Raw genomic sequence first — 72089 nt, forward strand, 5'->3', positions numbered from 1 at the left:
GGCCCGTGGCTTGATATTTCTATGGATTTTGTTCTAGGGTTACCTATGAGTTCTAAGTGAAAAGATTCTATTTTTGTTGTAGTTGATCGTTTTAGTAAGATGGCTAGATTTATTGCTTGCACCAAAACTGATGATGCAACCCATATTGCTAATCTTTTCTTTGCTGAGATTGTTAAATTGCATGGCATCCCTAAGACTATTGTTTCTGATAGAGATTCTAAATTTCTTAGCCACTTTTGGCGTGTTCTGTGGGCTAAAATTGGGATTAAGTTGCTATTTTCTACTACTTGTCATCCTCAAACTGATGGACAAACAGAAGTAGTTAATAGAACCTTATCCCAATTACTTAGAAGTGTGATCTCTAAAAACCTAAAATCATGGGAAGAATGTTTGCCTCATGTTGAATTCGCTTATAATCGTGCAATACATTCAACCACTAACATGTCTCCTTTTGAAGTTGTGTATGGTTTCAATCCGTTATCTCCCATAGACTTACTTGCTTTGCCTTACAATCCGCAGGATAGCTTAGATGGAGAAGAACGTGCCAAGAAGATCAAGGAGATGCATGTTAAAGTCAAAGAACAAATTGAGAAAAGGAACGAACAAATAGCTGCTCGAGTGAACAAGACAAGGAAAAAGATCACATTCGAGCCTGGAGATTGGGTGTGGATTCACTTGCGCAAAGACCGTTTTCCCCGCGAAAGAAAGTCAAAGCTGAACCAACGTGGAGATGGCCCATTTCAAGTTATATCATGGATTGGAGATAACGCATATAAGGTTGATCTTAGAGGAGAATACAATGTCTCTTCTACTTTCAATGTTTCAGACTTGTCTCCATATGATTGCACAGATTCGAGGACGAATCATTTTCAAGAAGGGGAGGATAATGCAACCCAAACTACTGAAGATCCATTAAGAGTACCAGTTGGGCCAATCACAAGGTCTAAGTCCAAACAATTAAGACAACTCTTTATTGGTTATGTTCAAAAATGGTGGAAATCCAATTCAAGCCCAATTGCAAATGATGGCGAAGAACTCAAGGCTTTTTATAATTGTTTAAGTGCTGATTTTGGTGATTAAATTAGGCCCAAATCAGCCCTATTATTTTTGGTCATCATTAATTTAAATTGTTTGGCATAAAAGAGAAAACACTAGTTGTATTTAGAAAGGATTCCTTAAATCCTTTTCTAAATAAAACTCTATTTACTTGTTTTCTAGATTAGGTTTAGGACTCTTTTTCCCATTGTATTTAGATTACAATGCTGCCCTATACCTATAAATAGGGCACATCCATATCAGTTTTGGGCAGGCTTTAATTCAATAAAATTCTTAAGTTTTTCTTTACACTTGTGTAAGAAACCTTATGGCTAATTGTGGACTCAATTAGTGGCTAGTCGTGGACTCGACTAGCAAATTGATTCGTGGACTCGAATCAATCTTACTTTCTTCAACCTTAGATTTAGGTTCGTGGACTCGTTCTTGAATCGAAGGAAACTAGATCCGACTCTAGTTGATTGAAGATTGCATCATCGAGGTACTTGAAGCTACAATGGGATTCTTCCAAGTCTTTGAGGATTCGAGACAAAGGGTTTCTCGTGAGGTTTAAGGTATATCGATCCATCTCTATCTTTACATTGAGAGCAATCTTGGGGCAATACTCCATCTTATTTGAATCTTGGATTAGATTCATATCAGCTAGTTTCTATCATCGTTTTGTGAAAGACTTTAGTACTATTGCTGCTCCACTAACCGAGGTGATAAAAAAGAATGTTGGGTTTATTTGGGGAGAGAGGCAAGATGAAGCTTTTAAAATTTTAAAAGAAAAATTGAGTTCTTCTCCTATTCTTGCTCTTCCAAATTTTGAAGCAGCCTTTGAGATTGATTGTGATGCTTCCGGAGTTGGTATTGGGGCTGTCCTCATGCAAGGTGGCAAACCAATTGCCTATTTTAGTGAAAAACTAAATGGGGCAAGCCTAAATTATCCAACTTATGATAAGGAGTTCCTTGCTCTAGTTAGAGCATTGGAACATTGGGAGCACTATTTGAGACCTAAAGAGTTTGTCATTCATACTGACCATGAGTCTTTGAAATATTTGCGAGGTCAAGGCAAACTCAATAGGCGCCATGCTAAGTGGGTTGAATATATTGAATCTTTTCCTTATGTGATCCAATATAAGCATGGTAGGGATAATGTGGTTGCTGATGCACTTTCCCGTAGATACTCTTTACTTACCTCTTTGCATACACGATTTTTGGGTTTTGAGCATATTAAAGACTTGTATGCAAATGATCCTTACTTTGCCAATATCTTTCATGCATGCAAAAATAGTTCTCATGACAAATTCTATGTGCATGAAGGGTTTTTGTTTAAGGCTGATAGACTATGCATTCCTATGTGCTCTTTAAGGGAATTGCTAGTCAAGGAAGCCCCTGGAAGGAGGCCTTATGGGGCATTATGGGATCCATAAGACTTATGATGTCTTATGTGAACATTTTTATTGGCCTAAAATGAAACGAGACGTTCATAGGGTTTGTTCTAGATGTATAGTGTGTAGGCAAGCTAAGTCTAAAAGCATGCCTCATGGACTTTATCAACCCTTACCTGTGGCTGAACATCCTTGGATTGATATCTCAATCGTTTTGACGTACTTGGTCTGTTGTGGACAACCAAAGGCTTGGAGACCCACTTCAAATAAGAGAAGGTCCAATTACTCGTTCAAGAGCCAAAAACTTGCAAGAGGCCATGAATGGACTGATCCATACACTTTGGCAAGAAGATGGCACCAAGATACTTGATGGACTTAACATGGAAGATACCAAGTGGGTCAATATCTTAACCTTGCATTTGGAGGCCTTAGAAGCTGCCATTTAAATACCAACAAAGAATCAAGGCCCAACTAGAATTTGAAGACCAAATTGTTGAAGAAATGTGCCAAGCTAGTTGTGCTGAATTGAAACAATAAGTTGGGCATAAAATAAGTGGGGAAATCCTTTAAGAGTGGTCCAATTTCGTGGCTTAAGCTTAGGAGAAGACAAAAGGAGCTAAACTCAAGTCACATGGAAGAATTAAGTGTCATTTACTTCAAAATTCAATAGTAGTAATTTCTGAATTTAAGTATTTTTATGTTACAAGCTAAGGAGTAAATGCACCTTCTTTGAACATGTATAGCCCTTTTTAAAGGGCTAAAGAACTCATTTTTGGGTAGATTATTGAAGTTGAATTCATTTGGATATGTGCTTTGCACTTCCATTTCCTTTCTAGCATTCTAGGAAGAATTTCTGACTTATCAAGGATATTACCCTCCTTGTGGCGTCCCAATTGGCCTTATCACCCTTCAACCCGGTGTGGCGGCTTCCCTATTCATCCATACACGTCCTCACCCATTTCCCATACCCCACATCAACCACAATCCACAAAACAACCCTTACACTTCAAAATCAGTACACAGAAATTGGAAAACGGATCGTGACTTGAGCTGTGGAGTTCTAGGACTTTAAATCCAATATCAAGCTGGTGGAATCCACATAATGGTCCCTCGTTGGACCTACAAGGAAATATATTTTCGAAGAAATATGCATTCCTTGATTCTATTATCGTGTTCTCATGTACGTCCGGATTATGGGACTCGTGTACTAAGAACCGATAAGCACTACTGTTATGTGCATAGCCAATAAAGATACAGTCCACCGTCTTAGGACCTATCTTTATTTTCTTAGTTGTTGGCACCAAAACTTTGGCAAGACACCCCCACACTTTCAGGTACTGGTAGGAAGGTTTCCTACCGTTCCACAGCTCATAAGGAGTCTTATCGAGCTTCTTGCGGGGTACCTTATTCAAAAGGTAATTACTTGTCAAAATCGCCTCACCCCACGCATCTTGAGGTAGGCCGAACTTATAAGCATCGCATTCATCATATCTTTCAATGTACGATTCTTTCGTTCGGCAATATCGTTCGATTGAGGTGAGTATGGTGCAGTACGCTCGTGTATTATACCTACACTATCACAAAAGTCACCAATAGGTGCTTCGTACTCACCACCTCGATCGCTTCTAACCTTCTTAATTCTCCGATTAAGTTGGTTTTCCACTTCATTCTTATAAAGAACGAATTTATCAACGGCTTCATCTTTGCTCTTAAGCAAATATACATAGCAGTATCGTGTGCTATCGTCGATAAATGTGATAAAATACTTATTACCACCTCTCGTTTGTATCGATCTAAAATTGCACAAATCACTATGGATTAATTCTAGTGGTTCAGTTTCCCTTTCAACCAATTTGAAAGGTACTTTCGTTAGTTTTGCCTCAACACAAATTTCACACTTGTTATTTGTGTCAATTTTAAAGTTAGGAATATGGTCCATGCTAATTAATCTACGCATAGAATTAAAATTCACATGACCTAGTCTACCATGCCATAAATTGGAAGACTCAAGCAAGTAAACATAATTAACTTTGCTTTTATTGATAACCGGAATTACACTGAGCTTGACAAGCCCGTCAGTTACATATCCTTTACCAACAAACATCCCTAACTTGGACAGAACTACTTTGTCTGACTCAAACACCATGCGAAAGCCATGCTTGTTCAACAGAGAACCAGACACCAGATTCTTCCTCAGCTCAGGAACATACAGTACGTTGTTCAACGTCAGTTCCTTCCCGGAAGTCATCTTCAGAACCACCTTGCCCATGCCTTCCACAGCAGACTGAGCAGAGTTTTCCATCCACGCCTTTTCACCCTCAACGGTCTCAAAGGTGTTGAGCATCTCTCGATTGCAACACAAGTGCCTGGTTGCACTGGTATCAATGAACCACTCACGAGGGTTTGAGCCCACGAGGTTCACCTCGGTCACCATAGCCGAAAGGCTAATCTCGACCTCTTTCTGACTGCTATCTCCAACAACATTAGCTTCAGAACTCTTGTTCTTCTTCCTTGGAGCCTTGCATTCAGATGCTCTGTAGACATGCTTGCCACAATTATAGCATTCACCAGGAAACTTGTTCTTGGTAACGCCACCTTTGGGACCTAGCTTTCGCTTGTCCTTTTTGTTCCTCTTGGAGCTCTTACCGTGCTCCACAACGTTGGCCTTAGCGCCAACAACCATAGGAACTTTCCTATCATTCGTCCTGTTCCCTTCCTCAATCTTGAGTCGCTGGATCAGGTCCTCCAGATTCATCTCCTTTCACTTATGCTTAAGGTAGTTCTTGAAGTCCTTCCAACCTGGAGGCAACAAATGGATCACAGATCCCACTTGGAAGGCTTCACTTAGCACCATGCCCTCGTCACGGATCTCATCAAAGATTAATTGCATATCTTCTACCTGACTTAGCACGGTCTTTGAATCAACCATTTTGAAGTCGAGGAATCGGCCAACCACAAATTTCTTTGAGCCGGCATCCTCACTTCGGTATTTATGATCCAAAGCTTCCCACAACGCTTTTGATGTGCTTATCTTTCGATATACATCGTTTAGCGTGTCACACAATCCATTCAGGATGTAGTTTCGGCAAAGGAAGTCTGAATCCTTCCAATAGCCAACTGCCATCACGGATTGTGCATCTTGTTCCTTCAACTCGAGAACCTTCTCGGAAAAGAACCTCGCCAAGCCGAGAGTTGCTAGGTAGAACAACATTTTCTGTTGCCACCTCTTGAAGTTCGAACCAACACCGGTGAACTTCTCCGGCTTTTCAGCCGAACCACTCGGTACCGAAGGTACCCGAGACATGGGAATATATCCCTCAGTGCTCCCACCATCCTGTGAACCAACGTTCACTGGTGTAGCTTGGGAATTAGCAGCATTGTTGCCATTTCCTCCATTGTTGTTCTAAACAACATTTTCTTCCCCATTGTTAACGATTGGCAACTCCGGGTTCTCCATTTCTTCAAGAAAATTCGAGAAAACAACCAACGGGAAAACAAGAAATAAGGTTTTAAGACTGTAGGAACCGTTGGTAGGAAAACAAATAATAATCAAATAAAATTGACTATTATTTTCTAGAAAGAAGGGAAGAAAAGATGAAGAAATTTGGCCAGTGTTTGGTGTTGGGTTTTTGCAAGAGTCAAGTGAGCACTCTTTCCTTAAAACCTTATTTGCCACCTCCCAAAGATGCTAGGAGCGTTGTGGCATAGGCTTACCAGGATAAAACTTGCTAGTGATTCAATGTTTGAGCAGTCAAACAAGGAATCCGGCGAGCAACACACGGCTATGAACACAGGAGGCTAAAGAAGGAGTAGAAGTAGAGAGGTTTTGAGGCTAAAAAGAAGAACTTTCGTGTTCTATTTCTGTGTGTAAAACTCTACTGTCTCTACCCTCTCTTATATAGGGTTGAAGGAGCCAATAGCCTTTATTATGGCAATTAAAAATGACATTAAAGCTGCCTTCCAACAGCTATAACAGCAGGCCACTACCTGGGAATTGAATTCAGAATTCAAAATTAGATTTAATAGGATATTAATTCTGTAACAGATGAATTCAGTTTAATGACATAACTTTAAGGAGCCAATAGCCTTTATTATGGCAATTAAAAATGACATAACTTTCGGGTTCCAGACCGTTGGCGTACAGGGTTCGGTCTCAACTTTCGACCTTACCCAGTTTCGGCCCTTGCACCTGGTCTCTGTTGCACGAGAGTTGAGGCTACCGAAGTTACTTAGCCTGCAAGGCCAGCCAATTTCTGGACGACATTCGTGCCCCCAGGTGCCGGCGCACAAAAGCTCGAGCTTGGATCAAGCCTTTTTTCAATCTCGTCTAGTTGGAATTTGATTTGCACCCCCCCCCCCCCGCGCGCGAGAGAGGCTCTATGCTATACAATTCTACAAGCTTCAAAAGAGCTTTTGTATATAAGGGGGGAAAATCTTCATTCCAAAGCAATGTGGGACAAGAGCTCACTTTTTCCCTTCATTTTCCAACTCAAATGGGTCTACTTTGAGAATCAATATCTCATTCACCCATTATCCGTTTTGAGCGTACAATATATCAATATCTTCGTCTCACTACGAAGAACCCGAATCCACTTTGACCCGACCCAAATCGGAAGTGGACCCCACTGATAATTGTACCACAATATAGCCACTTAACATGCCATTTTAAGCAATTTTTTCCAACACCAAAAAAACATTATAATATTAATAAAACAAATTTTGGAGGAAGGGGGGGGGGGGGGGGGCGAGGCCCCCTGCAACCACAAGGTGGCTCTACCATAGCCAATATGTTATTGAAGGTTGTAACCCGGTTGTGGCATTCGATTTTTAAATTATCTGTAGTTAAAAAATATACTTTATTCTCTAACATATACTACAAAGTGAGTAAAACAACAAATCCAGAGCTTTGAAAATAGACTCACAATCTTGTCTTTCTCTTCATCAGTGTTTACTGGAACTTGGAATTTGGAAATGCTTAAGGTTCTGGTTTCATTCGCTTTGGTCTCCGGCAAATTCTTGGTTGGCATTGAAGCAATAGACCGGTCGTGGCAGATCATAATCATCCTTGCCGTTGTTTTGATCGGAGTCGTTTCATTCTCCGCCTTCGACCTTCAATCCAGTGTCAGCTTCCGACTCTGCCTCGATGTTTCGGTCACCAACTATACCGTGAAGCTAGTTGAACCATATTCTTCAGCTATCCCAAGAGCTAAAAACAGAGGCTTTGCTTAGCCTTGGAATTGCAGAAAGGAAAATGGAAAAAGAAGAAGAAATGTATGGTTCTGGTTTTGGAGAGAGAAAACAAATTAAAAAAAAATGAAGGGGAAGATGATAGCAGCCATGTGGGGTTGTCTTCGAAAGAAGACAAAAAGAGAAAAGAAAAGTAGGCTATATGGCAAACTTGTAATTTGGTTACAAATTGAGGACAATTGAAAAAAAAATTTAATCAAAATGTTATATCAAAAAATTTAAGCCACATGATTTTAGATCAATGGTTGATAGAGATGTCATTTTTTAGGGGTAACTGGCAAACTTACAAATATTACTATAGGGGTATATATATATATATATATATATATATATATATATATATATATATATATATAGAGAGAGAGAGAGAGAGAGAGAGAGAGAGAGTCCGTACTCGAACAACTGATTAAAAACGAATATCGATGCACATATGTAAGATACCGTAAAATATGTGACTTTAATAAACATACTCAATGATTCCATCCACATATTTAAAGAAATAGTTTTAAACTTTACAAGTCACTTACTATTTATAAGAATAATATATAATATACTGCTGAAAAGTGATAGCTATACTTAATGCAATCACAAATTATTCATTGACTAAAGAATTTAAGATTTGCCTAATCACAAAATTGTTGAGAGGAAAGGAAAAGAATGAAGATAAAAAACAATGCAACAACCAAAACATTACAAAATAGCATTCTATATTAATTTCAAATCCACAACACAAATAGAAGATTTGCATTCATTAATACAACATATATATTCAAGTTTTTCTCACTTTTGATCCCACGACTATAGTGGCACTATCAGATTTGCTCCACGAGTTTCAAACCTTGCCATCTAGGTCCGCAATTATTGTTTTTGTAGCAAAAATTATTGTTTGTGATAATGAACCAATAATCGATTTAATATCGTAAAATAATATTTATATATACACACACGAAGTATATAAAATATTATTCGATATATATATATCCGAAATATATATATATATATATATATATATATATATATATATATATATATATATATATATACACACACACAAATATATATATATAAATCAGACCACCATGGTTATATGCATGAATATCTACAGAAAAGATATATACATATCAACCAAATGGAATTTATAATTCACAGATTATAATTCCAACCAAACTATAACATAAAAGGAGGATTTTTGCTTAGAAGCATAATCCAAAACCGAAAGAAAGAAAAGATGGCTCGTGTATGGGTATAGGGTTTTTAGCGTGAGTCAAGAGACCACTCTTTCCTTAAAACCTTATTTGCCACCTCCCACAAGTGCTAGGAGCGTCGTGGCCTAGGTTTCCCAGGATAAAACGCGCTACGGTTCGACGTTTGAGCACCCAAACGAACGAACCCGGCGAACAGGAGCAACAGCCTTGAACACAATTAGGCAAAGAAAGGAGTAGAAGCAGAGTTTTTGAAGCTGGAAAAATATGATTTCGTGTTGTGTGTTCTGCCACTTTTTTTCTTGTGTAAAATCTGCTCCCTCTACCCCTTCTTATATAGGGATCAAAGAATGAATAGCATTCATCATGGCATTTAAATTGGTTTTAAAACCAATTTTGTAACTCTTGAAACAACATGGCCATTATCCAAGATTTAAATTCAGATATTAAAAATTGGAATTAATAGACAATTTAATTCCGTAACGGTTGAATTTAATCTCACAACGGTCTAAAAGCAGAAGGCAAAAAACCTGTAGCTGGTTCGACTCCCAAGGCCGAACCCATGCCATGTTCAGTTTCTTGGAAAATGATACCGAAAGTTGGCATAACTTAGCCCGCAAGGCCAGCCAGTTTTCGGACGACATTCGTGGCCACGCACACGAGCTCGGGCTTGATTCAAGCATATTCGATCTCGTTTCTAGTTGGAATTTGATTTGCACCCCCCCCCACCCCCCACCCCCCGCGAGAGAGCCTCTATGCTATACAATTCTACAAGCTCTAAAAAAGCTCTTGTATAAAAGGGGGGTCAAATCCTCTTTCCAAACCAATGTGGGACAAAAGATCACTTTTTCCCTTCATTTTTCCAACTCAACGGGTCTACTTTGAGAATCAATATCTCATTCACCCATTATCCGTTTTGAGCGTACAATATATTAATCTCTTCGTCTCACTACGAAGAACCCGAATCCACTTTGACCCGACCCAAATCGGAAGTGGACCCTACCGATATTTGTACCACAAAATAGCCACTTAAAATGCCATTTTAATGCTATTTTTCCAACAATCCCCCACATGAATGAAAAATTGATTTTCTGGGTATTTTGAAATCGGAAACAACTGTGTTCAAACGGTCGATCCCTGCATAGGATAGGTAGGGAGTCACTATACCCTTTGAACCTTCCCTTGTGAAGACATGTTTACTCTACTGGCTGTACGGTAGAACGCGATGTCTTTGAACCGACTGCCGTTTGTGTAGACGATGACATATCTCACACAGGAACCTTCCAACCATGCTCTGTTCTCATGAGTGTGCCCATTTTGGTCATGGGTCACCGTTCCTGGTTCTGCGAGAGTTTCTAAAGAATTGTGCCCAACAATTCTCCTTTGAAGCGACCCTCACTTCTCTCTTACATAGGTGATTCTTTCTCGAGTATCCCGCATACTCAAGAATCATTAAAGCATCAACATGCTAGCCTCGTGCGGGAGTCACTGTTTCTAACGAGGAGTGGTAAGGAGTCCGAGACCCTAACAGTGACACGCTCCGTTCCATAATTTAGTTGTCCCATTGAACCTAGGTGCCAGCTAGGTTGGGTATCCACTATAGAACTTTTTAGTCCAAGGGCTTTAGACCCATTCCTCGTTTCAACTTCTCAACAACCATTTGCATACCCTCGGGTTAGCGAGTTAGCGGCCGCTACGTTATCTTTTGACATCACGTAGTCAATAGAGATAACCCCTGTTGTGAGAAATTGTTTAATAGTATTATGTCAACGACTTATAAGTCTAGACTTACCATTCCACATCTAACTCTGTACTTAACCAATTTTGGCTTGACTCTCGCAACGCACACAAATTGGAGGTACGAGTTTACCTTTAGGAACATTCCCGAAAAAATGGCATAGCCATTCGGCCTACTCGTTCGTGACACGAGTGTAAGGCTCTCACTTGGCATAGCCGTCGGATCTTAGCTATCACAAATCATTTCGAGAATTTCCATCCAACCGACTGCACTTGCCTACGTAAAGACGTAGCCTTTGATGGATTTATCATCCTTTGATATCCCATTAACGTGCTATACTTTCCAAGTACAGCTAGATATCCCACGTAGTGCAATCCAAAGTCACGAGCATACCTTAAGTATCTCATAACCCTCACTATTGCCTTCTAGTGCGTAACACTAGGGTTACTCGTATGTCTACCGAGTTCATTAACCGCAAAGGCAATATCTGGCCTAGTACAACCCATTAGATATAATTAAACTACCAATAATCTGAATGTATTCTCCACAAGAAGTACAATCTCTGTGATTATTGGCTAGTTGTACGTTAGTATCTAACATGTCCAAGCCACTTGATTATCATCCTTTACAAGGATTCAATCAAACTTAATGAGATTGGCTTAACACAAGACCATACGGTCTTGTCACGATTTTAATCTTGGAGATTAAATCTGCCAAACTCACACCTCTCATGTCAAATCTTAATTTTAACATGTTTCTGGTAGAATTGATCATTCGATTGTTGCTACCCACGTTGAGTTTATCGTGTATAAACAAATAGTGATATTTCCGTCTATTGTACGCAATACGTAGACCCACTAGTCACTTTTATTTATACAAAACTCGTCGGTTATCATTGCATGATCAAAACCTCACATGCCAAACACTAAGGCAATTGTTTCGAACAATACAGTGATCTCACCAATTACACACTTTCTTTTCACATCGTGGAACCACAAACCCTCAGGTCGTTCTATGTATACTAAGAAAGCGACACATCCATTTTGATGAACTTCCAAGTCTCGTTAGACGGCTATGGCAAGTGTCATACTAATGGATTTCATTCTCATCACCAGATAATATATATCGAAGTAATCGTGGCACTCGCGTTGCATGTAATATACAATTACAAGCCCAACCATTTTACTTCGATATAGCCAACCGGTTTTATCTTCCGACTAGTGATCCATTTAGGATCCCGAGGTTTTACAACCTGGAGGAAAAACAACCAGTTCCAAGTATGAATCTTTAAGATAGAATCTACTTCACTCTCGGTAGCCTCGCTCGGGTTGGTCAATCTGTAGAAGTCACCACTTCTACATATGTTCGAGGCTCATTTTGTAACAACCATGTCAGAAAATTCAATTTATTTTCTAGTAAACGAGTTAGATTGTGCGCATCACACTCTAACATGTACGTCAGAAAATCTGGACCAAAGGATTTTTCAATCCTAGCTCTCTTGCTAAGTCTAGCTTTGAGCTCGGGTTCTCTTTCATACCCTTCAACCATAGCTACGCCGAAAGTTCCTTTCAACGTGCTAGGTCCTTTATTGATCCTTCACAAAAATACATCTTCCAAGAACGATGAATTTCTTGAATCAATCTTTCGTGTTCTTATGTACATCCAAACTCTTGGACTCGTGTACTAAGAACCAATACACACATTTGGCAAGACACCCCCACATTTTAGGCATTAGTAGGACAACTTCCTACGTACCCACAATTCGTAAAAATTTCATGCGGGTAACCTTATTTAAAAGGTAATTACTTGTCCAAAGTATTGTCTCACCCCACATACTTTGAGGTAGACCCGAACTTATCAACGTCTTGATATTTATGTTCGGCAACGATGCTCGATTGAGGTGAATACCGTGTCGTACACTTGAGTACGATACCAACGCTTTCGCAGAAATCACCAACAGGTGTTTGATATTCACTACATCGATCGTTCATAACCGCATTAATCCACGATTAATTTGGTTTTTCTCTTTTTATTCTTTAAAGAATAAACATGTGTTACACGCTAACACATCTCGTAGGTGCTAACAGATTAGCCCTCACGAATCCATTCGGTTTTTGACCGAAAGGCCACATACCCGAATCAATGCTTCCGAAATTGAAGCACGAATCAGTGCTTAGTAGTGAAGCACGAAACATGCTACCAAACTAACGCACCGATTCCAAAGCAATCTCTATTGCTTTAAATTATAAACTCACAGCAACATTCGGTTGCTTAATTTATAATTCCAGTGCTACTTAGCACTAGGATTATTAGTTAATTACACAATTAACCAAACCTCCTTTCGTGCTAATCACATAGCACTTTTACAACGCTAAATTTAATTAGCCACATACAGAAGGTTTAAGCTAAGTAAATTAGCATTAAAACCAATCATAATCTAGCACCTTTATTGCTATTACCAAAGCACAGATGCTTAAGTTTTCAACACCTAAAGGTGCAGCCACCAAGTGGCCGAAAGTGCCTAATTAAGCACTCTACCTAGTGCTTAATAGCACTGTTACAGTGTTATAATTTGCACTTCAAAGTGCCAAATTACACTTTCCATTAGTGCTACAAAAGCACTATTCACCAAAACACAATTTGTCTCAAATTAAATATACTAGTATAATTTGGAATTTTTGATCAAGTTAATTATCACACAATTAACGAGAACAAATCAACCAAATTTTCTGACTAGTTGAATCAAGCTTATATAATCGTTCTCAGAATATTAATTAAAATATTCAACAATTGAGCTGTGACGCTCACGATTATATAGCTATCCCAATTTTTGACAAATTGATCCTTGAAATCCTTATCGTTTTACATGAACCAGGACCGCAGTCCTTATACGGGATTTCAAACATGTAACACGCTTGTTACATTTCATTCCGGCCGTTAAGCCATTTTAGCATTTTCCACATAATGCTCCGTGATGCACTACGCACCCATGTTGAATCATTTTATACATTTGACATTATTCTAACAAATAATTCGTATGTACCAAAATTCAACCCAATGGAACAATTATATTTTTATTCAAATAAAAATATTCCAAGGATACTACGACATTTATTCAAAATAAATAAATAGGAAAATACATTGGAAACTAATTTCCATTATTCCTATCTCGTAGTGATCCTTCAAACCCGTGTGCCTTGTTCCATTCTCAACCGTCCACTCCACAAAGGGTGGTCCATAGCGCACATCGGGAGTACCTTGGTTGTGACCTCACTCGTCCAGCCATCCACACGTTTTAAACATAGCGAAATTGTCCTCAACCTTTTCACTAGGATGACGGTTCGCTTCGTAGTGGCATTTCTCCTTCTTCTCGTAATCTTCTTGAAAGCTAAGCTTCCGCTTGCCTTTGCTTTGATTACGGTTGAAGTCATTGGTCACACTGCAATAGTCCTAAGATCATGTAGTGATCACAGCATCATAGGATCCTTCATGGCTTTTAGTCGATCCACTAGGAAACACAATAGGTACCAATTGTGTGCCACGAGCCACAGGTCTACCGGTTCGTGAACCAACGTTCTCCGGAGCACCATCGTGTGTCTTTGCAACTCCCATGGAAACAGCATTTCCAACGTTGCTGCCATCCAAGATTTAAATTCAGATATTAAAAATTGGAATTAATAGAGAATTTAATTCCGTAACGGTTGAATTTAATCTCACAACGGTCTAAAAGCAGAAGGCAAAAAACCTGTTGCTGGTTCGGCTCCCAAGGCCGAACCCATGTTGTTTCGGCCACACAAGGCTGAAACCAAAATACCGAAAGTTGGCATAACTTAGCCCGCAAGGCCAGCCAGTTTTCGGACGACAGTCGTGCCCGCGCACACGAGCTCGGGCTTGATTCAAGCATATCCGATCTCATTTCTAGTTGGAATTTGATTTGCACCACCCCCCCCCCCCCCCCGCGCGAGAGAGCCTCTATGCTATACAATTCTACAAGCTCTAAAAAAGCTCTTGTATAAAAGGGGGGTCAAATCCTCTTTCCAAACCAATGTGGGACAAAAGCTCACTTTTTCCCTTCATTTTTCCAACTCAATGGGTCTACTTTGAGAATCAATATCTCATTCACCCATTATCCGTTTTGAGCGTACAATATATCAATCTCTTTGTCTCACTACGAAGAACCCGAATCCACTTTGACCCGACCCAAATCGGAAGTGGACCCTACCGATATTTGTACCACAAAATAGCCACTTAAAATACCATTTTAATGCTATTTTTCCAACAAAATTATCATTTTGCCATATTTTCCGTCACTTTATCACTGGAGATCAAATTAACCCCTTTACAACAGGGATACAATTGTCATTTTATTTAGAATGGTAAGCCTTGCAATCAAGAAGACGGTGTAGTTCAGGTCAGGAAGCATGCATCTACATTTCGTAATAAAAATGTATCCAAGTAAGTTATTTACTGCAAGTAAATAATTATGTAAAATGTATATTTATATTATGTCATGCATCATGCATGTGACCATGCAAAATATAATATACAAATATATATATTGAACCTTCATGCATCCTGTTTGCATATAAAACATATATATATATATATATATATATATATATATATATATATATATTACATATATTACATATTTTACATTTTAATCCATCTAAATGGGCAAATTGGTCCACACAATGTTATGTGGACCATAACAAAAAGTACATTTTTAATATACTAAATGTACATTATTTTTGTACTGAATGTATATTATACAATATAATGTACACTCAGAACAAAATAATGTATATCCCCTGAATACAATGTATATTATTTTTGTACTGAATGTACATTATTTTTATACTGAATATACATTATTTTACAATAGACAAAATATGATCTTCACAACTTGTGTGGACCATGGTTCATACAATAATGACTGATCTGAATGCTAAGCATATAATCCATTTGGGTTGTCATTTCCTTAACCCGAATGATGGCTTACTGTTTGAAAGGTTAATTACCTTCATGCCATCCGAATGTACAATGTACATTATCCATGAATTCCAGCACGTGGCATTATCTATGAAATGGTAATTTACCAACCGATCTTATTTGTTAATATGATTTGTCCAACCAAATTGTTAATTGTAAATTCACAATTCATCCAAATGTACAATGTATAAAATCCAACCGAGTTGTTATAACCCATCCGACTTGTTAATTTAGCCATCCAAATGGTTAAATGAATTAATTTCTCAGAAATTAACCTCTCGAATGTAAACTTTTCACAGGTCAACTTCTCGGTTCCGAAATTGAGTACTTTTCGATTCTAACCGATTTAATATTCATATTTCTCAATTAACTTTCTACTAAACTAAAATAATATTTATAACTTCACAACTCCAAATATTATTTAAGCTTTCATAATAGTTCATCTGAAACATTAATTAATACCCATTACTATATAAATTTCCAATAATCCTCCTCCATTTATAAAGTAAAGATTAATATTGTACCAAGATATATAAATCCAAAACTCATGCATAAATGAAAGTGTCTTATAGATTGAACTTTCACATAGTGTTATATGCATTACATTAATTCGGATTGCAATGATGGACGAATCTTGAATCACACAGTCTCTTTGAAGAAATGTAGATATAACACACACAAGTTTTACAGTGATTACAACTCACTGTAACTTGACACTAATTAATGAGCACTTACCAAGTAAAGCCCAAACTTGTTTGAAGCGGCCACACTTAATGCTCACAGAAGCTAATCTTTTATATCATGCACTGCATCTCGCATTTTTTCAAAAGATCAGTAAAGAGTAAAAACTCATCCCTACATCAATGCAGAACCAAACATCACCTTTTATTGGGATACAATTTTTAATTTAAAATTTTGATGTTGGCAATCACAAAATGAAGTACTCATCTACATTGAACTCAATGTCTAACGTAATAACATAGACGTGAGTTGAGCTTTCCTTCACTTGCAATTAAATAATTAGGCTTTCCATATCCCTTCCGATGTCTTTAGAACCATGTCCCTTGCCAAGGCTTTTGTAATCGGATCCGCAAATTAAACCAGGACCGTACAAAGTTAAGTGCTACAACACTATTACTTAGGAGCTCCCGGGCATTGTTATGTCTAATGCCTATGTATCTTGACTTTCCATTATAACCATTGTTATATGCTTTGGCCAGTGTAGAAGTGCTGTCACAATGTACCAAAACTGGTGACATCGATTTTGCCCAAACCAGAATCTCAATAATTAAATTGCTTAGCCAATCAACTTCTTTGCATGTCGAAGCCAATGCAATAAATTCAGATGTCAATGCAACTTTGCTTTTTAGAAGCCCAGAAAAAAAAAACACATCCTCCCAGCCGAAAAATCCATCCACTAGTTGAGAAATAATCTTCCTGATTAGATATCCAACTGGCAATACAACACAATGGAATTTTAATATTCTATCAATGAACTTGTGAAAATAAAATATTTCATTGATCATACCGGAACCCACTTTATAGGTTCCTAGTCAATAAATATTTATTTTCATGTAAATTCTATAACCAAGAATTTTCAATCACCATGTAGAAATAATTAATAGTGAGTGATTCCTTAAAATAAAAAATTAAGCCTCCTTCATTTTGAATACCATTCACTTTGGAGAATAATCATATACTGATAAACCTCCTCCATTCAGAAATATACATTCACTTTACAGAATAAACTTATACTGATAAATCTTCTACATTCAGAAATATACATTCGCTTTGGAGAAGAAACCGCATTGATTTTAAGCTTTTACTTTTTATGTTTCTTCTAAACTAGAGAACCATACCAACTTAAATCATAGCCATGATTTAAATTTGAAATTTCTTTTCACCGGCCAATTTCCATACTAGGTAAACTAGTAAACTTTTTGGCTTTCAATATTTTAACACATTCTCAATATGAGTAATTTAGTGGTAAAGATATTCATAAATTTTATGAATTTAATTATGCATACCACATGAATAAAACTTTTGCATGCCTTCATCAGAAATATACTAGAATATTTTCAAGGGTTTTCTGCTTTTATAAGAAAAATTAACAGAATATTTTAAACTTTCACAAGGATAAAATTAACTCTATACTAAAACAACCAATAATTTATGTAGACATTATAACATAATTCCACAATTCTGTAACCAAGTAGAAGGTAACAGAAAAATTGATATCACCAAATTAATCCAAATTTGGCAAATTTACAGCACCTCAAGATCTAACATATTATATATGTATCTTGTACAATATGCATGCAACCGAGATAAAGTCTCAATATAAAATATTTATACACATGCATAAACATATCCTTGTATTTATCAGACTATGCAAAAAGTCAAAAGAATCTAATGCAAATCTTCTAGACATGATGATACAGAACTTAGCCAGTAAGCAAAATAAAACTTACTTCATGCCGAGGCTGAGACAAATAAAAAGCTAAGTTCTGTACCGATCACATCTTGTAACTTGTATTTGCTTCAATAATCTTCTCTTCCGGCCTTTGATGTATGTGCTAAAACCGCACACCCACTATAGAGAAGTACATATCTTCTCGTGCCAATTAAATCCTGGCTAACAAAATGATTTATTTAAATAAAATCATTATACACATCTCACTAATCATCTTGACATAATTTGATGTGTCCATGATTTTGAGTGAAGATGAAAAAAAAACTACACAGCATGCATTTAAATCCATATGTTCAATACATGCCACTATTCCATGCAAAAATCCGCATGAAAATCTTCTTGTACATTAACATGACAGACCCAAAAGTGATTTCTGTCATCCTCTCATCAGCAAATTCGGAATCTCATTCCGAAAATATTTCGTGAAGAGAAATTATTCTTTCATGCCTGACATCTTTGCCTTCAAAACTTTCAAGGCAAGACCAATGATCACATGTTTATAATATTTAAAGCTTATAGATTGTTAGAAAAATTGCTTGTATTCTATAATATATTTGAGATACAACAAAATTACAGAAGAAAATGAGGGAACAATTAAAAACTGGATCATTTGATATCTTCAGGCGTGTAATCACTTTCCTATAAATTTTAAATCTCCCTCTGAAAAAGCAACAAGGTTCAAGATTTAATCTTATGGAATAAAAGAAGATTAATGAAATTCTTAAGTTGCTTTACTTAAGAATTTCGTGTAGAATTGTAAAACTGTGATATAACTTGGTATACTACAATTTTGATTGCATGTTTTTCTTGTATCTTTTCAGATGTTTCTCCAAAATATTTATTTGAAATATTTTGACAGTTAGGAGAAGTTAAATGGAAGTTACTGTAATTTAAAATTTTATCTTCCACAAGATATATCTTAAATAATATATTAACCATGGAAAAATATAATTACATAAACCATGTACATTTCGTAAAAAAAATGTATCCACATAAGTTATCTACTGCAAGTAAATAATTATTATGTAAAATATATATTTATATATTTATATTATCTCATGTATGTGACCATGCAAAATATAATATACAAATATATATATTTAGCCTCCATGCATTCTGTTTGCATAAAACATATCACGTATTGTACATTTTAATCCATCCGAATTCTAATCATATGATCCATTCGTGTTGTCATTTCCTTAACCCTAATGATGGCTTACTGTTTGAAAGGTTATTTTCCTTCATGCCATCCATATGTACAGTGTACATTATCCATGAAGTCCAACATGTATACGTACATTATCCATGCAATGGTAATTTACCAACCGAACCCGAGTTGTTAAGATGCTTTGTCCGATCGAATTGTTAATTGTAAATTCACAATTCGTCCAAATGTACAATGTATAAAATCCAACGGAGTTATTAAATTATACATAAGCCATCCGACTAGTTAATTTAGCCATCCGAATGGTTAAATGAATTAACCTCTCGGAAATTAACCTCCCCAATGTAAACTTTTCACAGGTTAACTTCTCGGTCCCGGAACTGAATATTTTTCAGTTCCAATCGTACGTAATATTCATATTTCCCAATTAACTTTTTATCAAATTAAAATAATATTTATAACTCTACAACTCCAAATATTATTTAAGCTTTCATGGTAGTTCATTTGAAATATTAATCTCCATTATTATATAAATTTCCAACAAATATTATTATCGAGTAAATATCACTTTTGGTCCCTTGACTATCATAGCTGAAGCATTTTTGATCCTCGACTATTGCTTTTTTCAAATTAGGTACATGACTTTCTAACTAGTATCAGTTTTGGTCATTCGATTCAATTTTCTGGCTACTTACCACCAGAATTTCTACTGAAAAAAATAGTATGGTGCAATTAGAAGGGTATTTTGGTCCTTTTAATTTTATTTTATTTTCTTCTTTACCCTTTTTTGCTCTCCCGTTCGTTCATCTTCTCCCTTTCTTCTTCTCATGTTTTTCTTCTCCCTTTCTTCTATTTCTCAAGTGAATTTAGTGTTGGTCCCAAAAGAGGTGAGGTAAAAGTCTAGAGGGGGGGGGGGGGTGGGGGCGGGTGAATAGACTTTTAAACTTTTTCGCACAGCACAACAATTACTAAGGCACAGAGAAACCAAAACTCTTAATTAGATTGTTAGAGTCTGGTACGCAGCAGAAATAAATAAACCAAGTGTGTGTGGAGATTGTGTCAAGTATATCTCGTGAGAAGCAATCATGAAGCAGTAAGTAAAGAAAGCAGTAAAGAACACAAGGCAATTATAGTGGTTCGGAGGTGGTGTAATCTTCCTACTCCACTTGCTCTTATCTCCAAGAGCAATTCACTATATCCACCACTACTTGGTTCCTAGATACAATGAATTCTGTGATCTAGTGCTTTGATCACCAAGCCCGCACTAATCACGCCCAGTGCCACCAACACTGCTGCTTCGGGTTTCACGTCGCCGCGCTACTTTCCCAGGATTTCACTACTCCGCGTTACTTTCCCCCGTCTTCTACGCTCCGGTAGAAACGCTCTTTCGTGATCTAGTACTTTGATCACAAAGCCCGAATTAATCACGGCCAGTGTCTCCAACACTGCTGCTTCGGATCTCACAGCTCCGTGTGACAATCCAGGATTTCACAACTCCGTGTTACTTTCCTCCCTTCCTACACTCCCGTAGGAATATCACTTGTTCAAAAACAAGTTTTCTTCTTGCTTCCAACTTCTGAGACTTTGTAGATGATGTTCAATGTGATGCAAGTCTCTTGTTGATGAAGATTCAACACTCTTCAATGATTTCTCTTGATAGCTCTATATCTGAGTGTTTCTCTCTCTTTGAATGTATCAAGTATAGCACTTTATTTTTATGCTCTGTTTAGCTATGTTTTCAAAACTCTGTAGATATTTCTTTATAAGCTCTCTGAGTAATTTTTCTCACTTGAAGATTTTCAAATGTAGCTCTTTTGCTCTTATGCTCTCTGCTCTTCATATTCTTGCTCTATGTGCTCTATCTTCAAGTCTTCATATCTTCATCCTTATATAGCTGGTAATGAGAATCTACCCGTTGGAAAGAGACGATCTCATTTTTGAATTCTTGTATCTTTTGTCAGAGATCTTATCGTATCTTGTGGCAAAGTGTCAGAAAGATAATCTAGCCGTTTGTAGAGCTTCAACCTTATGTAAATGGGTTCCCAAACTTCATCTGATATTGCTCTGGCATTCTCATGTTTCTGGAAGTATCTGGGTCTCAATATCATGTAGAACGGCTTCTCTGATCTGCTCTGTAGTTGTTCTTGTTTCTTTGGGATTTAAATACTTCAAAAATATTCTTCAATTTAATCCCATACTAGTTAGACTAGTATTTTTCCTTCTGAAAAATTCTTCACTGTAAGTTTTCTTCATCTTCTATGTCTGGTGTTCTTATGCTTCAAACTGGCTTTGAACTTCCTCGTAATTTGAATTTCTCCTTTGTAATTGACACCTAATTTGAATTTCTCATTTTTAAATGGCTTCTCTTGGCACCCAATTTGAATTTCTCATTTTTAATTGGCTTCTCTGACTTTGACTTCGAAATTGGCTCCCGGACTTCTTCTGGTTTCAAATTTCATCTCAATTCAAATTGCTTCCCAACGTTTCCTTTTGAATTGATTCCCATGAATTAATTTTGGCTTCTCAAATTTTTACCTTGTAAAATTGTAGATGGTGAGATTCAAATTTGAGCTATTTAGTATAATATATCAAGCATCTTGCAACTCATCCATACAATCATTTAGTTACATCTCCAATCTTCTTTGATGTACTCCTTTCTTTCCATAGATGTTTGATCTTCAATTCAAATTCATGCAATCTTCCAATCTTAATTTTCTGGGAAATCTTTCTGAGTAGCATCGACGTGAAATTCATATCATTCATCTTCTTCTTCAATTTGTCATTTTCACCAGACAAATTCTTGATTTTAGGCTTGATGTCTTCCTCTTCTAATTTTCATGCATCTTCCTCTGTTTTTCTCTTTTGCTAATTTAATAATTTCCCGATCATGGTCTAAGACTCTACTAAACCTATACAAATAAAATTGGGGGTTCTACAAATACATATTTGGCATATCAAAACCATTACACTTTATTCCTAACAATTTCCCCCCTTTTGATAATGCCAAAACCTATACTCAGTCATTGGCTTTAAGTCTATGAAAAATAATCATTTTGCTCAATTTTATTTTACAAAGCCAAGATGAGTTTAACAAAAGGTTTTCTAGACACAATCAAAAGCAACTAAGTGAATTAATTCTTAGACAAGCTCCTAAACGCATCTTGAATTATTTTTCTTGATCAATTTTAATTTTGATGTGCGTTTGACATTCCTTGTCTTTTTAATTCACGATGGTCTAATTACAAAAAACAAATAAAACACTAAACTCAAAATAGACCGTGGGAAATTATTATTGAGATATTTCAAACACTTAGAGAAAAACGCAACAGAGGTTCGAAAATATCAAACACCAGTTTAAGAAGATATCCAGATTACCTTATGGGTTTCTTCACACCCATGTCTTTCTTCAGTATCTCCTTGATGTGTTCTCTTAGCTTGAAGATATCATTCTTGAACTTTGCATTCTGAAATCTCTTTGTTACTTGCCCAGCCATGTAGTATCCAAAAGTTTCTTTAATATTGGTGCCCGGAAGAACTCTTGCTTCCCACCGTACAACACATTCTTTGAAGCTTCTTTCATCTCCAAGGTTCACGCCCATGTTTCCAGTAAAATCTCTTGAGTTCATACCACATCTCGGTTCTTTTTCTTTTAGCTTCTTCTTCTTTATTCTTGTCCGAGATCCATTGAGCTTGATCGGCTGCAGGCCATTTCTTGATCATGCTTGGTAGATTTCCTTAGTCCATATTGTTTGCTGAGTGGCGGGACCTTTTGAGCATTCAAACTAGCCACGAGTTTCAGCAACCTTTGACGTGCTCGTACCAAGACTAGGAATCGCAAACTGAGAAAAACCAATCTGAGATAGTCCTTGTGAGGATTGTCCGCGGTTTCGGCTCGACCTTGGGTCAGTGTTACTGGCTGTTGTTAACTTCCAAGAATAAATTCTTGTTGTTGCAAAGCCAAGTGACTGAGAATTTTTTCCCCCCCTTTTGGCATTATCAACCAAAAATAGAAGGGTCTTAGAATCTCGGTATTGGTTTTTCATTACAGTTTCAACACCATTGTGTGTTTTAATAGAGACAGCTTGTACGTTCTCCGCTTGTTTGTTGGAACTGTTAGCTCAACTTCAAGTTTGTTGATTCGGCTTTCTTGATCTTGAATCGCCTTCATCTGTCTCAAGTGATGTTCATTATGAATCTTTTCAGCAGCTTCACGCCCTTTCTTTATAAGTTGGATTACTTCAAGTAATATTTTTGTCAATTCTCCTTTCAAGATTCTTTCAGCTTTGTCAATCTGAGTCTTCAAACTGTTTCGATACTCCATGAGTTCCTTCAGATTAACTCGGGTATCCGTGTGTTGTTGTTCCATCATTTGACTTTGATCAGCCAACTTTTCTCCAATGGTTTGGCATACAACATCATTGGATTAAGCAACTTTGGCAAATAGAGAGGTAAATATGCCATCTTCTTGATCATTTATCTGCACAATATTTTGTGGAGATCCGAATGGACTCCTTCGCTGATCGGTAAGAACGGGTGTATCAACGAGTTGAATCTCTTCTTCTTCAGGTGATTCAACTTCTATCGCCAATCTCTTCTTCTAGGACTTATGTTCTTGTATAGGTGTCTGCAAATAAATTCTCATTTTCTAAAGCAGGGTCCACGATAGGTATAGTGGACTTGGTATTGTGCACTACCAATACAGTTGAAATTTCCTCTCTGATTGGTTGTCTACTCTCAGTAGCAACCTCTACTACAACTTCAACTGGTACTTCGCCTCGAACTTCTTCTCGTACTTCTTCTGTTACTGACACTTCAACTTCATCAGATCCCACAATTTTTTCATTGCACTCAAGATTCATATTAATTGCAGTGGGGTCAAATCAGATATCAATAAAGAGGCATCATGAACTTTCACAGGTATGTCCATATGACTTTCAGTAGGCATGATTGGTACATCAATGAGTGCCGTCTTTCATCAAAAAGTTCATTATCCACAAGAGATGTGTTACCTAGATAATGATGTGTGTCATAGACTGACCTTTGTAGAGCTAACTGAAATGATAGTTCATTCTCCCTTTCCTGTTCGGCTAAGCGATCTTGAGCCGTGTTCACTTCTTTGATTGGTGCTTTTCCCTTTTGTCTGATTGCTTTTTCATGTAACTTCATCTTGTAGACTTGATTCAAATCCATGTTGAGTGCATCTAGCATCACGTTAGTTCCGCACCACTCCAAAGAAAAGTCTTCACTCCGTATCAAATCTGGAGTGATCTTTGCCATGAAAAATTGATATCTTTCGAGTTTCCATTCTCTCCATGTTTGTACTTGCATCAATTCTCTCAACAGTTCTGGATCATCTTGAATGAGGGCTGAGTCAAAGACAATTGGTCCTGCACTTCCTCCAGCTGCAGATTAACTCGATAGTCTTCTTTGTAGATCATTAGAAACTTGCACATCAACTCTTACAAATTCCATTCGTGTTGTATCATCAACACCTTTGACCAACACGTCTGTTTGAGGCAGGTTCCAGTTTCAACATATTTGAGTGGAACAATAGTCATAGTCGTACTGATGGCTTCTTGATCTCTTCCTGACCGATTGCTTGATCCCATTTGATTACTTGAGGCTGAGATTGCTTTGCTGTATGGGTTCTTGTTGTAACACCCCACTTTTTCTAAATCTTATTTACAATTCTAAACCACAATAAACATAATCTAAGCAGCGGATAAACAACTTAATAAGAAAATTAGTGGGAATGTCACCGCCACAACCACCACTTCGTCGTGATTACACAGGCTAAGGGTGGAACTAGAACTAAAGATAAAATAACTAACATCCATAGAACTTAGTCAAAAGTCATAAGGGGAAAAAGACACCCCGATGTCTACATGATCAATCAACATCAAAACAACATAAGTCTAAAATCTGATAAATAACATCATAATCAAAACATCAAGAGTTTAGACTTCTATAACTACTAGACTAGTCTAACTCGATCACTTCTCAACGCTGGGCCCACCTGAAAGGGGTTTTACAAACAACACATAGACAAATAGGAAAACACCCGTTAGCACGAAGCTAAGTATAACCACACTCAACCTTGTAAAGTACTATAGAGTATACTTTGGAAAACATTTGATAACATTCATAATCAACAATCTCATCACATAGGCAGCTATAGTTACATCACAGACTTTCTATATGTTTGCAACCTATAATATCAACAGGCATGCTTCAAATATAAATAACTCATCAACATAAGTATACCAACACATATTTCTCATAAAAAATCTCATCATAACTAACTCATGCTATCAAATTCTCATTATGCAAACTCATACAATACTATACTCATATGCAACTCGTGCAAGTACTATACTCAAATGCAATCTCGTGCAACATTCTCTTTATGCAAACATGTGCTATCTATAAGTATACACATACACTCGCTTGTAAAATAAAATACTTTTCTGTGGAGGTTTCTTAGAGCCACAAGGACTCGCTTGCTTTCTTTCTTAGAGTCGCAATGACTCGCTTTCTTTCTTTCTTTCTTTCTTAGAGTCTCAATGACTCGCTTTCTTTGCAAATGGATGAGGTAGGAACTTCACCGTATCGTGAACGAACCTATCTGGGCACGGCGTCGAGCCGGCCTATTACTCATCTCGTCCACCAAACCACTCTCTTGGTTCTATGCTCAAACTCTGTGGAATCAGGTATCGAACTTTTAGCGTGCACACCCCCTGACCAGGATTCCAAGCCTGGCGGGCAGTTTCCAACCTCGTAACGTGGGAATACACCGCGTTACGTGTAACCGCAATGTCCATATCATTCATCTGAAGTCCAAACGGGTCCTCCAAAACTAGGTTTTCCTCACCATAGATATATATAGATATATCGCTCAAGAATCTCATATATGCAACACTTAACTTATGCAAAAGACATGCACATACTTCTCAATTTATTCTCAAAGATAAGATAAAGATGCTCTACGTGGAATGAGATTTTCTTTGGAAAATAATACTTAGGCTCACGTTGGCCACTTATGCATTTTTAAAACATGATATACATGGAATGCCAAATACTAAACAATATGCTTCCAACTCATATAAATAGGTCATAAAGGTCTCAAGAATACAATATCATGCTCGGTTTGCAACATGTCAAATTCTATATATTCTAACATCAAATTATACTCTGAATCCCATTGATCAAGCAACACATTCTAATCATTCTCTTCTAATAAATATTACTCTCTAAATGATCATGCTTATCTACTCAACACATAAATAATCATCAGGGCAACAAACCAAGGCATTTTCTCATTGCAGTGAACTTAAACATACATATTGTGAAGCAAAAACATCAATAAATCCTTCATAACATGCTCATTTCTAATCCAAATTCAATGAAATCAAAGAAAAACGTGCGTTGAGTTGACCCCGAGGTACCGAGCCACAAGGGCCCGTGACACCTGGCCCGAAACGACACGTAGCTGAGCCACAAGGGCCCGACCACTGCACAGAACATACTCAGGGACCAGGGGCGGCGCTCTTCATGAGCCGCCCCCTTAAGGCCGTAACATAGCCGGGCCTAGGCAACGACCCTCTCCTAGGGTCGTGCCCTAGGCCCGGTTGGCCCCGGCTTTAGCGGGCGGCCCCCTTGATGGGCCGTGGCTAGGGCCGCTACTTTCATCTGGTGCACACTGTGTGTGCACCAGATGATTCATTTCATCTACAAAAACACTTTCAAGCATGTCCAAAACATTTCAAACATTACCAACACATCATAAACAAGTAATAGGTCACTTCCTAGATCAAACACAACAAAAATCCAACATTTCTACTCATTTCTATTCAAAATCTAGGCTTCACAGAGCCAAAAATGAAGAGGGAGTCCATGGGGTTATACCTTTGAAGCTTCTTCCTCTTGCTTGGATCTCTTCTTCCTCCTAACCTAGCTAGCACCTCCTTCACCACCTAAACTCCCCAAACAAACCATACAAGGCTTAGGCTAGAACCTCAGAGAATGAAATAAGCTAGAAGGAAGATAGAAGGCTAAGATTGAAGGGGAAAAATGAAGATGAAACTTACTGTTGTTTTTCTTTCTTCTTGACAGACAAAAACCTTGGTGAGGCAAAGAAAGAGATCAGGGAATCAACAATGGAATAGTGAGGCTTATATAAGGTCCAAAACCCTAGGTAGATCATCAATGATTGGTTGGGGGAAAAGTGGTAATTTTGGTGGTAGTTCTAGCAAAGATTAGACAAAGGAGAAAGGCTTTTGGTCCACCTTGCAACATGGAACATAGACTAGAAAGGTGTTTTTAAATAGTTTGGGGTTCAAAAGGTATTTTTCCAAAAATGATTTCCAAACAAACACTTGGTTCAGAATTCTCCCCGTCTCACTCAGATTGGTTTCTTAATTTAAAACTTGGTATGCGAAGTACCCGAAAATTTAGGATTTTGGATTAAAAAGAAATTTTGGTGTTGAATCACTTTAAGATGTGTTCAAAATAATTTATTCAAACCCAATTGATCGCAAATTTTTTTTAATAGAGTGAAAATGACTATTTTGGAATTTCTTAAAATTGGATCTATAAAATAAAATGTTGGGTTGTTACACTTATGCTTGTGAAACTGCCACCTTCTTGTCACTTTTTATGACTTGATGTTTTGCCAAAATTCGGGCTGTACTTTCTGAAGAGTACTCTGTAAATTCCAATATTTTGTGCTTTCTCATTGGAATTTTCTTCGTCCTTAGGAGTTCTCCGATTACAAGACCATAACCAACATTTTGATGAAAACGAACTACCATAGCAGGTTTGTTCTTTGGTTTGGCAGCTTGTATAAATACAATCATCTTCTTGTAAATGTATTTTGCCTAGTTGCATTTTATTCCTTCCATAATGCCGTCCATCAAGCATACAGTAGATGCGGTCAAGTCTTCAGTACTTCCCAGTTTGTGCTCAAGAATTTTGTAGAGCACATCTACCAACATCTCATATTCAATCTTCAACACATTCTTATGAGCCGATATGTCTGCAAAGATTGGAGCTTTAGGGCCACGAATCTCGTTCCAAAAATTTTGAACGACATAGTTGTGAGATTCAGGAAAATTGAAACGTCTGATGCTCCAACATGAGATTTGATCGAATCCTTTTCCACGACTGCATGTAGATAAAATTTGGCTACATCTTCTTCAAAGGTTCCAAAGTAATTGTAGGTGAAGAATTCAAACAATCCGTAGTCCTTCAGTGCTTGAAGAATTTTCTCGGCCGTATCCTTGTTGGTCGAACCCAGTTTGAAAAACTCAGGGTTGAGTACCATTCCATTTGTTACTTGTCGCGAGAGAGATACTATAGGATTGATTTTTTTGTTTCCAGCTTGAGCTATGATGATCAACGAGAGAGAGAGAGAGAGAGAGAGAGAGAGAGAGAGAGAGAGTTTGGTTTTCTGAGAGAGTTCTCTGATATTTTGAAGGTCTGAAAGATTTTTCTGAGAGATAAGTGAGAGGTTTATATGAGGAGGGTGATTTGAAGGGGTTTTTCAATTTTAAGAGAGATAGACGAGACTTCTCAATTGTACCCTTTGGTTGAGGTGTGTCGAATAGGTAAGTTTAGGGTAGATGAGTCATCTGATAAGTGGTGTCACGAGGAAAGAGAAGATATCATCATTAGCAGACAGGAGCATTTAATGCTCACACATCTTTAGGAATACCCTATGCACGTAAGGTGTAGAGGGTGGAGATTTGAAGAGACACTTAGAGATTAAGGAAGGATTTGGGTTCTGATATCCTTGAGATTTGTTTATGGGAGTCGATTAAGAGGTGGATTTTGCTGACAGAGGAGATGTGGGTGACGATTTGAGAGAGAGGAATCGGTTAGGGGGATTTTGATCTAGGAGATGATTATGGGGGGAGGTTTAGGTTGGGTAGGAGTTTATGGGTGGAGGTTTGATTCCAAATTAAACTCTGATCTCCTCCTTATCTCCTTGATTTCCTTCTCAAAAATGTGTACCACAAATATAATCACACTCAAACATCTCGTTAGTAGCAAGAATCATCCCTAAATAATCAACCACACAACCATATATATTAATTTCCCATACGGTAAATTTCAATCAATTAAGCACAGTTTGGAAATTAACAAAATTATCACAAATTTTCCAAATAAACATTTAGAAATCTCTTCACATAATTTTGCACACAAATCAGATTCTATACATTTTATAAACTAACAAAATTATTTCTCATACCAGATTTCTAAAACATTTTTATAGCAAATTATGTCACATGAGTCACATATGCACGAAACACATTGATGGGGTGTGAACCCCGTGGGCTCGGGGCCCAAAAAGAAGAAGAAAAGCCCAAGAGGAAGAGATGCCCAAGAGGAAAGAGGGCCAAGTCCAGAAGAGGAAAAGCCCAAGAAAAGACAGAGGTTAGAAGCAAGAGGTCGGCTCGAGCCCGAGTTCGACGCGAGTGGGCAGGCAGCATGAAGACCGTTAGAACATTAAAGGGGCCATTTAAGAGGCCCGGTCAGCAATCCGTTGGGAGGCCCAGTAACGACAGCCCAACGCCCCCTAGTATTAATAGGTCGATTTATGGCCTTAAATGTGTACTTTTGAATGATTCCGAGGAAACCCACTATAAAATGGGACTCCTCAAGAATGTAAAGGGGACGGCAAGTTCACGCCAAGAATATACACACACTTACAAGAGCTATTATTTCCCTTCTATTTTTGAGAGGTGAATCCACCAACCAAGGTTGTGTTGGACCTCCCTGGGCCTAAAACCCTAAAACCAACAGTGGCGTCGTCCGTGAGGACGTAACGAAAGGTTACGATCGCTCTCTTGCATAAAAAAAAAGGAGTCGAAAATAGAGCAGAAAGTCGAGTAGCAGGAACGGAAGTTGAAAACAATGGCTGAGGATCGAAGCTAGGCCTCCGATCGTCACAGTGTGCCCGAGGCAGACCTGAGGAACAAATTGAACCTGCGAAATTCGCAAAGTCAAGGATGTGATTCGGTGCCTCGAAATCGGCCTCCATCGATGATACCTCTCACCCCCGCGCAGATCGGGGCCATTGCTCGCGCCGTAGCCCTACAAACCCATGAACTGAGAGAACCATCGGTCTCCCGATCGCCGAATCCGCAGCCATAAAACCAGCATCCGCCCCACAGGTTTGACAGAGACAGGCGAGAAGACCAGAGGGCAGATGACCCACCGGCTTGGTCTGTGCACTCCAGACTAAGCCCAAACACAACCCGTCGGTCGGCAAAAGAGCGATTGGATAAGGGAGCACCTAGACGAGCGCGGTCAAGTCAGCAGAATCATGAGGTCGCCAGAGAAAAGACTCACACACGAAGAACCAGAACCCAGGGGCGGCGGACTGAGAGGCCTGCCCATAACGAGGATCGGCAAGCCGAGTCTCAGGCCGGAGAAAACACCGAGTCCACCGGAAATCACACTCGGAATTCTGGCGAGATGACTTATTTGGCTGAGGAACTGCGTAATTTAAAGGAACAGGTAGAGGGCAAAACCAAGTCTCCCAGTCAAATGCTGCTCACCGCCTTGCCCTTCTCAGTCGAAATCATGGCATATAAGATACCCGGCGACTTCAAATTTCCGGAGCAAGCTACTTTCGACAGGTCGGGCGACCCGCGAGAACACCTCTTGAGCTATCAGGTGAAAATGCAGGTCTTAGGAGTCAAGGACCCTGTCATGTGCCGCGCCTTCTTGCCAACTCTGAAAGGGCAAGCTCAAAGATGGTTCGTCGCCCTGCCACCGGGATCGATCCGCAGCTTCGAGGGATTGGCCGACCGTTTCATGAGTCACTATGTTGCTAACATAAAGCCTCAGAAGGACCTTACGCATCTTGGCGATATTCACCAAGATGAGGGTGAATTGCTCAAAACGTATTTGGCTCGATGTCAGAAGGAGATCCAATCTATCGAAGAAGTCGAGGATCAGACTGCACTCACATTCGTCATTGAGTCGATTCGATCCGGCCAGTTGTATCATAACCGGCCGGCCACATACGCGGAGGCCATACACATGGCCAACAAGCGAGCCAATAATGAGCAAGCGATGAAGTACAAGCGACAGCGTGAGGCCGGAGGGGCCTCAGGAGGAAAACGAACCAGTGCAGATGCGAGAGAAAGGCATCGGGATCCACCAAGCTGACAGGAGGCCCAACGCGCCTACGATAGAACCGGTACTCACCCTTACCGACCGCTTCCTCCGCATCCAGTGCACGAGATAAAGCGGGTGTGCCGCCTCTGCCGAGTGAGCATACGACTAGTGCCGACCCGGGTAAGCCATCCAAGTACTGTCGCTATCATAAAACTTATACTCACAACACGGAAGATTGCTATTACTTAAAGAAGATCATGGAGGGGATCATTCAGCAAGGTACGTGGCCTCCTAATCAATGGCGAAGAAGGGCGACATCCTAGACAAAAGAAGATGGCGACCCCTCCGGGTCGGCCTACTTAGATCACGACAAGCAACCGGTATCCGCGGAGGATGAGGCGCAATGGAGACAGAAGCTGGTCATCAATATGATAGTCGGCGGCCCAGAAGGAGGTGACTCCTCTAATACTCGAAAGACTTGGGCTCGGCAGTTGTACGTGGGTACAGCGTACGGGCGTGAAGGCAGCCCAAAGAGAGCATGCAAAGAACCCATAACTTTCACGGATAAGGACTTGCCGACTGGCCAGGCACCGCACCGCGATGCACTGGTTGTAACACCCCGTGTTACGGCCACTAACCCAAACTAATTATTTAATTACTTACCATTAAAAGAGAATTGAATTCCCTTAATTAATTAAGAAGAGTCCACCATGGATCATGGACCCTTATCCCTAAACCAAACCCTTAGTCCTATAAGGAATAGAATAAGTAAATTCCTATCATTCAAACCCTAGTTAGGACTCTTAGGTATATATAAGGACATAGGAGGCACCTTGAATTCACACCACAATTGATTCCACCACACAAGAATTCCCAAGAATTCCCCTATCACAAAACATATGAGAAATCAAGAAGAGGGGATCTAGAGAAAGAACCTTAGTAGCCAAGGATTCTAATTAAGGCTAAGAGGTAACCCATGTCTCAACAAAACCTATTTTCCTTGCTATAATCTTCTTCTTTGGCTTATTTGATATGCAATTCTATGCTTGTATCTTGATAAGGCTTTTATGGTGATTATGAGATAATCTTGATGTTTATGAGACGATCTTGATATTTATGTGTTGATCTTGATGCTTATGTGATAATCTTGATGTTCTTGATTTTAAGATAAATTATGATCTTGTTCTTTAAATATGACTAGAGCCCTAGGGTTAAATCGTGGATTTCGTATCGTGATATTCTTGGTATGTTTGGGCGGGATCTTGCATGTTCGGGTATTGAGTCTTGATTATGTTTAGAAGTCGTGTTAGGATGTATTTGATGTGATTCTTGATTTTAATTCATTACTTGATTACGTGGTGTCGTCGTTTGTGTTTAAATGTGTCTGGACATGGTTTTGGGTTCCACGAGGGATCCCAGGACCGAATTAACACATAAGAGTCAGTGGGGGATAGGTGGGTGTAACACCCCCATTTCTTAAACTACATAAACTGTCGAAAATACGTACAATTTTCTTTTTTTTTTTTTTTTTGTTGAAAACATATATAATTGCGGAAGCAAAATTAAAACCAAAAGAAACGGAGAGTGCTACCGCCACATTCAGGAATTTCTCTTATACCCAAATGCTAAGGCCAAAAACAGCTAACTAAAACAACTCAATGTATGAACTAGTACATGAACAACTAACAATTCAACTGTCTAACTAATAAATGATATCTCTAGGTGGTTCGCTCATTCTCATGCCCAATGCTAATGCAAGAGTTCCTGCAAAAACAATTAAAGAATAGAAAACAAAGAAACACACAAATTCAGCATTAAGCTTGTAAGATCTACTTCACCCCGTAAAACATATTTGCACATAGCACATAGGAGCAGATAATTGGCATATAGCATACACCCTTTAAACATTTAATCTTTTATTACCAATAGAGCATAATCATATAGAACATAACTCAAATATGAAATACTCAGAATTTCCAACAACCATAATTTCCCAACAATACTCATAATTTTTAATAACAAATCAGTAGTTCTCACAATGGATATTTAGGAACCTTTCAAAAGTAATATATTTTTTTCCAACATGGAGGAACACCAATCCCAATGCAATGGGCAGGGTCTTGTTTCATCAAGCCCTAGTGAACAGTAATCACCATACTGGACACTACACAAAATCCCATTCAATCTCAAATAATGGGCGGGGTCTTAATTACTTAAGCCCTAGTGAACAGTAATCACTCTACTGAACACTACGCAAAAATTCCATTTAAACCAACCAAATGATGGGCAGAGTCTTATTCAATAAGCCCTAGTGAACAGTACTCACTCAACTGAACACTACGCAAATATCCCATATAAGTGGAACAGAACTAATACCTTAAGTGTGCACACCCCCAATGGGTTTCCAAGCCCAATGGGTAGTAACTAGTCCTAGTAGCCAGGATACGTTTCTACTGACTACTACTCAACAGGGTAAATACCCTAGTGGTAGACTCCGCTAACCACTCCTCAAAACAACAGGACTAAATGTCCTAGTGAGACAGGATATGTTTCTACTGCTCATTCCACAAAACAACAGAGAGTTTTTAAGCTCCCTAGTGAGTCGGTATATTCAACCGCTCACTCCACAACAAACTGGGTCATAACTCAAGTATCCAAAATTTCACAACAGGATACTACACAAGTCTTAAGAATCAATTTCCTTTATCCTCAATCTTTATAAAAGTGACAACATTACTGATATTTCTCAAGCAAACAAATTCTCAACACCTCAAATAAGGAACCGACAGAAATTTTCAGAAGGTATGACCTATATTGCAAAATTTATAGAAATATATTGGTAATACATTTTCAGATGAAATTTTCCAGATACAAGTTACAGTGAGTCTAGATTATACAAAAAAAATTTCAAATCAATCCAAGGTCTAAAAGTATTTTTCCCGAATTATTCCCAAACACTGCGCCAGACAGAAATTGAACTGGCAGCACACTGCCTCCACTTTACGAAATTTTTCAGGAAAAATCGAAACATATTTTTAACCAAAAATTTTTACAAAAATCAATTAGAACAAGTCTAGATTCTCCATAAAAAGTTTCAAGCAAAAAGAAGTTTAGGAAGCAATTTTCACGAATTTTTCTTTCCAGCTGCGCCAGTCAGAATTTTCTCAGGCAATATTCAGATTGAGTACAATTTTTCCTTTTAAATCACTATAAAATCACCATATCACATATTAAGGGATTCCAAAACATCTAAACGCACATGTCTACTCACACAATATAATAAAATAACTTCCCACGTTAATTATCACAAATTCATTAAAATCATGAATCACATAAACAATTAGAAAAATAAATTTTTGATTTGGGGTAAAAGGATTTTAGTGAACATAAACCTTACCTCTAATAATGCCCAAAAGCAATCACCTAAGCTTGATGATCTTGACATCTAATTCTTGAAATTAATTGATAAGAAGAAACTGCTAGGGTCTTATTTTTGTTTGGGAGAAAGGAGGGATTGTCGACAGAGAGAGATAGAAAAATATATTGACTTAGGTTATCTGGAACAATATGACTACTACTTAAACACTTAACTAATAAATTGTATTATAAATAATAATTCTAGTTGTAAGAGACTACAATACCTAAAAACTTAATATAATATTAATATACTTATTAGCCTACTAGCACTTAACATATATACATACGTAACACATATATAAATAAATAATTATTAGCCATAATACACCGTTTAGAAATAAAAGAGTAGCAGTAGTAGACTAGTTTAAATAGTTTTGGGTCACATAAAATAATATAATTACAGACCATATAGTAAAAATATTTTATTTAACATAATACCTATTTTATAAAATTTTATTTAGAATAATAATATTTATAACAAAATACTCAAATAACCGGGGTATCATAGTGGGGGCAGGGGTACCCGCTGCCCCATGAGGCCGCCCGGCAGCGGGCAGGCGTCTGCCCTGCGGGCACCCGTTGCCTCGTGTTGTGCCGCCAGCGGGTGGCCCTCCACCTGCCGGCCACCCGCTGGAAATTCCAGTGTGGAACGTGGTGGTTTTCTACGATTGATGTTTCCCTGTGTCCCGTGGTGTCCCATTGGACATCGTTTCTCGTGCCTGAGTCTAGTTTGATGTTTTGGGTACCGTTCGTTGGATAAAAGAGTCTTGTGTATTGCATGCTAGTCGAATTGGTATCCCGTTGGCCTAGGAGAAAGATTCATGAACCCCATAGGCGTATCTCTAGTAATGTGGTGGCTATACAGGCAGTTGGATGGGTTGAGAACCATTGCCTGTTAACCCGGCCGGTTGCGATCGGACGGGTATATAAATATATTTATAGGGCTGCGGTCCATAATCTGGTTGCGATTAGAAATACACACTATTCGGGGTGCGGTCCACCGTTTGGTTGCTATCAAACGTTATAAATGAGCTGCGGTTCATCGATTGGTTGCGATCAATCCCCTTGTGCTGCGGTACAAGGCAGGGTGCTTCGGGGCCGTGTCAGAGCTATATGCGCTGACCCTCATGTATGGGCATTCGATTGGTCCTGCGGCACCGCCAAATGTGTTTACATGTTGAGATAATGATTGAATACTGATATGTTTGATGTGAAATAATCTTGTGACCTTAGGGTGTATGTTAGTATCTTCATATACGTGATTATATCTGATGAGTGTGCCTATCCTTACTTGTTGAGTCTATTCTCGGTTTTAAATTAGAGTCTCATAAGTATATATGTATTCCGGCTTCAAAATGGTTTTTCATATATATATATATATATATATATATATCTACCTATATTGTATTTTAACGCGTTAGAGTGGGTTACCAGCATTATTCGCTGAACAGATATATTTGGCTTTCAGGCATAGATGAGTCGCTCCAGAGCGCGCTAGAGGACACGAGGCTTAGTTAGTTTAGTTCCTTATCGGCCTGCGTGCAATGATGATGTACTTGACATTGATTCGAGGATTTCTGATGTTTAGTTAGTTTAGCCTGTGCATCTGAGCTCTCCAGCTCAGATGTGGCATAGCACCCCAACACTTATGTATAGTTATGCTCCATTTCGGGTTATAATATGACCTTTATTTCATAAGCATTCAAAGTTTTAAATTTTAGGGGTGTTACAGTTGGTATCAGAGCCTAAGTTTGACCCTAGGATAAGACTCTTAAGACAAAACCTTAGGACATTAAGCTTGAACTCTAGGTATCTAGGGACATAGGATTCAAGAAACTTAGGACGCGTGGTGAGGTTGTGGGACACCTATCATTACATTCCTAACCCCCTCTCACTCTACCCTGTGTTTAAAAAAAAAAAAAAAAAAAAAAAAAAAAAAAAACCCTTCACTTATCGCATCAAGGTAAGGATGCAACCCATTAACTTAACATTACAAATAATATTGGCCCTTTAAACCGTCAGGATGGCACCAACAAGGAGACAGTCAAAGACACCAGAACTCTCCGCACACGAATCCTTGATCCAGAATCTGCAGCAACTGATGCAACACTATCCTGCATAACAATAACCAGCCACCACTACCACCAAGTGGGAACTCAGAAGTCGACCGCCAAATCTTAAAGCATTAGCCATCCATCTTCTCAGGGGAAAAAGACCCCACAATTCTCGAGGAATGGATCCGAACCTTAGACAAAATCTTCGAAGCAGTAGAATGCCCGGATAAACATCGGGTAGAAGTGGCCTCCTTATATTTCGAACACGAAGCCGACCTTTGGTGGGTCCACGAGGGACCTGCTTATAAACAAAAACCAGGGTTCAACTGGGAGTCCCTGAAAGCTCGACTACGAGAACGGTTCTGCCCCGCTCACATAAGGGCAGCCATGTACGAAGAATTCCTCCAGCTAAAGCAAGGAACAACCCCGATCACGGAATATCACAAACAGTTTCTCAAACTAGCTCGTCTCACGCCTGAGCTAGTACCAACAGAGTCAACCAAGATAGAGAAATCCGTGACAGGTCTCAACTTCGAAAACCGGAAGGCCCTAACCTTACACAAACCAAGGACAGTCGAAGAAGCCTATACCAAGGCAGCCAAACTCCAACAAACACCATACGGCCCACCAGAGACACACCAGGGACACAAAAGGAAAATTGGGGAGAGTCACACAATCCCCTGCAAAAATCAAAGACTGCCAGAGTCACCTCGCCCCAAGAAGCAATAGCACCGGTTCCCACAAAGAAAATAAGAGTCACCCAAGGAAGGATTCTTACCATGAGCAGAGCCCGAATCGGGGATAGCAACATAGTCACCGGGACCTTCCTCGTACACACCATCCCTGCCGTTGTACTATTTGACTCAGGGGCCACAAATTCCTTCATAGCAATCGAATTCGCCACGTGACTCGGCTTAACCACCAACACAAGAGTACAACTGCATGTCAAGGTAGCATCAGGCGAAGTAATGAAGTGTGATCACATGTACAAAAATATAATGATCACCATCGGAGGAATAAAGTTCCCTAGCAATCTAATACAATTCAGACTGGACGGAATACAAGTGATCTTGGGTATGGACTGGCTAGGAAAATTCAGGGCACAGATCCTATGCGGCAAACAAAAAGTGATCTTGAGGGGACCAAACGGCAAACGGGTATCCTACCACGAATCCCCTAAGGATCCAGAAGTCAAACTAGTAAACATGATGAAAATGAGGAAGTACCTGACAAAGGGCACGAAGCCTTCCTATGCTCGGTCGAGGATCTCAGCGCCGAGACAGACGAGCCTCGGACAATCCCGGTGGTAAACGAGTTCGCAGATGTTTTCCCAAATGAAATCCCCAGGGCACCACCACCCCAGGGAAGTGGAATTTACCGTAGACTTGGTGCCCGACACTGCCGCAATTTTTTTTTTTTTTAAAGGCATCTTATTAAAAAACAAGGAAACGAACAAAGTCTCGCCAAGGCCCAAAAGTGACCAAGGCTAACAAAGGAAAAGGACAAGGCCCAAAAGTGACCAAGTCTACAAATAAAGCATGAGGGCCTAAAAGGCAACAAGTAAAGGAGAAAACTCTAGACTACTAAGTGGGCCCAACACCCATAAAGCAAGCAACCTGAAGCCGAGTGAGAAAGCTAGACAATTCCTGGGCGTCATGCCCTACACAAAGGGTGAGAACGATGCTCCAAAAGCCATGACGGACCAATTCCACCCTCAAGCGTCAGGTCGGTCCCCCGCGGTACAGAGCTCTGCATTTTTATCCGAGGGAACCTATATGACCATCCACAGGAGCAATGAAACCAGCCGCCAAACCCAAACCACCCTCATGCGTTGGACTGATCCCCACCGGTACAGATCTCTGCATTTTTATCCAGGGGGACCGTGAATAGTCCGCCACATGAGCAATGGTACTCACCTCCACCCACCCTTGGAACCCAGGCCACCCCCGTACGTACAGAGCTCTGTATTTTATCGCAGAGGGCTTCACGGCCCAAAGTTCCAAGCGATGGCTCCCTAACCACTGGTGCCAACATATATACCACCCTCAAGCGTCAAGCCAGCTCCCACGGTACAGCGAACTGTATTTTACCCGAGGAACCTAAATAGCCATCCACAAAAGCAATCGCATATATGCTAAGTACCAGAAGCCCACCTCACACCCTCCCAACCCCTTAAAGAAAAAGCCAGCCAAACCACCAACCACCAACAAGCGCAAAAAATATATATAAGCAAGACTAAAGGAGCAATGCCACCTCAGAGTGTATGCTATGCATGAAACACACGAATACATCCGGCAAACCACACAGCAACACGCAGAAGCAAGACAGGCAAAGAGAACACAAAGCAGAAAGAGAAACCCCCAATACGAGAAGCCCCCCACGCCCCATGCAAACAAGCCATACAAAGAGAAAAACTAGTTACAAAAGAAAACAAATAAAATAAAATAAAATAAAGTACAGTAAATAAACAAAGGTAAAAACAAGCAAGCACCACCCTCACGGCGGATCCGCAAAGTCGAAGAAAACGTAGGGTACATCATCATGGATGAGGAGAACGCGCACCCTAGGTGGTAAAGCAGCAAGCGTAGTAAAGGTAGTCTCCCCGGGAGTATCGAGGACCCAATCTGCAAGAGCCTGAGTCGGGAGATTCGCCCGGGAAGAGCAAAGCATGAAACTGATGGTGCCGCAGGAACTGAGGAAACGCAGTCTGGAAACCACGTCATCCATGTACCAAGGTGTGGAGGCCGAAGCGTCAAAGTAAGCCTCCAAGTCACGGACCGAGGACTCCACCACTAGAACTCGGTAACCTCCGTCCAGGCACCAAGTCAGACAAGAAAAGAGAACCCGGAAAAGACCCCGGATAGACTCCCCCTGCCTAGACCAGGCAACCCCATAGCAAAGCCCGCCACTCCGGTTGCGGACCAAGGCAGCCGCCCCCCCTTCTGAAGCCGAAAGAGAAAGATTAATCTTGAGAGAACCAGAAGAAGGAGGGGACCAACGAACAGCACGGATAACTCGGCGAGGCACATGTGCCTCCAGATAAGACACGATCATCTGCCAATTAGGCGGCAGGATATGCTGACACTGCCCCAATTTCAAAACCACCCTATAGGTTTGCACCAAAGGAAATGTAGAAACTGAAAACACAGATACAGGATTTACTACATAAAGGGTACATACGCCCCAGCACCTCGCCATGGGAGGCACTGGTACTGTTCGTCAAAAAGAAGGATGGAAGCATGCGCCTATGCATCGACTACAGGGAACTAAATCAAGTTACTATAAAGAATAAGTATCCCCTTCCCCGAATAGACGACTTGTTCGACCAACTCAAAGGAGCAGGGATGTTCTCAAAAATTGATTTAAGATCCAGATACCACCAGATAAAAGTGGCCGACCCACATATCCCAAAAATACCCTTTCGGACCCGCTATGGCTACTACGAGTTCACGGTGATTCCCTTTAGGATGACCAATGCACCCGCAATATTCATGGACCTCATGACCCAAGTATTTCGACCCCACCTAGATGACTTCGAAATTGTGTTTATCGACGACATCCTGGTCTACTCACAAGACAAAGAGGAACACGAGAATCACCTCCGCACAACCTTACAAACCCTGAGGGAAAACCAGCTATACGCCAAACTCTCCAAATGCGAATTCTGGAAGGACAGCGTGACATTCCTAGGACACGTGATAACCAAAGAGGGGATCAAGGTGGATCCAACCAAGATCCACGCAGTTAAGGAATGACCCACACCAAAGGTAATTTTGGAGGTCAGGGGCTTCCTAGGTCTGGCCGGCTACTATCGGAGATTTGTACCCGATTTCACCAAGATAGCCCAACCCCTAACCAGACTCATGAAGAAAGAGACCCCCTTTCGATGGGACGACAATTGCACTTCGGCCTTTCGAGAGCTAAAAGAAAGGCTGACCACAGCCCCAGTGCTAGCACTTCCCTCAGGAGTGGAAGGATTCGAAGCGACGCCTCCAAAAAGGGACTGGGTGCGTACTAATGCAAAAGGGAAAGATAATAGCATACGCATCCAGGCAACTCAAAACCCACGAAGAAAACAACCCCACACACGACCTAGAGCTAATTGCCATCGTATTTGCTCTAAAAATTTGGAGGCATTATCCATATGGAGTACAATGCAAGATCTACACGGACCATAAAAGCTTGAAATACATCTTCACTCAATAGGATCTGAACATGCGGCAGCGACGATGGTTGGAACTCATAAAAGATTATGACTTGGATATTTAGTACCACGAGGGAAAGGCTAACGTAGTGGCAGACGCACTAAGCCGAAAAACTAACCACTCCCTCAACACCACCTGGGTCCTGTCAGACGAACTATGTAAGGATTTCCAAAGGTTGAATTTGGAAATAGTTGAGCAGGGACGAACAAATTCAGAAATCCACCTATTCAATCTTAGGATCATACCCACGCTACTTGAAGAAATCAAAGCCGGGCAGCAACAGGACCCTGAGTTAGATAAAATACGACTCGACCTGGCTCAGGAAAGGGACGAGCCATTCAAACTATTTGATGATGGCAGCCTCCGCAATCAGGGAAGATGGTGCATACCCACAACACAACCCCACCTAAAACAACGAATCCTAGAGGAGGGGCATAGTTCACCATACTCCGTGCATCCCGGAGGCGATAAACTATACCAAGATGTGAAGAAGTTGTTCTGGTGGCCCAACATGAAAAAGGAAGTCGCAGACTTCGTTAGCAAATGTCTGAACTGCCAAAGAGTAAAGGCCGAACGGTGCAGGCCCAAGGGACTCGTGCAACCCCTCGAAATACCTCAAGGGAAGTGGGATTCCATATCTATGGACTTCGTAGGAGGTTTACCCACAACACCAACAGGGAAGGATAAAATTTGGGTAATAGTGGACCGACTAACCAAGACAGCACAGTTCATTGCCATGAAAGAAACCTGGACAATGACACAACTAGCCAGGGCCTACCTAAGCCGGGTAGTGAAATACCACGGAGTCCCCCAAAACATTGTTTCCGATAGGGACCCCAGATTCCTCTTACAATTCTGGAAATCACTACAAGAGACCATGGGGACAAGACTAAGCTTGAGCACCACCTTCCACCCCACTACCGACGGCTAGACCGAGAAGACAATTCAAACTCTCGAAGACATGCTAAGAGCCTGCATGATAGACTTCCAGGGGACATGGGAAGAACACCTAGACCTTATTGATGAGGATAACCAAAGGCTCAAAGATCAACATACAAATAAGAGAAGTCACAATTACAAGTTCAAAAGCTAAGAAATTGCGACGGGTTGTATATGGATTAATCCATGCAATTTGGGAGAAAGATGGACTCAAGAAATTGAAATGAAGCTAAACTCAATACATTAAGGCAAATAAATTCTCATTTAGTATAGTTTTAATATTATTCATTTGCTATATTTATTTTATTTTAGGTTACATGTCTTGGATGAATGAGTATCATTCATTGCCTTGTAATGGAGTCTTTTGATATCCTTGAGAGTTATGTATTAGCCTATTTAAAGGCTAAACACAATCAGAATTTTAGAGAGAGATGAATGAAGTTGAACGAAATAAATGCTAAGGCATTTTGTTTTCTCTCTTGTGTGTTGAGAGATGTTATTCTAGGCTTATCAAGATAATACCAATCTTGTGGTGCTATCCATTCCTTATCACCTAGGACCAAGGTGTGGCGGAAATATCTTTATACAAAAACACAAAAATAATCCCCCAAACCAACACCTACATCAACCAATTCCATCTCCAACACCCTCAAACCGTAATTGTTGTTCTTGCTGTTTTGGTGAGGAAAAGATCGGGCAACCGGAGGAATCTTTGGTGAATTGATGTGGACCTTTGGGGATGAACTTGAGGGGGTGTGTTAGTGTATATATGTGGTTAGAGTTTTATCTGACTTTGTATTTCCAATTGTATAGGGTTAGATTAGCTTTCCTATTCCTATTAGGATTACACCTTTGTACCTGTTTATGTTAATCACAATATCAATTATATCATCATGTGAACGTGTGAGTGATTTGAGGAAATGAAATAGTGGATTAGTGAAATGGTTAGTGGGTTGTTTGATGTTGTCGTGAATCAAGGGGATTCATTAACATTATAAATAGAAATCATTATAATGAACATTCTCGAAGTTTCTAAAATGGGAATGAATAATAATATTATTCTGGAAGGTGCTAAAATAGAATTATTCTTGAAAGGTGCTCCAAGGAAACTTTAAAACAGGGAAAGATTGGTGCACTATCGGGAGAAGTCAGCTCCACTTTATATTAGTATAAGTTGTGTTGAAATCCAGGTTAGTTACAGTTTGTTTAATTGGAAGAATTAGTTCAAACTGTACTTGTAAATTTTTTCATAGAGTTATTTTACGAGGTTAATGTTTAAATATGTCGTAGAACCAATTTTGTAATGCATTGAACCTTATAATTGTAAAAATCGCGAGTTGATCTTGAGTGAAAAAATTTTTGAGCATGGCCTCGTAGATTAGGAGGTGTTCTCCGACTGCGTTATCAAATTCAGCTGTGTACTTATTTTGGTGCTTCATTTATTTCTACATATTGTGTTACATATCTTCATTACATAATTTCAGTTTGTATTCGTCTTACTACTGGATGCCATAACAAGGACATAATCGAGTAAGAAGTGACAAACTCAAAGTACTGTGATTTGAAGATAAACATAGAGGTGAGGGGTAGGTGTAGCTGCTCTCTTTCTCATCATAATGAGGGGTATTAAATTCTGTGGATCCGATCCATACTAATTAAGAGCATCCACAATAGTGGATTTTTTTAAAAAATATTCACAATAGTGGAGTTATTTTGTGATTCTTGAGGAGTTTTTGTAAGTGTGATTAGGAAAGAGGAGATGGGTGGGGAGAGAAAAAAAGAAAAAAAAATAAACTAAAATTTATTTGTTTTAAAAAATAATAATAAAAAGAAGTGGCAGGCGCGCCTAACGCGCCCTCATGGACTACTGCTATGTGCGAAACGCGCACAGCAACTAGTCCCTCTTTATTTATTTCTCTTCCCTTGGGAAGAGAAATAACTCCTTCCTTGTAGGAGGGACTGGTATTTTCTCTCTCTTGCATCTCTCTCCCTTAATATGACATTGTGACCTCAAAAGCCCTGAAAGAACTCTTCATTATGCGCTGATATTGTTGCTCTAAGCTAGGGAGAAGAAAGGGGATAGAACAATAACTGCTTACATCAGCCGAGGACAGAGGAGCCATTAATGCATGCAAACTGGGAGCAAAAGAAATGAAACAACTTGTCACTAAAACACCTAGTAGATGCAGGAGCAAGGGAATAGGAAAAAAAAAACTTGTTACAAAAACAGGAAGAAAACTCCGAGACCTCTTTCTATCACTTTTGTTAATTACTACCAAACTTATGTGCGTGTACCACCAAAATTTCTCTATATAGTCTCTAATCCCCAAAAACCCCTTCATATTTGTTGGCTTAAGGAATAATTTAGAAATCCAAAGATCATAAATATGTGGAAATATAAAAGCGCACAATAAATTTTTTTAAGTGTATAACATATATAAACAGAGGGTTAAAAAAAAAAAAAACAGATATATAAACAGAAGGACCTCTGCGTGGAAGTATAAAAGTGCCAATCGTTATAACGTGCACCACGGCGCACATAGCACTGTGTGTCTCGCGCCACAAAATGATATCGTTTTGTTAAGTTGTTAAAAAAAATTCTCTGTTTCGAATGCACATAAACTCATAACAGAATACACATAATCTAACATAATAAATAATAGACATAAACTTTTAACTGAATACACATAATGGGATTTGGTTAACATAATACAGTAATACACATAAACTCTTAACTGAATACACATAAACTCATAACACAATACACATAAATTTTTAACTGAATACACATAATAGGTTTTGATCTGTTCGGATGGACGGAGTGACGTTAGCATGAAACGCGCGCGTTTTGTGCCTGCGCGCACATTGCTAAGTGCGCCGTGGTGCACGATATAAATTACCTAAAAGTGCACCGTAAGCATGGTCTACACGGAAATATATATATACACGGGGTCCATGGCCGGACCTTGCCATGTGCGGCCAGGGCGACGCAATAGTTATGTTGTGGAACCGTGTTCACCATGCGTATGGTGAACCGGGATAGATCCATAATTTCTAAGCTGTAGATTCATAATTTTTATACTGTAGATTCATAACATCTACACTGTAGATTCATAATTTCTAGATTCATAATTTCTATACTGTAGATTCATAATTTCTATACTGTAGATTCATAGTTTATGTACTGTAGATTCATTATATTTATACTGCGAAGACGAAATAATGCGATTGCGAAGAGAGAAACGTCGTTAACAACAAATGAAAAACAAAATTATGAATCTATAGCATAGAAATTATGGATCTGCCCCTATGTTCACCATGCGCATGATGAACACGTTTCCACAGCATAATTTGTGAGGGCGACAACACATGGCCCTCAATTTTTGGGGTCCAATTTCAGAAAAAAAAAAAAAAAAAAAAAAAAAAAAAGAGATATATTTTAGATATAATATATTATTTTTTACATTTTGATAATTATTTTTTGAAAAAATGGTAAAATAATCCTCTTAAGTCAACAGAATAGTGTAATTGGATCTCTAAATAAAAAAAAAAACATCATTTAAATATCGTAAATAGATAAAATTGTTCAATTGAGCCCAAATTGACTTGTTTAACATGTTAATTCTGTGTAAGTTTGGCATGTGTCATTTTTCCAGTTTAGGGAATTTGAATGAAGATGTTTTCACTTAGGTCACCTAATTATTGCACTATCTGGTTGACTTAGGGGGGCAATTTGATTTTTTTATTTTACTTATTTTTAAAAAATTCATAAATCGGTCTTAATTGTAATTGAAAATAAAATTTCAGAACGAATTGACATCGAAATTTTGGTGAATAATTTAGTATTTAAAAATGCATAAAAAATGGCATTTTAAATAACTTTTGATTTGTATTCATTTCTTTGTTGAATTTTTAAGCATTATATTAGGACAACATTTTTTTTATTAGATTTTTATTTTTGTCTTAGATTACAATAAATTGAAGTCTAAATGGATTTGGATTCAACTACCTCAGTTATAGAGTTTTTTTTTTGTATATATATATATATATATATATATATATATATATATATATATATATATATATATATATATATATATATATATATATATATATCTTCTAGACTTCTATTTTCATCTTTCGGATGAGTTTTTGGATTATATTTCTTACCTTATTTTCTTCTAAACTTTTATCTCTATCTTTCAGATGTGTGTTTTTTGGATTATGTTTCTTACCTTATAAATAGAAATCTCTATCATTATAGCGAAATCTAAATGTTAAAAAAAATCTCTCTCTCCTTATTTTCTTGTTTCTCTATTATTGTCTTTGTCTTTGCGATTTTACTCTACTATATATATAAATTGCATCTCGAAACAAAAATAATGAAGTTCAAATTTAAACTATTAGACATGGCTCCTATTTTTAATGAAACGATCCTATATATACTATGTTTGGTCAGATGGTTAGCTCCTTTCTACATGTCGTCAACAAGGACCTCTGCGGGCATGTTTGATAAATGACAGATCCACCACTTTAACGTTGTGACCTTAGTCAAAATGCTAAAAAAAAAAAAGTGTTTGGTTATTCAACGATTTGGAGCAACAGTTTGCTCCAAACCACGGAAAATGCAAACGCTGCAATTTGCAGCATTTGCACTTAGCGTTTTATTGTGAAGCCTTTTTCGGCTCCGTGAATGCAAGAGTCAATTTGGCTAGCACACTGCTTGCGCATCAACATACAATCATTATGCTATCGACCTGTGTCCAGCATGCATTGTGGACACGGTAACGGTGCCACTTCCACCATTTTTTTTTTAAAAAAAATCAGATCGATTTCTTAGAAGAGCATATGTTCATAATTTTATTATTATATGTTCATAATTGTAAGTTCATAATGTCAGAGCTCTGTGTTCATAATTCCATAACTGTACATTCATAATTACATAACTGTACATTCATAATTCCGTAAATGTACATTCATAATTCCATAACTGTACATTCATAATTCAATAATTGTAAATTCATAATTTCGAAGCTCTATGTTCACAATTTTAGAGCTTTATGTTCATAATTTTATCACTATATGTTCATAATTGTAAGTTAATAATGTCAGAGCTATGTGTTCATAATTCCATAACTTACATTCATAATTTCATAACTGTACATTCATAATTCCATAACTGTAGATTCATAATGCAACAAACGAATAACGCCGTTAACGGCGAGACAAAATCAATTTTTTTTAACTGGAATGCCGCGTTTTCCCTGAAAACGACCTTATTTTGGACTCGTGTCCGCAATACATTGTAGACATGAGTCCACAGCATAATTTGCGATCAACATATGAGCAAGGTTTATGTTAAACTTGGAACCTTGAGGCTCATGCCTCCCAGGCCACTTTTCTCAGCTAGGTGGGAAAAATGGCAACACTAATTATGGAGAGCCGACTCCCCTTATGTGTTTTTTTTAAAAAATATTTAATTTAATTTTTTTATTAAATAATAATAATAATAATAATAATAATAATAATAATAATAATAATAATAATAATAATAATATAATAATAATAATAATAATTGTTGGTTTTAGGGTTTTTGGGTCCAGGGAGGTCCAACACAATCTTAGTTGGGTGGATTCACCTTTCAAAAATGGAAGGGAAAATAATGCTCTTATAAGTATGGGACTGTATTCTTTTGGCTTGAACTTGTCATCCCCTCTTACAGTTTCTTAGGAGCCCTTTTATAGTGGGTCTCCTTGGAATCAACTAAAGCATACATTTAAGGCCATAAATTGGCCCATTAACTCTCGTTTAACTCTCAAGTCCGTTGGGCGGCCATTACTGGGTCTCCCAAAGGCTCTTTGACTGTGACTTTAAAGTAACCTCATTAAATGCTCTAACGGTCTCTTGGCACTCGCGCCAACCTCAGGGTCGAGCCGACTTCTTAGCTCGATCCATGTTTTTCTTGGGCCTTCCTTCTTCTGGCTTGGCCCCTTCTTCTCTCAACACTCACCTGCGCTAGTCAGACGAGGCTCGTCGAGAGGAACAAGCGGTCTTCGCTAAGGAGAGGGAAGTTCATACAGCCGAGCTCCTGAGGGTGACTCGCCTATGGGAGGAGGAGTGGAATAAGGTTGCCGCCGCGGTTGCTGAATATAAGGGGTCGGCAGCTTTTGACGCGGATGTGAAGTCGGCAATGGCATGCCATCGAGAAGAGCTGGCGAAAGAATGGCCGGCGACCCCGGAGGGCGATGATTATCTACTCGACCTCAGTGAACGTGACTATCGACTCGGCTTCCGCAAGGCACAGCTCAAGTTGTACGCCCTCCAACGGGCCCGAGATCCTTCCTTCACACTTGAGAGTTGGGGTCTCAAGCCGGTGATAGAGTCACTTCCCGCGCCCGAGGCCGTGATTACAACTTCTTCTCTGGTTCTCCCAAGTCTGCCGGCGACGGACCCGGCTGCACCTGCTGAGGGAGAAGAAGTTGCAGCATGTCCTTCCTTAGTTTGGGTTTTCTGTAGCTTGATTTTTGTAAGGGTCGATCCTCCCTTTGGACCTTTATTAATGAAAATCTTCCTTTTAGCTTTTGGTTTCTTCGTTCTGCACTTTTTCAATCTGCATAACTTCGCTGGCTTTCGAATCTTGAGGATTCTATGGGCGAGTCCCTCGGTTGAGGTGACTCCCTATGCTTCTCATGTTTCGAAAACATTTAAAGGTTGATGCCCTCATGCCCCGTTGTATCTCTCTTTTCTTGCCGAGTCCCTCAGTCGAGGCAACCCTCTAGGCTTTTGCAATCTCATAAACGTTTAAGGGTCCGTGCCCCATTGTTTCTCTCTTTTCTCGTCGAGTCCCTCAATCGAGGCGACCCTTTAGGCTTTTTCTATCTCAGAAACGTTTAAGGGTCAGTGCCCTGTTGTTTCTCTCTTTTCTTGCCGAGTTCCTCAGTTGAGGCGACTCTTTAGGCTTTTTCTATCTCAGAAACGTTTAAGGGTCAGTGCCCCGTTGTTTCTCTCTTTTCTTGCCAAGTCCCTCAGTCGAGGCGACCCTCTAGGTTTTTTCTATCTCAGAAACGTTTAAGGGTCAGTGCCCCGTTGTTTCTCTCTTTTCTTGCCGAGTCCATCAGTCGAGGCGACCCTCTAGGCTTTTTCTATCTCAGAAACGTTTAAGGGTTAGTGCCCCGTTGTTTCTCTCTTTTCTTGTCGAGTCCCTCAGTCGAGGCGACCCTTTAGGCTTTTTCTATCTAAGAAACGTTTAAGGGTCAGTGCCCCGTTGTTTCTCTCTTTTCTTGCCGAGTCCCTCAATCGAGGCGACCATTTAGGATTTTTCTATCTTAGAAACGTTTAAGGGTCAGTGCCCCGTTGTTTCTCTCTTTTCTTCCCGAGTCCCTCAATCGAGGTGACCCTTTAGGCGTTTTCTATCTCAGAAACGTTTAAGGGTCAGTGCCCCGTTGTTTCTCTCTTTTCTTGCCGAATCCCTCAGTCGAGGTGACCCTTTATACTTTTTCTATCTCAGAAACGGCCCTGGATACAGAAGGGTAACAGATATTTATTCAAAGCGGCGTTCAAACGAATACACGGGCCTAACCTTTTACTGGTAGTACTTTTTTAAATGGATCACATCCAGATCCGATCGATGGGCTCCCCTTTTAAGGTTTCGAACTTGTAGGTGCCTGCTTGAACTACGACAGTTATCCGGTAGGGTCCTTCTCACTTAACTGCGAACTGTCCCCCTTCCGTGGGTTGGCTAGCCTACCAATCATGCAAAACAAGATCCCCCACTGGGAAAGCTCGGGGTCGGATTCGCTTGTCACGATACCTTTTGACAGCCTGCTGGTATTCCACCATGCGAGCGTGCGATGCCTCTCTTCGCTCTTCTAGGAAATTCTTCTCGATCCTATGGCTTTCCTCCTTTCCTTCATCGGTGTAGTGGCGAACCCTATGAGTGGGCTCGACGACCTCTATGGGCACCTTCGCTTCAAAGCCGTATGCTAATGAGAACGGGCTTTCGCCAGTAGCTTGCCTCTGGGTGGTGCGATACGCTCATAAGATACGGTCCAACTCATCGGCCCAGTTGCCTCCCACGTCTTCTAACTTCTTACGAATACAGTCCACAATGGTGTGGTTCACGTTCTCGACCTGTCCGTTAGCTTGAGGATAAGCGACCGACAACTTGGTATGTCAAATGCTATGTCGTCGACAGAAATCCGCAAAGGGTTGACAATCAAATTGTCGGCCATTGTCACTAACTAAGTGCTCGGGTAATCCAAAATGACAGATCACTTTCTTCCATAAGAAGCACCGACACTGATACACAGTAATGGTCATGAGAGGCTCAGCTTCTACCCACTTGGTGAAGTAATCGATGACCACCACACAGAACTTAAAATACCCCGGAGTGACCGGCAGAGGACCTAATAGGTCAATTCCCCATTTAGCGAACGGGATGGCAGTGGTAACCGGAGTATAGAAAGTAGCCGGCCGAGTGTCCTTTCGGGCGAATGCTTGACACACGGCGCATTTGGCTATCTACTCAATGCAATCTCTCATCAAGGTGGGCCAGTAATAACCTTGGACAACTAACTTCCGAGTGAGGGTGTGTGCACTTTGGTGAGCCGCGCATATCCCACGGTGGGCCTCATCCATTATTCTTTCCGCTTCCGACCAGAGCAAACACTTAAGGAGAAGTCCCCCGAATGACCGGTTATACAGCTGTCCATCTATGACTTCGAAGGAAGGAGCCTTCCGCCAGACTCGGGCGGCGACCACTGGATCGTCAGGTAATGTGTCGTCTTCCTTGTAACGCGGAATGTCCTCAACCCAAAACATCTCTGGGTTCTCATCGCGGTCCCAATCCAGGGTCCTCACCCGTTGAATTTCTTCACTCGGTTCCTCGATACTGGGTCGGAGTAGATCCTCTTTCTGATATATTCTTAGGAGATGGTCCGGCACCCCCCTCCAAGGCGATTTTTGACAAGATGTCGGCTTCTGTGTTGTCGGTTCAGGAGATGTGCTCTATCTCATGTGCGACAAACCCTTTCAGCAACTCCACGGTCTTCTCCTTATATCGCACTAGTCGGGTGCTTTTAGCTTCGCAAGTTCCGGACACCTGCCCCACCACAAGACGCGAGTCCGTCTTAATACATAGGCGGTCGACCCCCAAGACTTTAGCGAATCTAATGCCTCCCAGCACAGCTTCATACTCTGCCTCGTTGTTAGATGCTCGAAATTAATAGCTCAGAGCATAATATAATCGGAATCCTTCCGGCGTGGTTAACATGACTCCACCACCACAATGCTGGCTACTCGCCACCCCGTCGGCCTGCAGCTCCCACCATTCTCCCAAATCTTCTCCCAAGGTCGGGATTCCATCGACTTCTCTCATTGTGCACTCGACCAGGAAGTCGGCCAACGCCTGCCCCTTGATTGAAGGGTGGGGTTGGTACTCAATTCCATATTGGGTCAGCTTTATAGCCCATTTGACTAGTCGTCCTGAAGACGTGGGGTTTCGCAGCATGCTTCCCAGGGGTTGGTCTGTCAGGACTCGGATGGTATGTGCCTGAAAGTAAAGTGTCAGTTTTCGTGCCGTAACCACCAACGTGTACACCACCTTTTCTAGAGGTGTGTAGCGAGTCTCGCAGAATTCAGGGACCGGCTCAGGTAATAAACCGAATGTTGGACCCGCTCTTCTTCCCGGATGAGCACCGAACTGACAGCTTTGGGTGATTCCGCCAGGTACAAGTACAAAGTTTCGCCGACCTGGGGGGTGGATAACACAGGAAGTGTGGAAAGATACCTTTTCAACTCCTCAAAGGACTCCTGGCACTCGGCACTCCACGCGAAACCTTCTTTCTTTTTCATGGCATCGAAGAAAGGCATAGTCTTGTCCGCTGACTTGCTAAGGAATCGGCTCAGAGTGGCCAGTCGACCGGTCAAACTTTGTAGGTCCTTGATGGTGCTGGGGGGTTGCATATCCATGATAGCCTGGACCTTTTCGGGATTCGGCTCAATACCCCTTTTGGTTACCATGTATCCCAGAAATTTCCCTCCTCGCACGGCAAAGGCGCACTTCTTAGGATTAAGCCGTAGGTTATACTTGAGCATTGCTTGGAAACACTCGGCCAGGTCTTGGGCATGACCTGACTCTTCCGGGCTTTTGACCAACATGTTATCAACGTACGCCACCATAGACTTTCCCAATAGACCTTGGAACAGCCGAGCGACCATTCGGGTGTAAGTAGCCCCCGTGTTCTTGAGTCCGAAGGGCATCACCTGGTAGCTGTATACACCATCTGGGGTGATGAAGGTTGTCTTCTCCTCGTCAGCTTTGTGCATGTAGATCTGATGGTATCCTCGAAAGGCATCCATAAAGCTCAATAGGGCCAACCCCGCAGTCTCGTTGACTAGCTGGTCGATCTTGGGCAGAGGAAAAGGATCCTTTGGACAGGCTTTATTGAGGTCGGTGTAGTCTACGCACATTCTCCAAGCCGGCGGCTTTGGCACTAGCACCATGTTGGCCAACCAATCCGGATATTTTACCTCTTAGATGTGGCCGGCAGCTAGCAGCGTGCTGACTTCCTTTTTTACGAATTCTCTTCGGTCGTTGGCATGGTATCGTTTTTTCTGGATCATGGGCCGGTGGCCGGGATCTTGAACCTCTTGTCACAACGTTGTTTCCTATCACCGTTTGTTTCTAATTCGTCGTACCCAAGCTTCGGGGACGAAGCTTCTTTGATTAATTGATGGGACGAAGCTTCGGAGAGGATGTGACACCCCAAAATCCAAATTCAATTAATGGATTAATTGAGTAATTAATCCCATTTCAATTGAGGAATTAATTCCTAAAATCCTGAAAATTCAATACTTGAGGACTAGTATTTGACTAGTCAACTCCAAAGTCAAGTTGTACCTTGAGCTTTGAAGGAAGTTCCCTTGTTCATTATATTTCCTAATGTTAGTAAGGGCATTCTTGACCTTACACATAGTGTTAGTATTGTAACCTAACCTAGTAGACATCTTCATTCTATCCCTTACACTTTCTAAAAATGTAGCTCTACCTCCTCTCTAAAAAGGTGAGTAGCTTTTCTTCCAAGCCAAGTTGAGACCTTGCCAAGATTTCAAGAGTTGCTTCCAAGATTCAACCTTTCACCTATTTGGGCATCTAAGAGGGTAAGATCTAAGTCCATCTTGTGTTTTTGGTTTCATCTTAGGTGTCTTTTCTTAAAGGTAGGATCTTTATGATCTTTTGGTTGTTCTTGAAGTGGGTTTGGAAAGTGAGCCTTGTGAGGAGCTTGTGGAGGTGTAAAGTGAAGTCTTTTAGTCTACAAGAGGTAACCCATGCTCTACAAAATCTATTTTGCTTACCTATATGTGATTTCTTGGATTCTACTTGTGTTTTGCTATGAAATGTGAGTGTTTATGCATTTGTCTTGTGAAAATGCATATCTAGAGCTTGCGTTTAGGGTTCTTTTGTGCCATTGCTTGGCATTTCCTATGATTCAAGTCATTTTGTTGTATTGGGTGAGATTTGACATGCTTTGGACTTGAATTTGTGTTTGGAGATGAATTTCGCGAAGTATGGTGTTGTGGTACAGGTTGTACCCGCGGGCGGAACGGCGGGTAGGAGGCCCACCCACGGGGTACACAAGGTTGGAGACCTGTACCCACGGGCGGAACCGCAGGTAGGGGCCTACCCGTGGGCCTACCCGCGGGTACGTAACATGGTGATGGTGGGGATTTGTTCCCCGTGATTCTTTTGACTCGGTGTTTGGTCTTTTGACTTCCCGATGTTCTTTTGTGGAACTATTTGAGTGTCTTCTTGATGTTTCGTACGTCTAGAACTATATAGTAGGTATCCATGTAGGTCTTTAGTGTCTTGAATCGTGCTAAGTGTTCAACATTGTGTTTCGTTGAACAGTGATGTGTCTTGTGTGTTCCTCGGAACTACCTTTGGTTTATCCGTTTCATAAGCATGCTAGTTTGGTATCTAAATGAAAGCGTGTGTGTTGTTTGTACCTTCCGATTGGTTGATGATAACTTGTGTTATTCATCGTTGTGTTGTTGGGCTGTGACCTATTCCTTGATTGAGTATGTTTCATACCTTCGTTGCGATCCGTTGATTGATTCCTGTTGAGGTGTGATGTGTGCGTGGCTTTACCTGGATTGCACGATTAGTGGTATGGGACACTAGTCACCAAGGTATTGCAGCGGTCCTCGTGGTAGCCGCGACGTGATTATGGAGTTGTGACCTGTGTGTCAGGTTCACGTATTTTCTTAGGAAGGCGTGTGTCGCCGTATGTGTGTACGGTACCTTGTGTACTATGAAATTGGTGGTCTCGTAGGTGGTCGTTGGTGGGGGACAACGGTCCCAGGAGGGAAAAGGTTGGACTAAGAAGTACAGGGGTCCTGGAGGTAATGGTTGGAAAGAAGATACAAGGTTGGGGGTAGCCATAAGGTTGGAACCGGGCATAAGGCAGGCATATCAACTCGTGATGGGTGATGTCACGAGGGCTATTGTAGCCAGTGTTGTGAGTTCTTCTCTTGTGACGTGTGTAGTCACAAAGACATGTGTTGCCTTGGCATGTATTGCCGGTTATGTGAGTCTTATTCCTTTGCGTTGTGCTTGTCGGGTTTTGATCTATTGTGTGATGATAGATCATGCCTTGACTCTTCTTGTGAGTCATGTTGTTCTTGTGGTCTTGGGATGTGTTCCCGTGTTGTTTGTTGAGAGTGTTGAGTCTTATGTTGGCTTTTACTCTTGGTTTTACACTTATATATATGTATTCCGTTTCGAAAATGGTTTTACAACTTATACCTTACTTATGTATGTTATTTCACATCTATTGGTGGGTTACCAGCATTATTCGTTAACCCGGTGTCATCCCTTGTTTATTTGTGTTCTTTCAGGTGATGTCTAGGCGAGTGCGCTGTTTAGTGGCTGTTAGCTTAGCTTTCCCCGTTGGTTGTATAGCCTGTGTGCCGTTCTAGTGTAGACTTGTAGAACTTTGGGATAGTGTAACAATACAGATTTGGCCGTAGCGTTCATTCTTTTTGATGAACGTGGCATAACACCCCATGACTTGGATTTATGATTATCCAGTTACCTTTTTATCTTCCGTTGTGCTAGTTGTTTGTTATGTTATCTGCATGTATTAAGGCTTTTTATAGCTTGCATTTTAGGGGGTGTTACAAAGCCTGCCAGTGGTGTCTTTACTGGGGTCAGCCATGTAACACCCCGAAATTTTTCACTTTTAAGACTTATATAATAAAGGTAATTTCTCATTAATCCCCAAAAATATAACATAAGAGTATGGGGTGCTATGCCACACCTGAGCTGGAGAACTCAGGTGCACAGGCGAACCATCTAAAATCCTTAATAATCTCAATACATAAGCATGGCGCGCAGGCCGAAAGGGAAACTATCTATTCTACGCTTCCAATCTCTAGCGCGCTCCAGTGTCTACTCATCCGTGCCTGAAAGCCAAATATATCTGTTCAGCGAGAGATGCTGGTAACCCACTCCAACGCGTTGAAATACATTATAGATATATATATATATATATATATATATATATATATATATATATATATATATATATATATATATATATACAAAAATGATTTCGAAGCAGGAAGATATATACTTAAGAGACACTAGTTTTAAAACCGGGAATAGACTCAGCAAATAGGGACAAGCACATCAAACAATAATTAAACAGTTAAGTAGAGGTAACAACACAAGGATTACACATTGATGGTTTTTGGGTTTTCGGGCCCAAGGAGGTCTAGCACAACCTTTAGCTGGAGGATACACCTTTCAATAAAGCTTGCTAAAATAATATGGGTTCGATGATTTTGACGTGGAAACTGAAAGGAAAACCACGGGCCTTTTTGGGCGGTGCCAAGCCTAACTCCACTATGTATTTTGTAGGCGTCTTTGTACATACTTGTAGGGCTATTCTCTATACAAAGTGTTGTGCTTCTAATAATATAGCAATAATAATAGAAAGAAGAGTGATGGAATGGTGTGGAAGAGTCCTCCCTTGTGTGTAGAGTGAATGGTAGAATGGAGCCTTCTTGATTGTCTTCTTGTTTGGATGAGTGGAGAGTGGTTGTGTAAGAGTGCATCCTCTTTGGGAGAGTGATGGAGCCTTCTTGGGGATGAAAGAATAGTGAGTGGTAGTGTTTGGGAAAGCCCTCCCACATGTAGACGAATGAGTGAGTGGGAGGAGTATTATTTGTTTTGTGATGTGGCATAGTGCCTTTTTCCATGATGAAGGCCCCCCTTTTGATCTTGCTGCCTTCCCCCTTTTATAGCTAAAGGAGCTTTTAGAGACGTTGGGGGGTATTTAGTAAGGATTAAGGGTATTAAGTTGGGGGTTAGGATGAGGTAGTTTTAATAGGATATTTACTTTGGGGGGTTATGGATATTAAATTGGGTAGTGATGGGATAGTAATGAGGTAGGCAAATAGGGTAGTAAATGGGCTAACGGCTAGTTTAGGCCGACTTCCTACCCGTGCTGACTTCCGGGTCGAGCCGACCCCCGGGTCGAATCGACTCCTCGGTTTGGCTCGTATCTCTTTTGGGCTTACTCCATTTTCTTCTTGGGCTTCTCTTCTTCGTCTGGGCTTTATCTATTTTTTTCTTGGGCCCCGAGCCCACGGGGTTCACACCCCATCACACATCTAAGGTCACAGATCACTTTTCGATTCCAAAACACATCATCACTTAATTGCCATTCATATCACATAATCATTGATGGCGCCACGGGACCAATCGCATGCCCCGAACATGAGGGTTAATGCTAATAGAATTAACACGGCCCCGCAGCACCCTACCTCAGAACCGTGGTACGAGGGGAGTTGATCGCAACCAACCCTTTGAGAACCGCTGACGAACTCAACGTCGGATCACGATCCGACACACCGCTAACGCACATAGTCGGTGGACCGTGATCCCCTTTACAAGGGGGGACTTACAACCCTACACAACGTCGATGTGCACAGTCGGTAGACCATAGCGAATCAAGCCCGACTTACCGCTGAGCTATACTCAGTCGGTGGGCGAAGATCCTCGGAGACTATGGCCCTACACACCGATGTCCCACCATTCGGTGGATCACAGCCAGCCGTAGCCCTACACACCGCCTGATTACTCAGGTCGGTGGACTACAGCCTTCCTCGGCTTATTGGCCCTACACACCGTCCTAGCGCGTTCAGGTCCGGTGGGTCATAGCACCGAGGCCCATATTTGGACCTGTAGTCCAAGAAGTGTGTCAATTTGGCCTTAGCCACTTCTAAGCCTTAGCTCAGGAACAATCCATTGGCTTTTAGCCACTTCCGAACCTTCAGTCCGGGAACAATCCATTCGGTCTTCAACCGACTTCCGAACCTTAGTCCGGGAACCACCCAATTGGCCTATAGCCAAAATGGGGGATCGTGCAACACATAACACGTAGGAGCGCGTAATAGCATATTGGGAGGGGAAAGACATATAAATAAACTTACGCGTGATCATTCACATACTAAGAATAATTCCTAAGGGCTCATACAACTTCCACCTAGGTCCACGGGTTACCAATTCAACTAGCATGCAATTCCTAAGACTCTTTTATCCTACGAACGGCACCCGAAACATCAAATTAGACTCAGGCACGACAACGGGGTCTGTTGGGACACCACGGGGGATAGGGAACATCAAACGGGGAAGCCGGGGACCCGAGGTGGGGTATGGACCAGCGGGTAGCCGGTGGGTAGGGGTCACCCGCCACTGACTCTTTACTCGTATACTCGTCCCGGGAACCTTCATGGAACCCGAAACCATGCTTAGACACTTTTAAACGCAAATAATGACATCACGTAAGCAATTAACAGATCAAAAGCAACAATCATGTAGGACTTATCCTATTACAACTTCTAAATATAAACAACACCCGAACACGCAAATTCCCACCCAAATATAAATCAAGAACATCACAATACAAATTCCCAATCCAACCTAGGTCTCTAATCCCATCCAAATCATCAAGAACATATTTTATCATCAAGAAATATCAAGATTCGTCAAGAATCATCATATCATAATCAAGAACTTCTTTTTAACATCAAGATCATCAAGGTTATCAAGAAAGCATATAAATTACCCTATCAATCATCAAGAACGAACATAAAACAATTAACATAGAAGAATTCAATCAAGACACAAGAATATAGAGGGAGGCCAAGGAAGGAGATTATAGCGAGGAAAATAGGTTTTGTTGAGACATGGGTTACCTCTTAGCCTTAATTAATTTCCTTGGCTATGAAGGGTCTTTCTTTAAGATTTCTTCTTTCTTGATTTCACCTAAGGGGATTCTTGGAACTTCTTGTGTGGTGAAAGATTATTTGTGATGTGTGATCAAGGTGCCTCCTATGACCCTATTTATATATATATATTTTCCCCAGAGTCCTAATTGGGGTCTAAATACTATGGGCTTGCTAATTTTATTCCTTATAGGACTAAGGAGGTTGGTTATAGGGATGTGGGCCCATGGACTATGGTGGACCTTTCTTAGTTGATTAATGGGTTTTAATTCTCTTTTTAGGGTAAGTGATTAAATATTTGGTTAGGGTTAGGGGTCGTAACACGGGGTGTTATACACTCCCCCCTTACAAGAGGCTTCGTCCTCGAAGCCGGTGCGTGGATCCACTCTTTCACCCCTAGACGTCACGTATTTTGGCCTCCTGGTTAGGAGATGTGGCTTCACGTGTTGTCCTCGTTGGGTAGACTGGACTTTTGGTGCGGTGTGGTTTTGGAGGGTTCGGGTCTACCTTGGTTTCCTGCTCCTGAGCTGGATGCCCCGTGAGTGCCCAACATGGCCTCGATAGTTGCCACCCTCCTGTCCAAAGCGCGTGTTGCGCAGATTTGGGACGAGAACCCTTCGTCCATGATTTGGTTTTGCCGGGTGAGCTGTGCGAGGATGCGCTCGTTGACGGATTCTTCATTTTGGTCCCTTGGGTTTTCTTCGGTTTGTGCGGGTGCCGGTGGGTTAGGTTCGCTATCCTCATTTCCTTCTAGCCCCCTACAATCTTGCATTGCCTATTTAAGCTTTTTGTTGGAGATGTCCAATCGATCAACCAATTCTCTTCGCTCCTCCTCGGGTTTAAGGCAAATTTTCTCGAGGTGATGTACTGTCCCCCTTCGGTGTAGTAGATATCATTACGGCGGAGGTTCTGGGCATTGAAAACCATGCCGTTTGCGGGCTTGATCTCTGTGTGGCTTAGGTCCACTCCTTTCTTCTCCATGATCCAACTCAGGATCATCCCGTAGGATAGACTAAGCCGGTTACTAGTCTTGCAAAACTCCATGTGCTTCAACATGAGGGCCGGTAGATTAAACTTGATTTTGTGTTTCAGGAGGTAAGTAAACGTGCAATCCAAACTTCCCACATCCTTGCTTTTGTTATTTGTAGGCAACAGGCTATCAGTTACAATCATGACCAATATCTTTTGCTCCGCGGTTAGCCATTTCCTGTTCGGCCTTGTGGCCGAGGTGAAACCTTCTTCTCTCCCGAGTAGGTACCCGAGGTAGTCCTTGTATCCCGTGTTTTAGGTACCAATCCATCCCTTCCGGTCGTAGTCTGACACACCCGTGGTGGTCAGTCTTAAGAGTTTGGCCAAGTGGCCTTCGGAAAGTATGATTTCCTTGCCTCGGAATTTGGCGGTAATTTCCAGTTTATCGCCCCGCTTGACGGCTACCAAATGATGATAGAATTCTTTCATCAATTCAGGGTATGTATCCCCTTTAATGGTGAGATACATATCCAAGAGTCCTTGGAAATTAAGCATGTCGACCAACTCCAGAGAGAATTGGTCGGGTTTGAGGGCTTTACCTCCGATCACGGTGTAGTCGGCGTTGTTCCATTCCGGGGTGCGGACTCCGAGGGGCTTTTTCGGCATTTTGATTTTCTCTCCTAGGTGGCGTTTTCCGGTGGGGCTCCGGCGAGGTTCCGGCGGCAAGGGGCGGTGGAGTGGCTCACTGTTTCGGGGTCAACGGTGAGGGTGCGAGGGCCGGGCAGAGCAGGTGGCTGATGCTGGCAGTGGGCGGTGGCCCGGCGAGTGGCGGTTTCGCCGTGGCAGTGGGCTCGGCGCGGGTGGACTCCGGCTCCGTGGCGGCAGCGTGTGAGCGTTGGCCGGCTGCGGTGGTGTTTCGTCGGCGGGGCGTAGGGCGACGTGTGCGATGGTGGAGGGTGGTGCGGCGGCAGGTGTGTGAAGGTGGGGGAGATGGCGGGTTGATGGGGGTGAGGGGAGAGAAAGGGAGAGTGGGGAAGAAGAAGAAGGAGAAGGGTTTTTGATTTGGGGGTTTTGGGGTTTTTAGGGATTTGTGGGGGTCTAAGAAGGGAGTGATCCCTTGAGTTTTCAAGAAATACTTGTAGCCTAGTGGTTAAGGCTTTGATTTGTAAGTGGGAGGTCCAAGGTTCCATTCTCATTGGTAACACTAGCCTTTGTTGTTGTGTGTTCCTTGTCTTTGTCCTTCTTTTGTCTTCTAGTGGTGGGGAATTTGATTGGTCCTCCTTGTGGTTTGTTGTTATCTAGTTTCCTTTACTTACGCTAAAATATTTTGATCTTATTTAAAATGATTCCGAAGTAGCTAAGCTAAACAAGTAGTTTTACTATAAGGGTGGTTACAAGGGGTTTCTTAGTCTATCCTAAACAGAATTCATCTTCTTGGTTTTCTTCTGGTGGATTCGCGTGATCCTCGACTTTCGGGGTCATGTTTTCTTCGTTGAGGCTGCCCTCGTTCCTAAGTTTGGCTTGTGTGCGGCTCATGATGAATACTTTCCCGGGGGCACCGTGATTCCCTTGGTTGCTTGTGCCTCCGTGTTGTCCCATGTTCATGGGGCGTGAGCTTGAGGGTTGTAAGCAGTGGAAGGCCTTGTGTCCTTCTTTTCCACAGTTGAAGCACCGTAAGGGGTTCCCCATTCAGTCCCTGCCTCTGTGGCTTTGGTTGCATTTTGGGCAAGGGAAGCCCCCTGTATTGTCCTCGTTGCTTCTTGGGGGCGGTTTTTGTCCAGTTGGATTGTTTGGCTTCGTGCCGGTGTCGATTCTCGTTCTCTTTATTGGTGGTGCACCTCCTCCTGTGTTCCTTTTTCGAATCTGATCTTGAACCCCACGTTGTAGTAGTTGGATTCGGTAGAGGTTGGCGGCACTGGAGTAAGCCTCGTTGAGAGTCCGGGGCCCGCTTACTACTAGTGCTTTCCGAGCTTCGAAGTTGAGGCCTGATATAAACCTTTCTATTTTTGTTAATTCTGTGGGGACTAACTCTGGCGCGAAGCGTGCCAGTTCGAGGAATCGTTTATGGTATTCCATGATGGTAGCCGTTCCTTGTTTTAGGTGGAGGAACTCTTCGTGCATAGAGGCTTTTACGTGGGCCGGGTAGAATCGTTCTCGCAGGCGTGTTTTCAGGTTTTCGCAGTTGAATCCTGGTTCTTGCCTGTAAGTGGGTCCTTCGTGGATCCACCAAAGGTCTGCCTCGTGTCCGAAATAGAACGAGGCTATCTCGACACGACGCTCTTCTAGGCATTCTACCAACCCAGAATCTTGTCGAAGGTACGTATCCATTCTTCGAGGATGATGGGATCTTCTTCTCCTGAGAATGTGGGTGGTCGATGGTTCGAAACTTGTTGGGCGACTTCTGAGTTTGCGTTTAGTGGAGGGAATGGTGGCCTGTTGTTGCGAAGGGCTACGTCGCTTAGTGCTTGGGCGACCTGGGTGAGTTGCTGTAGGGTTTGAGCCAGGGTCGTGTGTGGTGGGTTCCGGAGTCCTTGATTGTCTTCTGTTTGGTGCCATGTTGCTTGATCTATAGAGTCAATGTTTATAGTGATTTAGAGGGTTGCACCCTTACCTCGGTGTGATAAGCGAAGGGGTTTATTTAAATTAGGGCGGGGTAACGTGAGGGGAGGTCATGTGTAGGTCTCTCAATCTCACCGCGCGTCCTAAGATTCCTGAGTCCTATGTTCCAAAATTCCTAGAGTTCAGGCCTAATGTCCTAGAGTCTGGTCTTAAAAGTCTTATCTAGGGTCAAACTTGGGCTCTGATACCATCTGTAACACCCCGAAATTTTTCACTTTTAAGACTTATATAATAAAGGTAATTTCTCATTAATTCCCAAAAATATAACATAAGAGTATGGGGTGCTATGCCACACCTGAGCTGGAGAACTCAGGTGCACAGGCGAACCATCTAAAATCCTTAATAATGTCAATACATAAGCATGGCGCGCAAGCCGAAAGGGAAACTATCTATTCTACGCTTCCAATCTCTAGCGCGCTCCAGTGTCTACTCATTCGTGTCTGAAAGCCAAATATATCTGTTCAACGAGAGATGCTGGTAACCCACTCCAACGCGTTGAAATACATTATATATATATATATATATATATATATATATATATATATATATATATATATATATATATATATATATATATATATATATAAAGATATACAAAAAGGATTTCGAAGCAGGAAGATATATACCTAAGAGACACTAGTTTTAAAACCAGGAATAGACTCAGCAAATAGGGACAAGCACATCAAACAATAATTAAACAGTTAAGTAGAGATAACATCACAAGGATTACACATCTAAGGTCACAGATCACTTTCCGATTCCAAAACACATCATCACTTAATTGTCATTCATATCACATAATCATTGATGGTGCCACGGGACCAATCGCATGCCCCGAACATGAGGGTTAATGCTTATAGCTTTAACACGGCCCCGCAGCACCCTACCTCAGTACCGTGGTACGAGGTGAGTTGATTGCAACCAACCCTTTGAGAACCGCTGACGAACTCAACGTCGGATCACGATTCGACACACCGCTGACGCACACAGTCGGTGGACCGCGATCCCCTTTACAAGGTGGGACTTACGACCCTACACACCGTCGATGCGCACAGTCGGCGGACCATAGCGAATCAAGCCCGGCTTACCGCTGAGCTATACTCAGTCGGTGGGCGAAGATCCTCGGAGACTATGGCCCTACACACCGCTGTCCCACCATTCGGTGGATCTCTGCCAGCCGTAGCCCTACACACCGCCTGATTACTCAGGTCGGTGGACAACAGCCTTCCTCGGCTTATAGGCCCTACACACTGTCCTGGCGCGTTCAGGTCCGGTGGGTCATAGCACCGAGGCCCATATTTGGACCTGTAGTCCAAGAAGTGTATCAATTTGGCCTTAGCCACTTCTGAGCCTTAGCTCAGGAACAATCCAATGGCCTTTAGCCACTTCCGAACCTTCAGTCCGGGAACAATCCAATCGGTCTTCAACCGACTTCCGAACCTTAGTCCGGGAACCACCCAATTGGCCTATAGCCAAAATGGGGGATCATGCAACACATAACACGTAAGAGCACGTAATAGCATATTGGGAGGGGAAAGACATATAAATAAACTTACGCGTGATCATTCACATACTAAGAATAATTCCTAAGGGCTCATAAAACTTCCACCTAGGTCCACGGGTTACCATTTCAACTAGCATGCAATTCCTAAAACTCTTTTATCCTACGAACGGCACCCGAAACATCAAACTAGACTCAGGCACAACAATGGGGTCCGTTGGGACACCACGGGGGATGGGGAACATCAAACGCGGAAGCCGGGGACCCGAGGTGGGGTACGGACCAGCGGGTAGCCGGTGGGTGGGGGTCACCCGCCGACTGCCCGTCGTAGGGCACTGTTCCGGGCAGCCGGCTGCCCGGTGGTTGCTTGCTGCCGGGCAGTGCCCTTTTGGGCAGCGGGTAGGTGGTGGGTTCTCCCACCCCCACCTACCCCCCACTGACTCTTTACTCGTATACTCGTCCCGGGAACCTTCGTGGAACCCGAAACCATGCTTAGACACTTTTAAACGCAAATAATGACATCACGTATGCAATTAACGGATCAAAAGCAACAATCATGTAGGACTTATCCTTTTACAACTTCTAAATATAAACAACACCCGAACATGCAAATTCCAACCCAAATATAAATCAAGAACATCACAATACAAATTCCCAATCCAACCTAGGGGTCTAATCCCACCCAAATCATCAAGAACATATTTTATCATCGAGAAATATCAAGATTCGTCAAGAATCATCGTATAATAATCAAGAACTTCTTTTTAACATCAAGATCATCAAGGTTATCAAGAAAGCATATAAATTACCCTATCAATCATCAAGAACATAACACAATTAACATAGAAGAATTCAATCAAGACACAAGAATATAGAGGGAGGCCAAGGAAGGAGATTATAGCGAGGAAAATAGGTTTTGTTGAGACATGGGTTACCTCTTAGCCTTAATTAATTTCCTTGGCTATGAAGGGTCTTTCTTTAAGATTTCTTCTTTCTTGATTTCTCCTAAGGGGATTCATGGAACTTCTTGTGTGGTGAAAGATTATTTGTGATGTGTGATCTAGGTGCCTCCTATGACCCTATTTATATATATATTTTCCCCAGAGTCCTAATTGGGGTCTAAATACTATGGGCTTGCTAATTCTATTCCTTATAGGACTAAGGAGGTTGGTTATAGGGATGTGGGCCCATGGACTATGGTGGACCTTTCTTAGTTGATTAATGGGTTTTTAATTCTCTTTTTAGGGTAAGTGATTAAATATTTTGTTAGGGTTAGGGGTCGTAACACGGGGTGTTACAAGCCGCTCCCGCGCTAGACGCAACTTGGTGAAGGTCTCTAGATACAGGTTGTTGACACTACTCCCGGTGTCTACCAGGATTCGTCGAACGACCACCCCGTTAACATCCATCGCAATTACCAATGCGGTGTCTGGCCAGTCGCTAAGTCCTTATCCGTGAAATGTTATGGGCTCTTTGCATACTTTCTTCGGGCTGCCTTCAAGCCCATATACTGTCCCCACATACAACTGTCGAGTCCAGTTTTACGAATATTAGAGGAGTCTCCCCCTTCAGGTCCGCCAATTATCGTATTAATGACCGGCTTCTGTCTCCACTGAGCCTCGTCTTCCTCGGATACCGGCTGCTTGCCGCGGTTTTCCTCAGCCGACCCAGAGGGGTCGCCGTCTTTCTTGGCCTGAGATGTAGATCTCCTTCGCCATTGGTTAGGAGGCAACGTACCTTGCTGAATGATCCCATCCATGATCTTTTTCAGGTAATAGCAATCTTCCGTGTTGTGAGTGTAAGTTTTATGGTAGCGACAGTACTTGGATGGCTTACCCCAGATCTGTATTTGCCGTGTGCTCACTCGGTGGAGGCGGTGGGGGCGGCGCACCTGTTTTATCTCGTGCAATGGGTGGTGGGGAGTCGGCCGATAAGGATGAGTACTGGCTTTGTTGTATGCGGGTCGAGCCTCCTGTCGTCTTGGCGAATCCTGATGTCTTTCTTTCGCATCTGCTCTGGTTCATTTTCCTCCGGAGGCTCCTCCAACCTCACGTTGTCGCTTGTACTTCATCGCCTGCTCGGTGTTGGCTCATTTGTTGACCATGTGAATGGCCTCCGCGTAAGTGGTCGGGCGGTTATCTCGCAGGTCTCGATACAGCTGACCAGATCGAAGCGACTCGATGAAGAACGTAAGTGCGGTCTGATCCTCAACCTCTTCGATAGACTGGATCTCCTTCTTCCACCAAGCTAAGTATTCTTTGTGGGATTCACTGTCATCCTGATGAATATCGCAAAGATGTGTAAGGTCCTTCTGAGGCTTTATGTTGGCAGCATAATGACTCATGAAACGGTCGGCCAACCTTTCGAAGCTGCAGATCGACCCCAGGGGTAAGGCAACGAGCCATCTTTGGGCCGATCCCTTCAGAGTCAATAAGAAGGCGCGAGACATAACAGGGTCCTTGACCCCTAAGACTTGCATTTTTCGCCTGATTGCTCAAGAGGTGTTCGCGCGGGTCGCCCGACCCGTCGAAAGTAGCTTGCTCCGGAAACTTGAAGTCGCCGGGTATCTTGTATGCCATGATTTCAGCTGAGAAGGGCAGGGTGGTGAGCAACGTCTTACTAGGAGACTTGGTTTTACACTCTACTTGCTCCTTTAAGTTCTGTAGCTCCTGGGCCAAATAAGCCATCTCTCCAGAGTTCCGAGTATGATTTCCAGTGGACTCGGTGCTCTCTCTGGCTTGAGATTTGGCTTGTCGTTCTTCGTTACGGGCTGACATCTCCGTCCGCCGCCCTTGGGTTCTGGTTCTTCGCATGTGTGTCTTTTCTCGGGCGACCTCGTGATTCTGATGGCCTGACCGTGCTCGGCTCGGCACTCCTTTCCCCAATCGTTCATTCACCGAGCGTCGGATCGTGTTTGGACCCAGTCTGGAGTGCACAGACCAAGCTGGTGGATCTTCCACCCTCCGATACTCTCACCCGCCTCTATCAGACCTTTGGGGCGGGTGCTGGTTTTGCGGCTACGGATTTGGCAGTGGGGAGACCGATGACTCTCTCATTTCCCGAGTCTGCACGGCTACAGCGCGAGCAATGGCCTGGACCTGCTCGGGGATGAGGGGTGTTATCGACGGAGGCCGGTTTTGAGGCGCCAAGTCAACTCCCTGGCTCTGCGAATTTCGTTGGTTCAACTGATTTCTCAGGTCTGCCTCTGGCATGCCATGACGATCGGAGGCGTGACTTCGTTCTTCAGTCATTTCTTAAGCCTTTGTTTCTGCTTGCTCGTCTCTCTACTCTCTACCTCTGACTTTTTTCTCTATGCACAAGAGCGAGCGTAACTTTTCGTTTCGATCCCCACGGACGGCGTCAGCGTTGTTTTTAGGGTTTTTGGGCCTAGGGAGGTCCAACACAACCTTAGTTGGTGGATTCACCTTTCAAAAATGGAAGGGAAAATAATGCTCTTATAAGTATGGGTCTGTATTCTTTTGGCTTGAACTTGTCGTCCCCTCTTACAGTTTCTAAGGAGTCCTTTTATAGTGAGTCTCCATGGAATCAACTAAAGCATACATTTAAGGCCATAAATTGGCCCATTAACTCTCAACTCCGTTGGGCTGCCGTTACTGGGCCTTCCAACGACTCTTTGACTGTGACTTTAAAGCAGCCTCTTTAAATGCTCTAACGGTCTCTTGGCACTCGCGCCGACCTCAGGGTCGAGCCGAGTTCTTAGCTCGATCCATGCTTCTCTTGGGCCTTCCTTCTTCTGGGCTTGGCTCCTTCTTCTCTTCGGGCCGCTCTTATTTTTGGGCTTCTCCTCTTCTTTCCAAGCTTTGGGCCCCGGGGTCCATACCCCATCAATAATAATAATAATAATAATAATAATAATAATAATAATAATAATAATAATAATAATAATAATAATAATAATAATAATAATAATTATAATTATTATTATTATTATTATTATTATTATTATTATTATTATTATTATTATTATTATTATTATTATTATTATTATTATTATTATTATTATGAAATATATGTGATGTAGGAAAATACAGTAGTATAATTATGTAGACATACAGTGCAAGATAGAAGACTGGGTTGACTTAGTCGAACACCTCTTTTCTTAATACATGCATGTCTAGCGAGGAAAACCTGGTCAAAGTAACAGCGGGTCAGAGGTTGGTTTTCGAGCTTTATAACTGCCGTTCAGGTAAATAGCCAAAAAGTCCCTCCTGACAGTATTTAATGCGGTATATATAGCGAGCCTAGGGAACACCTTCCGACTTCCCATCATGCTTGCAGTGTGGCAGTCATGCACTTGGCCAGAGTTTGGTCTAAGCATCGAAGACCGTGTGGCCCTAGATTCCTGACTTGATGCGTGCCACCCGAACTATCGCGAGATACCGGACTCGATCTGTACAGACCGGTGGGAAAGACAACATCAAGTCCGCTTAGACTACCCCTTATGGGAGCTCGGTATACATAGAAGGTCGGGAAGGTTGTCCGCTTTGCTTTGGAGTTGACCGGTATAGGTCGGGCTAGGCATGTACGTTTAGTACCGGTCAACACATGGGCACAATACCAAGAGGATAATCCCTATCAATATGTATACCATTTAGGTCATTTTACATGCATGTTAATTAATCACTAACTTAAATAGCTAATTTATCAAACATCTTTTTACCAATTGTTGATATAATCCGTTGGTCAAACCATCTAATATAATCTGCTATTTGCTAATCGCTAACACAATCCGTTAACTGCTAATCTGCGTGTGATCTTGGCAACTATGACTCGACTATCCACAAGAACCATAACATGTCTCCTAAGATTCATAAGCAACATTTTAGGTCTTTAGTATCTTCATGTTATAGATAAACGTTACTTGTAGGGATGTCAATTTAGCCCTAAATCAATGGGCTAGCCCAATAAGCCCTAAAAATTGCAGGGCTAAAATCCAAAAAAATCAATCCAATAAAAAGGTAAGCTCATTGGGCTGGCCCTATAGGGTTATTGGGTTGAGTTGGGCTAACTCACTGGATTTTTGAGCCAGCCCGTCTAACCCTATATGTTTCTATTCGCCGTAGACTTCCAATTTGTATTAGCAATTTGAATTTCTATTCGCATTCTTGACTGCAAGCATAAGCGTCCACAAGCTGTTGCTCCATGTGTTCTAATTTTAATACAATTTTATAAATTAAATGTTTGGTTTATTTTGTTCTATAGCGATAATGACGTCCACTACTATACATTAGTTTAATATAATTATATAAATTGAATATTTAGTTTATTTGGTTTTGTAGCAGTAATGACGTCTACTACTATACATTAGTTTAATACATTTATATAAATTAAACATTTGGTTAATTTGGTTCTGCAGTTATAGCTTTATTTATTTAGGAATTTAAATTTTTATCGGCTAAACCGCCTGTGGGTACCGAGTAACGATGACATTTATATTTCTCTAGCTAAATCACCTATGGGTACCGGATTATATATTGTTTAGTTTTTATGTTGAATTATTATATGCATTGAATTTATTTATTTGAAAATGATATGTTTTATATATTGTTTCATTTTTTTTTGGAATACATATATTGTTTAATTTCTATACTCTTATTTGAATTGGAATTAATTATTAAATTTAACTTATTTTGGATAAATTAAATAATTTTATTCAATTAGTTGTCAATAATTGAGGTACTATCAGTTTTTTTTTTTAAGGTTCGTATGTTAGGAGACTAAATCTTTCTCTAGGATTCTCTCTAGGGTTTTTGCCTCTACATTAGGGTTTTCCTAGGGTTTCTGCACGGTTTGTGGCTCATCTCTCCGGACGACGACCGATTTGCGAACAGAGATCGGATTGCAAGATCACGGCGGGCATGGCGAGGAGGGTGAGGTGGAGGCGCTGGCCGAGAGCTTGGCGGACTGGGCGGTGCAGGAGGAGGAGGTAGCGGCCTTCACGCCAGAAGGGGAGGATATTGACAAAGGGGGTCGTGTTGAGACTTGGCGGATTTTTGGCCGGTTCCTAACACAAAAGATTGTGAAGTTGGAATTCATGCGCCAGGTTTTGGCATCTGTATGGCAACCGGTAAGAGGGGTACAGGTTACGGAGATACAAAGGGGATTGTTTTTGCTCGTGTTTTTTCATAAAACAGACATGGATTATGTTCTGAATGGTGGACCGTGGGCTTTTGAGAATAATGCGTTGATATGTCGTGAGGTTGTGACGGGAGAAATTTCGGGGGATGTACTCCTTGGTACGATAGATATGTGGGTACAATTGCATGACATGCCGAAGGGATATATGCCTCAATCGATTCTTGAGCAGGCGGGTAATTTTCTTGGCACCTTTGTCAAGCATGATGACCGGTTTGAAGGGGCACCTTGGCTTACGTTTCACTGGATCCGTGTCTCAATTCCGGTCAACAGGCCACTCCGAAGATGGATGAAATTGATGAAGAGGGACAAAACGGCCGCATGGGTAACTTTTCGCTATGAACGGTTACATAAGTTTTGTTGTTTTCGTGGTATGATGGGGCATCTGCACACGTTTTGTATTCGAGCTAGGGATGTCGGGGTCCCTGTGGAGTGGTACCCGTATGGTCTGGATATGCGAGCTAGTGGATCCCGGAGCGCTCTTAGAGCGGTTGGGGAGAGCTGGCTTGTACCGGTCGGTGGTGTACCACGTGCAGTTGATAACGGAATGAAGGGGCCGTGTACGGCAGTGGAGGTGCCCGTGGGCAGTGGGGGAGGATCGGCCACGGTTTTGGAGGGGGATGTGGTGGTGGCTATGGCGAAGCGTCGTCGGCAAGCTGGAGGCGCTGACCCGATAGCAAAGAAGGATGGTGGTGATATTACTATGTTAGATGGTTCAAAAAACTTGCCCATGGCGGGAGCTGGTACCCAACCCCGCCCGTCATCATGAGTGCGTTGAGTTGGAACTGTCGTGGCTTGGGTAATCCACGCACAGTTCGACAAGTTGTGGACCTGGCGTCCCGTAAGAAGCCCGAGTTTGTATTTTTATGGAAACCATGGTGGGGCGGGAACATGCAGAGCAAATCCGTGTCACACTTGGTTATGATTGTCTGTTCTTTGTGGATAATACTGGTCAGAGTGGTGGTCTGGCTATCTTCTGGAGGAAGAATAACACGGTAAGTTTGATGAGTTATTCTAAGAATCATATTGATGTGAAGGTAACTATGTCTGGTAAGATATGGCGCATGACGTGTTTTTATGGCTTTCCGCAACAACATAGGCGAAGGGAGTCATGGGAATTATTGAAAACGTTGCATGATAGATCCTCTCTGCCATGGATGGTGATAGGAGACTTCAATGACCTTTTGTATCAGCATGAGAAGAGAGGGGGAAACCCGCATCCTAGTAGTCTTTTACGCGGCTTTGGAGAGACTATAGATAATTGTGGGCTGATGCAGATGCCCATAAGAGGCTACCAATTCACATGGGAGAAGAGTAAGGGAACACCAAATTGGATAGAGGAAAGATTAGATAAGGTCTTGGCAACGGCAGACTGGGAGGTATGAATGAGAATGCATGGGTAGAGAATATACGAACTCGCGGTTCGGATCACACGGCTCTCTATCTTAACATTAATGCGGTTTGTATGAGATGGGGAAGGGGGCCAAGAGGTTTCAGATTTGAGATGGCCTGGCTCCTGGATGAGGGGTGTAAGGATGTGGTAATGACTACGTAGCAAGAAGGGCGGTCTGAGGGGCTACTGAATTGTCAGCAGTATTGTGGAGGGAAGTTGATGCGGTGGGGAGGGGATCACTTTCGTAAATTTGGAGACCGCATTAGGCAGTTGCGGCAGAGAATGGAGAATATTAGACACCGAAGGGATCCGGCTAGCTTAGCTGAATTCCAACAAATGAATAATCAGCTAAATCAATTGGAGGCCCAGGAGGATGTGTTTTGGAAGCAGCGGGCCAAACAGCACTGGCTCCGGGGCGCAGATGCTAATAAAAAGTTCTAAATCACAGGTACGCCTCTGCTCGAAAGAAAAAGAATTATATTGCTAGTATCAAAAATAATGCTGGGGTGTGGGTGAAAGGGAATGATATGCATTCAGTGATCTTGGATTATTTTAGGGGTATTTTTTCTTCTAATAGGGCCACTTGTTCTGACCCCTTATTTGATAATTTCCAACCCCGGGTCTCCCACGATCAGAATGTTGTGTTGGAACGTGATTTTGTTGTTGATGAGGTTAAGGAAGCCATTTTCTCTATGTTTCCTGATAAGGCTCCAGGCCCAGGTGGAATGAATCCGGGGTTTTACCAGCATTTTTGGGGTATAGTGGGGGAGGATGTGTCGAAGATTATAGTAAGATGTTTAAACACATGTGATTTCTCATATGGTTTGAATGACACTAATATTGTGTTGATCCCAAAGAAAGACACACCGGAAAAGGTTGCGAATATGCGACCGATAGCTTTGAGTAATGTTATCTATAGAATAATGGCCAAGATGGTAGCTAATAGGATGAAACCACTAATGGGGGACCTTATCTCAGAATCCCATAGTGCGTTTATCCCGGGCAAGTTAATCACGGATAACATTCATGTTGCAGCAGAAGTGGGGCACTATCTGAACAGAAAACAATGTGGTTTAGTCGGGTGGAGTGCGTTAAAGCTGGATATCTCAAAAGCCTATGATAGGATGGAGTCGTCTTTTCTTGAGAAAATGTTGTCAGTCATGGGTTTTAATGA

The 72089-nt window shown here is 41.3% G+C and overlaps 1 protein-coding gene across 1 annotated transcript; it reads left to right on the top strand.

The window, feature by feature from the left end:
• Window positions 1-30721: 30721 nt before the first annotated feature.
• On the top strand, window positions 30722-31420 carry LOC109167352. The gene has a single exon (XM_019316371.1). The coding sequence runs from the start codon at window positions 30722-30724 to the stop codon at window positions 31418-31420; it is 699 nt and encodes a 232-aa protein (XP_019171916.1).
• The last annotated feature ends 40669 nt before the right edge of the window (window positions 31421-72089 follow it).

The sequence above is a fragment of the Ipomoea nil genome, unplaced genomic scaffold, assembly GCF_001879475.1.
Source record: "Ipomoea nil cultivar Tokyo-kokei standard unplaced genomic scaffold, Asagao_1.1 scaffold3150, whole genome shotgun sequence".
NCBI lineage: Eukaryota > Viridiplantae > Streptophyta > Magnoliopsida > Solanales > Convolvulaceae > Ipomoea > Ipomoea nil.

Bases quoted from the DNA above. Each gene is read 5' to 3' on its own strand.
- LOC109167352 (XM_019316371.1), top strand. From the start codon at position 30,722: ATGACTTATTTGGCTGAGGAACTGCGTAATTTAAAGGAACAGGTAGAG.